At 37.1% G+C, this 72,089-nt stretch overlaps 3 protein-coding genes and 1 non-coding gene across 5 annotated transcripts; 3 read left to right on the plus strand and 1 right to left on the minus strand.

The window, feature by feature from the left end:
- The first annotated feature begins 24,872 nt into the window (after positions 1–24,872).
- LOC113286895 lies at positions 24,873–25,866 on the plus strand. The gene is made up of 2 exons (XM_026535535.1): positions 24,873–25,303; positions 25,454–25,866. The coding sequence occupies exons 1-2, from the start codon at positions 25,014–25,016 to the stop codon at positions 25,623–25,625; spliced, it is 462 nt and encodes a 153-aa protein (XP_026391320.1). The 5' UTR covers positions 24,873–25,013; the 3' UTR covers positions 25,626–25,866.
- A 14,499-nt stretch (positions 25,867–40,365) lies between these two features.
- TRNAK-UUU lies at positions 40,366–40,437 on the plus strand. The gene has a single exon. It is a non-coding gene; the product is annotated as a tRNA-Lys (tRNA).
- Positions 40,438–41,693: 1,256 nt separating this feature from the next.
- Positions 41,694–42,954, minus strand: LOC113286896 (chlorophyll a-b binding protein CP24, chloroplastic-like). The gene is made up of 2 exons (XM_026535537.1): positions 42,621–42,954; positions 41,694–42,528 (listed from the first exon to the last, which is right to left on the minus strand). Exons 1-2 carry the CDS (start codon positions 42,836–42,838, stop codon positions 41,979–41,981), a joined length of 768 nt encoding a protein of 255 aa, XP_026391322.1. The 5' UTR covers positions 42,839–42,954; the 3' UTR covers positions 41,694–41,978.
- Positions 42,955–43,728: 774 nt separating this feature from the next.
- Positions 43,729–50,394, plus strand: LOC113286897. 2 transcript variants are annotated; one of them, XM_026535539.1, is made up of 9 exons: positions 43,729–44,058; positions 44,381–46,185; positions 46,683–46,819; positions 47,367–47,439; positions 47,982–48,069; positions 48,319–48,488; positions 48,705–48,848; positions 49,463–49,588; positions 49,785–50,394. In XM_026535539.1, exons 1-9 carry the CDS (start codon positions 43,830–43,832, stop codon positions 49,959–49,961), a joined length of 2,949 nt encoding a protein of 982 aa, XP_026391324.1. In that variant the 5' UTR covers positions 43,729–43,829; the 3' UTR covers positions 49,962–50,394. The 2 variants fall into 2 exon arrangements, with proteins under 2 accessions (XP_026391324.1, XP_026391323.1); XM_026535538.1 differs by having other exon boundaries at positions 43,730–44,058; positions 49,460–49,588; positions 49,785–50,369.
- The last annotated feature ends 21,695 nt before the right edge of the window (positions 50,395–72,089 follow it).

Genomic DNA, 72,089 nt, shown 5'->3' on the forward strand with positions numbered 1-72,089 from the left:
CACCTCCAACCTAGAAATTTCGGCTCCATCCATGTAATAGACTAGTTACAAAATATCCTGACGAGATTGGGGTATACCTAATGAGACAAAAGCTAGGTCGTTTTGAAGCAACAGAAGCCACCACTTCACCTTGTATTTTCTAAATGGAAAAATTGCCCCTACAATGATTAACACTAATTTAATTGAAATGATTAGATTAGTTAATTAGTTAGTTGATTTATATGAGTGGATTTGAAAATAATTGAGAGTAAGAAAGAGAATGATGTAATGGGGGTTAGGGTTTTTGAGAAATTTTTGATATGAGTGATTCAAATCCTGATTTTGAAGTGGGGGAGTCTTTTAGGTTTCCTCATACAGATGAGTACTTGTATGATGATCTACCAAATCATGATCAAATGGATTATATGCATGATCCTCACTTTTATTTTCCTCAAACTCAAGATGGGTATGGAAGTGATGAATGTCTTGAGCCAAACGTAGAATCTAATGGCCAAGAAGAAGAGAATTGAGCTACATGTAATCAGGTAGACAACTTACGTGGTGAAGATTGTGATTTTTCCATGCAAATGATCGATTTTGCTTCTTCTTTTTTTCACTTTTGCTGCTCAGTGTCGGCAAGGTCGACGTTTGACGATCATGCCGACTAAAGCCGTTGGCGTGGTATATATTACCAAATGCTTCGACTTTTCATGAGCAGTGCTTAGTCGGCAAGTTCGAAAATATGGACCATGCCGACTACAATAATTTTTTCAGCACAGGAGACGGATTTGAAACATGCTTAAGCCGGCATTGTAGTGGATACGCAGACCCTGCCGACTATAGTTTGGTCGGCAATGTTTTATTTTTCGACCATGCCGGCTGTGTTTTAGCCGGTATTGTTTTATATATCGACCTTGCCGACTGTTGTAGTACATTTCAACTAACTTGTGATGTTTTGTAGATTGCAATGGTACCGATGACGGATAAGCCTCAAGCTCACAATGTTAGGGATCTTGATACTTCTGAACATTACGCTAATGATTTGGAATGGAAGGAAAAAGACGACACGGTCAATTGGATTGTTGAGAAATAAAAAGAGAAGATGTGCGTTCTAGTGAAAAACTCCCAACAAAGAGATACACAGTTTGAAATGGTATGCGAGTGTAGTGGGTCGCCAGACGCAAGTCACAAGAGAAAGGGTTATGTGTATATTAAGAAGACGACTAGGGTGTACAAGACGAACTCAAAGAAGTGTGGATGCCCATTCAAGATTATTTTTTGGAGGAACAAAGACACCGATAACTTGTGGAGAATGAATAGAGTTGATGTTGGTTGGCATAACCATAAAGATCTGGAAAGTCTTGTTGGGCACGCCAAGTTGCCAAGTTGAAACCGCACGAGTTCGAACAAGTAAGAACAAGTTAAGGAATTAAACCAAGCAAGCTCCTTAGTAAGTTCAAGAGGGATGACAAGAATAACCTCTCTTTATTTTTTACAATTTATGCGGCAAAGGCAACTATCAAAAGAATTGAATGTGATGGAAGAAAAGTAATGTAAGAATCACAATGGTAGGCACACAAATACAACTACACGGTGAGACACCATGAGTCATCGGAGGGGAAGGTGGATCGTATTTTTCTTGCGCATCCCGATATGATTCAATTGGCGTGTTGCTTTTTCCAAGTTTTGTTCATATATTGTACTTATAAGACGAATAGGTACAACATGCCTTTGTTGAACATTGTTGGACAAACCTCAGATAAGCAATCGTTCATGGTGGCATGGTGTTTTATGGATCATGAGAAGGATGATAGCTATATTTGGGCATTGGAAACTTTGAAGCTTCTCTACCACGAAGACGAGACTCTCGGGGTTATAGTGACCGACAATGAGCAAGCAATAATGAACGACGTGAGGATAGTTTTCCCCAATGCACAAAATTTGCTTTGCACTTGGCTTTACAATGCAATCTTAGAAAGAATTGTAGGAATCACATCCAAAAGCCAAAGGCAAAGAAAGGCACTAAACGTGAAAAAGAGGAAGATGAACGTCTTAGTAAACTAACTAAATGGGAGAGAGAGGAAGAGAAGAAGAAAGAAGAGGAAGAATGGAAAAAAGGTGAGATCAAGTTTGGGTTATTCATGAAAGCATGGGATAAGTTGGTTTTTTGGATGAGTGTGGCAAGATATGAGATCAACTTGAAGAAGTTCGAGAATGATTGGGGGACTAATTACCTCAAAGTAGTGGAATATTGCAAGAGACAATGGTTGAGGCCACACAAAGAGAGGTTTGTGTATGCTTTTACTTACAACTATAAACATTTCAAACTTGAATCCACAAGTATGGTAGAGACAGCTCATGGTAGACTAAAAGGTCTACTTTTCACGAGTCAAAATGGGATTGTGACGGTGCAACATGATATCCATGAGTACACTAATAATGATATCAACAAGATAAGAAAACAATTCGAAGAAAGTAGGTACCGGAAGTTGAAGGAGTTTAATGAGTATAATTGGTTGCTTGTTGGTATACATTGCTACGTCTCGCATTGGGCAATACGTTTTATGATGAAACATCTCAAGTTGTATCAAAAGTATGACAAGTCGAGCACTCCTTGTAAGTGTAGGATAATGAAGGCTATCAGACTTCCATGTCGTCATGTGCTTGGTAGGTATAAAACTCTCATTCCGATTAAAGATATTGATCCTTATTGGAAGCAACTGTCTTTCGAACCGGCTCCAAGAAAAGATCCCGGTGAAGAGTTTGGCGACATGGAACTTGGGAGAATATCCTCGACAAGTACCCCAAGTTGAATAGGTTGGACAAACAAACTATGAAGCACAAGTTGATGCCGATTGTTTACCCTTTTATGGAAGAACTTGAAGAACCGGCGAAACAAGATCCAATGGGTAGACCACCTACCACAAAGACAAGGGAGGAAGAAAGGGAACAAATTAAAGAGTATTTGAGTATAAAATGCGATTCATCCGGACATGACTATACCGAGGAGCAATACAAAAAGGAGCCGGCTAAAAAGAAAAGAGGTCGTCCGAGGAAAGAAACAACTATACCAAAGGTTTCAAACTTGAATCCAAATAGCACTCCACCTCTTGAGATTCAAGCAAGTGTGGAAGTTGTTGTAAAGAAAAGGGGTCGTCCGAGGAAAGAAACAACTACACCAACCGTTTTAAACTTGAATCCAAATGACACTCCACCTCTTGAGAGTCAAGCAAGTCAAAGAGATATTGTGAATAAAAGAGGTCGTCCGAGGAAGGTAGTAAAACCGGTATTAGAAGAGTATCGTGTACAACTCCCTCAAATTATTCAAGAGTTCGTTATTGGTACCGACGACGTCCCAAAGGATGGTAATTGTGGGTTTCACATTTCCTCCCAACAATTGGGACACCTAAGTGGCGCGATTAAGGAGAATATCATCCAATGTCAATACATAAGAAAGAAGATGGCCGCTCGACTAGAAAAAAACAAGGAGTTTTATATCTCAATAATGCTAGAAGGTTCCATGAAGGACAAATAAGCGACTTTTAAAGAGTTGCTTACTAGTGTTAAAGTCCCGGAGGGAAATGCACCGATCAAATGGGAGCATTGGTTGAGAATGCCAGAGTGTGGCCATCTATTCGCGGATACGTGGTCATGCATGGTACATTTTTTTAGTAAAGGACTAAGTGTAGAATTTGAACCAAAACTTGCGGTCTGTGTGGAGCATCTCAGGCATAGAAGAATTGTAATCGCATTGGTGGATGGTAATCATTTTATTGGTCTACAACTAAATAAGGAATGTCCATTACCTCCTCTTTGTAGGTTTAGTTTTTGGGAAAAGTTCATATTCAACAAGAGCTGGGAATAGATGAAACTTTACGAGGACAACATGCACCTTTGGAATGCTTTAGATGAGTCTAGGCAATGTCCCATAGATTTGACTAACTGAGGTTCAATAGATTTGAATGAACTCCATCCAATAGATTTGAGTGATGAGTGATTATGATTAGGGAATAAGGAATATTTTTGGAGTACTTTTGTAATCGGATTCGTGTTTTGTGTAATGTACTTTGGAGTACTACAAATGAATGAAATGGATGTGGTTTTTTTGGTGTATACTCCTTTGCTCGGCATTGTATTTATCAGACGACCAATCCGGCTGTCCCAGGGTCGACAGGTTTTGATTTCGTCAGATTTCCGGCTGTACATGCAGGACAACAAAGGAAAAAAAGGCCTTAAATAATCGGCAAGGTTGTTACCCTCAAACAGTGCCGATTGTCCCATGGTCGGCAGGTTTTGATTTCGTCATATTTCCGGATGTACATGCAGGACAACAAAGGAAAAAAATGCCTGAAATAGTCAGCAAGGTTGTTACCCTCAAACAATGCCGATTGTCCCAGGGTCGGCAAGGTATTGATTTCGTCAGGTTTCCAGATTTTTGTGGTCGGTAGGGTTTATGTTCACAACCATGCCGACCAAAACAGAAAAAAAAATGTTGTTCCTGGATGTTCTTCACAAATTATAGTCGGCAGGGTTATGAGAGAAAAACCCTGTCGACTGTATATCCGTTGGAAAGGTTAATAAACTACAACCCTGTCGACTGTTAAGCAGCCGACACACTTTGAATTTTGTATAAAGCCGTCAAAAATCGAATACATTGATTGTTAAAAAATTAAAAACTTTTGAAACTTAATTAGATCATACAAACCTTAAAAACTTAATTAGAACATAAAAATCTTAATTAAAGCATACAAACGTTAAAAACTTAACCCTAACATATTTGGGACGTAGATAGTATCTTTTTCCGGTACACAATTTTTTAGGAGAGGTAATTAGATTCATCGTACCGTCGCAACATGGATCTGTGCATGGTAAAAGGTTGATTTTAGCAACTTCATCTTCATACGGAGCTAGGCGCTCATCTATCCAATAGAAAAACCCACAGCAAGTGCATTTTGTGGTTTTTGGTTTAGGGTTAAAATCGTAAAATATTAGTCAAACAATGACGTCACACTTGAGTAATAATGTCTCCACTAGCACATTTATTAAACCATTCAACATGTCTGCGTAAAATTACCGGGGTACCTTTTTTTATGTAAATGCCATGCTCCACGGCAGAGTCCTCGGTACTGACTAGCATCATCTCTGCACATGCCAGCCGCGCATGCTAGCCAAACGTTCCAATCACGCGTGCCACATATTTTAAACTAGGGTTTCGACACGTTAAATCCTAATAGCCATATCTCCGCGCCAAAGACATGCCAACCATGCCAGCCGCACCATCGTGCCAATGGCATGCCATGCCATCCACATCTCTGTGCCAAAGGCATTCAAACCATGCCAGCCGCACCACCGTGCCAATGACATGCCATGCCATGCCAGCCACATCTCTGTGCCAAAGGCATACCAACCATGCTAGCCGCACCATACTGCCAATGGCATGCCATGCCAGCCACACCTCCGTACCAAATTTATGCCGGCCATGCCTCCATGCCGTTGGCTTCCAAACAAAGGGTTGCAACATCAACGACCACCCTTTCTTCTAAGATGCAAATCTCAGCCGTCCAAGTTCGCCACCAAACGCATGGAAACTTTTGGCCCAATGCCAAGCCCTAATTTTGGCCGCGCCTAAACTATGTCAAAACCCTAATTTTGGTTGCGCCTAAAACTATGCAAAAATGCTAGCTTGGCCGCGGCTAAACCATGCCAAAGCCACGCCGGCCATGCATCCATGCTGGTGGCTGGCAAACGAAGGGTTGCAACAATCAACGGCCACCCTTCCTTCGGAGATGCAAATCTCAGCCGTCCAAGTTCGCCACCAAACGCGTGGCACCTTTTGGCCCAATGTCAAGCCCTAATTTTGGCCACGCCTAACTATGCCAAAACCCTAATTTTGGTCGCGCCTAAAACTATGCCACAATCCTAGCTTGGCCACGCCTAAACCACGCCAAATCCATGCCTCCATGCCGCTGGCTGCCAAACGAAGGGTTACAACAATCAATGACCACCCTTCCTTCTGAGATGCAAACATCAGCCGTCCAAGTTCGCCACCAAACGCGTGGAAACTTTTGGCCGCGCCTAAAACTATGCCAAAATCCTAGCTTGGCCGCGCCTAAACCATGCCAAAGCCACGCCGTCCATGCCTCCATGAAGTTGGCTGCCAAACAGAGGGTTGCAACAATCAACGGCTATTCTTCCCTCTGAGATGCAAATCTCAGCCGTACAAACTTGCCACCAAACAAGTTGTGGCAATATCTTGGCTATGGTGCCAACTCTTGGCCACGGTGCCAAAACCCTAATTTGGCCACGGTGCCAAAGCCCTAATTTGGCCATGCCGGCCATGCCTCCATGCCGTTGGCTGCCAAATCTCTTGGCTACTGTGCAACAATCAACGACTATCCTTCCTTTTGAGATGCAAATCTTAGCCGTACAAGATCACCACTAAACCAAACGACTTGTGGAAACCTTTGGCTACGCTGCCAACTCTTTGGCCACGGCGCACACTTAGCTATGCAAATTCAATGGTCACGGCACCAAACCCTAATTATCCACGCCAAGGGAATGCGCAAGCCATGCCAGCACCGTGGTCACGCCAGTGGCTACCAACGGAAGGTAACCAAAATCAACGACTAACCTTTCTCTCAAGATGCAAAATCTCGACCGTCGAAGGTCACCACCGAGCCGGCAAGCCTCCTAAGCTCAACTTTCCAAACAATATCAACATGCTACACAAAACACTCGAGACATCAAAACATGTCACAAACTGGGGGATGCTAATCAGGGTATTGGTCTGGCGGTTTACAGCGTGCGGCGTACACTACGCCCGTTACAAGAAAGTGTCATAATAGTGAGGCGGTTAGTAAATACAAGAAGTAATGGTGAAACGATTCCTTCATTATGGAAACATAAATTCCAGGCGTTACCCATTACCGCTTTCTTCCATTTACTCAACCGTTTCCACTTCTTACGAGACCAAGGTACGTTTCATTGCGACTTGTATAAATAGTTCTCACCTATTTCCACCAAAGGACAAGTTTTGTTTAGGAGAAATACAACACTCAGAAATCACTTGTTAGCTTTCCATCTGTTAGCTTTCCACTTTCTGATACAAGTCGTCAAACAACTACTCTTCCCGAATCAACTATTCCGGTCTCAACACTCTCTTCGCTTCCCTCCCTATACCAACCCTTCTCCTTCACTTTGTCACCGAAGCAAGTCTGGAATGGCCCTTTCTTGGTTTAGGCCGGATTTGTACAGATTGATCTCTCGAATCAAAGTACTCCCTTGCAGTACATTGTTTAGGGTTTAGACTCGTTTCTCACCCACACACTCGAAATTACCAAAATGAGCAGAACTATTTTCACCCTCAAACAATTGGCGACCACAGTGGGAGATTAATTTATCGGTCACAATATCAATTCCCAATTTCCGATTCCATCTTTTCAACCTAGATATCGAGATGATGGAAAAAGACTCGCTGCCACCTCGGTTATCAGACGACTCTGGAATGACTGGGGACTTAGGAATTATTGGGGACTTTTCACAGTCACGGCGCAGCCGCCCACAATAACTTAGATTTACATCAGGGAGATCCATTTTGTTGGGAAACTCTAAAAAGAAAGTAAGTCTCGTCAGACGAGTTGCATGTCTACTACCTAGAATTTTCACATAGATAGTAGAAACCGACAACCATGATATCCCCATGTTTCATCCTATACTTTCTACTGACAACACAACATTCTCAACTCCATGAATATCCTGGGGTATTTATGCCACATATAGTCATAACCAAAAACAACATTATTCTAAAAAAATAAAAAACAATTCATTCCAAAAGAATAATCCAAAACCCCCATAGGAGACGATTATCTATCAATTCAAATCGAACCATGAACCAGGCGCTCTGTTCGCCTTTGGAAAAAAAAAGAATCCTAAATTAAGAAGTTCAGAAGACATGAGTATATTCATGGAAAACCATCTAGTAATGGCTTGCTCTTCTTGGAGAAAGCCTACTTCGTTCTTTCGAGAGCCGCCCGTTTCAGCTTCAGCTCTGTGGAAAACCTTTTGATCTCCGCCTCCTGCTGTGCGACCTCATCCGCGGAAGGGTCTTCATCCGCCGTGGTCTGCAACTTTTCGATCTCAGAGAAACCTTCAACAAACCAGGGAACGTTGAACGCGTGGTCTACGCACACATCACGATGAAACTTCCATCTTGAGACCACGTCCTCATAAACGGTATGGCCAGTCACTTTGCACATGTCGTCAATCGAAGATAAAGCTTCCTCCACACGCTTGACCAGCACAAACCGACTAGTAACCTTTTTGGTTGTGGAGATGTGTCCATATATTTCCCATATCTTGGTATATAACGTCTCGTATTTGGCTGGCACGCTGAAGCCGTCGATCAACACATGATCTGGATAAGGAACTAATTATGGAGGAGTGAAAACGGCGCCCGCAACCGAACCGACAACTGGAAAGGGATTCCTAACTACAATGGCGCCAGCGGTTGCTGGAGCACTCTCCGCTACTTGAGCCACAACAACATCTTCATCTTGATCGACCTCCATTTCCGGGTCGCCAGGCGCAGCTACCACGGTTGGAGACAAAGTTGTATCTCCACGGTTTCCGCCTCGAGGCCATCTTCAGGAGCGGGTTATCCCTGCGATATCGTGGTTTAGACATTTTTCAAAAAAAAAAAGAGATAAAGGAAGAAGAAGAATGCGTGGAAGACTCACTGATTCACTTTCAGACTGACTAGAAGAAGACTCAGCGCTGCTGTTGAAAGAGTTATTTTGATCATCACTAGATTCCGAGATTTCCTCCTTTTCGAACTCTTCTTCACCGCAAGAAGACTCAGCATTGTCACCCTCTTCCGCGAGAGCCGCCGTTCTCTGAGCCTCAGCATTTCCACCCTCTGATGCGAGATCCGCCGTTTTCTAACCACGTGCAAGCTGAGCAAAGGCATTCACGTCGAGGTTAAGGAATAAGGAAAGATTTTCAATAACGAAAGAACTGTGCAATCCGACTGAGTGGGCAAGAAAAAGAATACATAACCGAACATTGGAAGAACTGAAAGTCACAAGGGCCGTTGAATATGATCGAAGACCACGCGCAATCTTTCGACCTTTGCTCATTCTTTTGGGGACTGTCCGTGTTAGGATATTTCCGTTTGGTCGAGGAAGGATCCCTTAATAGTGGATGTCTTGCTAAAGTTGCAGCAGAAGGCTTACCACAAGTATTCTTCAGTACTTCATTCACGAATCCATGAATGGCAAGGAACTCGTCCTGCCAGAATATGTTATGCTTAGAAGTTGTTGTCGGATTTCGTGCCGAAAGCAAGAAGGGAAGAATTATACCCGGCGCAAGAGCACTAGCATCAATAGCAGCTGGGAACAAGTTTTCTGGAACAACAGACTGACAAGAGAGCGGGACCCCTTGGTCAAATCCCATATGTAAAGCCGCCCTGTCAATGTTGTAAGAGACTGCCTGACAAGATCCTCTAAAGAAAGACGGTACATAACCAGGCATGCAACTTCGCATGAACACAACCTCCCCAATACTCGTATTCTTTTCAGAAAGCAAAGATGTATTCGGAACATAGGAAAAAGTGTCTATTTAAACTATGGAGCCATGCACCGGAGCCCATGGATGAAAGTTAATTGTGTAGAAGTTGTCAAGGAAGTCAACCAGGTTCGAGCCAGATCTTTGGCACCTGTTCACCCAGCGAAGTATCCTATAACCACTCCAAGACTCGGGAAGTAAAGTCAGCGTTTTAGGAGCGCACTTCTCGAAATGCTCCCACAACCACGCTTGAAGAGAAGCAATATGGACATACGAGTCCACTTTCGTGTAGCCGTTTGAAGCACGCATGTCCGCAACCAGATGATCCAAATGTGTACAGAGAACCGAGAAACAAGCCGCCAATGGGGAGAACAAAACCTTTCGCTAATCTGATGGCAAACTTAATGAGACCCTGTCTTATTTCCTTCTTACCAGAGTCGTCGTCAAAAATGTCCCTGGATAACCAAAGAACCAAGAATGCCGCGACATGAAGATTACTATTCTTTTGATCTGTCTCTGACTCATCCGGGAACCATTGAGACACCCACCAGCTGTAGAAACACCTCGTATCGTTTTCCTTCCGGACATAGGCTTTTGATGTCGCAACGAGAGCAGCGCGCATTTGTTCTTCATCTTCAGACAAGGTGATATCAAGATTCCCTATTATGGGAAGGTTCGGCAAGATATCCACACTTTCCAAAGAGACTGTCATTTCACCCCACCTGCATATGGCCGTGTGAGTGTCTGCACACCATCGAGAGATGAAATCAACTAAGCTCAGCATATATTTCCTGATTTGAAGCGCCGCAGAAGCTGTGACAGCGCCAATGATTTGCGCTTTGATCAAATTTTCTTTTACGCAATCCTGACTTATCATGAATTGCATCCACTTGTCGAAAGAACGCAACGGACTCTGACAGATTCTGAATTCAATGGAAGAAGCAGGATACTCTTGACTCTGAAGGAAAAATCGTATTACACAACCTGGTCGAACTGACTGGGTGTCTCTTTCACCCTCTGAATCGGTCAGAACGACGGGCAAAAACTTAGGATGATTTCTCCTAACTGTGGCGGACGTTGTGAAAAATTCATCATCCATGTTTGGCTTAGAGATGCCAATATTTTTCAAAGCCGCGACAGAGATTTTTTCAGGTGACATCCTAACGAAACCTTCATAAGCTGCTTACGCTTTCAACTACAACAAAGAAAGGGGTACGAAGAGAAGTTACTACAAAGTGCATGAAAACTATTTTATCAACAACGGAGAATCCATTTTGGACGCAGACCAATTTTAAGTTGCAAGCCATAACTCCAAGGAAAATGAGGAAACCCTAAAAACTAGGTTTTCGTGGGAAAGGAATTGGTGGTAGTCACCTGCCCGTGCATGCCTATTTTACATAATAATTGAGGTGGCTAACATTACTGTGGTGTTCATGCTGAAATATTTCTACAAGTTCATGGAAGATACACCTATGGATAGGGTTTGCACCAGTACAAAAAAAAATATTAAAAGAGAAACGCTGGAATACATACCTGGAATATGCTTGCCCGCTTTATTGCTACCACTCTACCGTTAGCGCAAGGACGTGAGAACAAAGATACGAGATAAAAAGGAGAGCAAACCCTTTTATAGGCGTGATACTTTTGGAATTTGAATAAGGAAAGTATTTTCTATTTGAGCTATGTATGGAAAAAGGCAATTGGGCTCACAAGAACAAACTTCACGGTGCCAACAATCCGCGCCATGCCAGCGCCCACACCGTTCCGTGCCAACACCCACGCCACACCAAGCCAGCGCCCAAGCCCATGCCAACGCTCACGCCATGCCAAGCCCAAGCCAGCGCCCACGACAAGTTTACTCTAACAACCCCGTTCCAAGCCAATACTACGCTGGCGGCTCCATTCCGAGCCAATACAATGCCTGCGGATCCATTCCAATCCGCAAAATACCTGCGACTCCCATTCCAAGGCGACCAACGCCAGCGGCTCCGTTTTAAGTCATACCATGCCAACGGCTTGCCAAGCCAAGCCAGCAACGCCAACCACTCCACGTCCTAGCTAGCAGCACCACGAGCAAAATCTACGCAAAGCCACCAACACAGGAATCACGAATTCTCCTTACCTCTCGAAAAGGTTAGACGGATCTTCCTGACCATCTTTTCATGACTTGCCATTTCGTTTTGTCCTTGGCTGTCACCATCTTATGCTTATGTTGCAACAATACCCCTGTTCCGAGCTAAGCAGAGGACTTAATTTTGATGGTGGTTTTTAGTTTAGGGTTAAAATCGTAAAACCTTAGTCAAACAGTGACGTCACACTTGAGTAATAATGTCTCCACTAGCACATTTATTAAACCATTCAACATGTCTGCATAGAATTACCGGGGTACCTTTTATTTATGAAAAATCCATGCTCCACGGCAGAGCCCTCGGTACTGATTAGCATCATCTGCACATGCCAGCCGCGCATGCTAGACAAACGTTCCAATCACGCGTGCCACATATTTTAAACTAGGGTTTCGACACGCTAAACCCTAATAGCCATATCTCCGCGCCAAAGGCATCCCAACCATGCCAGCCACACCACCGTGCCAATGGCATGCCATGCCAGCCACATATCCGCGCCAAAGGCATGCCAACCATGCTAGCCGCACCACCGTGCCAATGGCATGCCATGCCAGCCACATCTCCGCGCCAAAGGCATGCCAACCATGCCAGCCGCACCATCGTGCTAATGGCATTCCATGGAAACCACATCTCCGCTCCAAAGGCATGCCAACCATGCCAGCTGCACCACCGTGCCAATGGCATGCCATGTCAGCTACATCTCCGCGCCAAAGGAATACCAACCATGCCAGCCGCACCACCGTGCCAATGGCATACCATGCCATCCACATCTCCACGCCAAAGGCATGCCAACCATGCCAGCCGCACCACCGTGCCAATGGAATTCCATGCCATCCACATCTTCGCGCCAAAGGCATGCCAACCATGCGAGCTGCACCACCGTGCCAATGGCATGCCATGCCAGCCACATCTCCGCGCCAAAGGCATGTCAACCATGCCAGCCGCACCATAGTGCCAATGTCATGCCATGCCAACCACACCTCTATACCAAAGCTATGTCGGCCATGCTGCTGGCTTCCAAACGAAGGGTTGCAACAATCAACAGCCACCCTTCCTTCTGAGATACAAATCTCAGCCTTCCAATTTCTCCACCAAACGCATGGCAACTTTTGGCCCAATACCAAGCCCTAATTTTGGCCGCGCCAAATTTATGTCAAAACCCTAATTTTGGCCGCGCCTAAAACTATACCAAAATCCTATCTTGGCCGCGCCTAAACCATGCCAAAGCCACACCGTCCATGCCTCCATGTCGCTGGCTGCCAAACGAAGGGTTGCAGCAATCAACGACGACCCTTCCTTCTGAGATGCAAATCTTAGCCGTCCAAGTTCGCCACCAAACGTGTGGAAAATTTTGGCCCAATTCCAAGCCCTAATTTTGGTCGCGCCTAAACTACGCCAAAATCCTAATTTTGGCCGCGCCTAAAACTATGCCAAAATCCTAGCTTGGCCACGCCTAAACCACGCCAAAGCCATGTTGGCCATGCCTCCATGCCGCTAGCTGCCAAACGAAGGGTTGCAACAATCAACGGCCACCCTTCTTTCTGATATGCAAATCTCAGCCGTCTAAGTTCGCCACCAAACGCGTGGCAACTTTTGGCCCAATGCCAAGTCCTAATTTTGGTCACGCCTAAACTATGCCAAAACCCGAATTTTGGCCTCGCCTAAAACTATGCCAAAATCCTAGCTTGGCCGCGCCTAAAATATGCCAAAGCCACGCCGTCCATGCCTCCATGCCGATGGCTGCCAAACAGAGGGTTGCAACAATCAACGGCTACCCTTCCCTCTGAGATGCAAATCTCACTTGTACAAACTTGCCACCAAACGACTTGTGTCAATCTCTTGGCTACGGTGCCAAATCCCTAATTTGGTCATGCCAAAGCCATGCCTCCATGTCGTTGGCTTCCAAATCTCTTGGCTACGGTGCAACAATCAACGGCTATCCTTCCTTTTGAGATGCAAATCTCAGCCGTACAAGCTCACCACTAAACCAAACGACTTGTGGCAACCTTTGGTTACGCTGCCAACTCTTTGGCCACGGCGCACACTTAGCTATGCCAATTCTATTGTCACGGCACCAAACCATAATTAACCACGCCAAGGGCATGCGCAAGCCATGCCAGCACCGTGGTCACGCCACTGGATACCAACAGAAGGTAACCACAATCAACGGCTAACCTTCCTCTCAAGATGCAAAATCTCGACCGTTGAAGGTCACCACCGAGCCGGCAAGCCTCCCAATCTCAACTTTCCAAACAATATCAACATGCTACACAAAACACTCGAGACATCAAAACATGTCACAAAATGGGGGATGCTCATCAGGGTATTGGTCTGGCGGTTTACACCGTGCGGCGTACACTACGCCCGTTACAAGAAAGTGTCATAAGAGTGAGGCGGTTAGTAAATACAAGAAGTAATGGTGAAACGTTTCCTTCATTATGGAAACATCAATTCCAGGCGTTACCCGTTACCTCTTTCTTCCATTTACTCAACTGTTTCCACTTCTTACGAGACTAGGATACGTTTCGTTGCGACTTGTATAAATAGGTCTCACCTATTTCCACCAAAGGACAAGTTTTGGTCAGGAGAATACAAGACTCAGAAATCACTTGTTAACTTTCTCATCTGCTAGCTTTCCACTTTCTGATACAAGTCGTCAAACTACTACTCTTCCCGAATCAACTATTTTGGTCTCAACACTCTCTTCGCTTCCCTCTCTAGAATAACCCTTCTCCTTCACTTTGTGACCGAAGCAAGTCTGGAACGGCCAATTCTTGGTTTAGGCCGGATTTGTAAAGATTGATCTCTCGAATCAAAGTACTCCCTTGTAGTACATTGTTTAGAGTTTAGACTCGTTTCTCACCCACACACTCGAAATTACCAAAATCAGCAGAAACGGTTTTCACCCTCAAACAGCCTGATATACATCTCCTATTGCAACTTTCATGAGAAATAAGAATCCCTTACAACCATCAATAATGCATTTGCTTCCTTCAAATGGACAATCATTTACAAAATGACCAATTAGTGTACAAAGACTACAAATATTTGGTTGTGTTGCACTTGAAACTTCCATTATTTATGCAAGGTTGAAAATGAAGTTGAGAATGCTTTTATAATAACAACACACTTAATGTCTTGATTTTGAAATTTCTAGTCGTTGAGCATTCAATGGGTTGTACTTTGCACCTAAAAAGTAATATTTTTATACTACTAACATTTAAGTAGGCAAGGTCAAGCATTTCAAACCATCCCGACTACCTATCCCTGACAGCACTGTAACATATATCCTGGGAGGGTCGGCAAGGTCGAGCTTACAAACCAGGCCGACTTAGTAAAACGCTAATATTGTCTGAAACTGCACAAAAAAGAATAAGTTCTAAAGTAACTGAAACTGAAAATTAACATAAGTTTAACAAGTCTAAAACCACAATCTAAGAGTTCAAAACATAATGAAAGAGTTCAAACCACAATCAGAGTTTCTAAACCAAGTGAAACATAATAAAGTTTAAGAATTTCATGGATCATTCTCATTATTGTCATCTTCCTCCACATCACTAGCTTTTTCACCAGCATCAGCTTTTGTTTTTCCCTTATCTGGACCTATGTTGTTAGCGGCCTCATTGTAATAGGGGTTCACTCCAGAAAAGTCAGATGCCTTGAAAAAAGTTTTTGGATCAACCTCCTCTTCTTCCTCCTCTGATGATGTGCATTCTTCATAGTTGAGGGGATTGCTAGGACTCTCCATAAACCTTAGAAATTCTTCAGTATTTTCCTTACCCATCAGAAGTAACTTTATTACAGGGAAATTCTTTTCAGTTTCATCTTTAGGATCTTCTAAACCAGGATAAATCATGTCAATAAATTCTAATAGCTCTGTTGCATTGCCAATAATACAAGGGATATCTTCTATTTTTGCCTCTGGGAACCTAAACAATACACAAATATGAGATATGAAAATTCTACACATTGAAACATGATTTTGGTAAGACAGTCGGCAGGGTCGTTAATCTGAACACTGCCGACTACTACATAGTCGGAGGGGTTGTAATCATTTACCACGCCGACTAACACACAGTCGGTATGGTCCTATTCAAGAAAGATGCCGACTATTAACTAAGGAAAATCATGTTTCTGGGACCTAAAGTCGGAATGCTACAAGTCTAAGAAAATTCTGACTAGAGATAAGTCGGCAAGGTTGGTTATTATACCTTGTCGACCCGATATTGTTTAACAGTCGCCATGGATGTTATGAAAAGTCGGCAGGATATTCATCCTGAGACCACGCCGGCTCTTACAAAATATCAACAGTCGGCGTTGTTTTAAATTATCGACCTTTCCGACTAAAACACATAAATCATAATTTTTGATAATCTAACCTAATATAACAATCATACAACACATTGGAATAATGGGTTTGAGTTTAAAAATCACTTACAGTCTTCTTTTCGCCGGTGGATGGTTCTTCTCAACATTCTCATGGATTGCATTCTCGAGTTTACTCATTCCAACTTTTTCCTTACCTTTTCCCTCTGATTTGGATCTTTTGATGTTACCTGTTAAATCTCTGTTGTTATTGGATCGTTTAGAATCAACCATTTTTTGTAGAAAATCAAAATTGAAATTTTTGGTTGATGGAATAAGATGAAGGAAGGAGAAGAGGAGAGGCATTAGAGAAGATAAAAGAAGATTAAACGGTTTTTAGTTTTTAGGTTTAGGGTTTAGTTTTAGGTTAATTAGTCCAGGGCTACTAAAGTAACTTCACCAAGTTTTGGCCTCCCCTTAGTAAGGGAACTATGTCCATTTAAATCTGGGTATACCCCAATTAATCTGGGTATATCCCAGTCTCGCTCTTGGGCTTGATTTTGTTTTTCCCCAATGTCATGCGATGCCAGTTACTCGCATGTTGATATTTGGGCCGGTTTCTATGGGGTGGCTAACCGATACATAATATGTCATGTCAGGTGGCTTAATAAACTGGCCACGCTACTGTGATAATATTTTTAAGCAATGGAGTCTCTATCGTATATATATAACACCATTCTCTTCAATTTTCATTCATATGTATTTCTTCTTTCCTTCTCCAAAGAGAAAATGAGAATAATGTTTTTGAGCAATTACCTTGAAAATGAGTATCAAAACAGCTAGACAAAGAAAAAAAACAAAAAAGCAAAGGAAAATCCATCTCCGCAATATGTGATGGCGCGTGGATTCGGGATAAAGAAAAAGAGTTCGCAAATGTTAAACAACTAGTTGGTCCTGGTGTATTACCTACACATATATCTAGTCATCTCGAGCGAGTTGGCCTAAACTAATAAGTGGGTGGTCTGAGATCAATATTATGTTTTAGCTCCTTCCTTATCTTTTTAATACGACGTGCGAAGATATCCTTGGCAGCCTTTATATTATATGAAAAGAAAAAACCACAAAACTCAAGTTGTGCGAGTTATATTAGAACATTTGTGGAATAATGTGAATACATTCTTTTTCAAGGCTTTCGAATGTGGTAAGTTATACTTTTCCAATCCAATTATTAATTGTAGTTAGATTCAATGTTTAGTTTTAGAGACGAACTTATATTATAGTTGTGTTGTTTTCATGGTTTACATAATTAGATTTGTACATGTTGATGGGAATAACATGTGAGGGAAATTTACTTCCATTTAACCAATTAAAGTAGGAATTGGAAGGAAGGTGGAAACAACTACTTCCTTTGTACACAAATTGTACTTAAGGAAAGCCAGAATCTAGAAAATTAAACGCAAATGAAATAAGAGTGTTTGGGTTGAATAGTTTTTTGAAGCGTTATGCCAAGAGAATGACAGTTAACCTAAGTGAATTTTTAGTTGCCGATGATCCTGAGCTTGAACGTATTTTTTTTAATATACGTATTAGGACGAATTATGTTCCCCAATGCTAGCTCAGTGGCATTAGTTGGTTTTATCGAATCTTTAGAAGATTTAGCTAAAGCACCAACATATAAATTGGGGTCCGCAATATTAGGTGAAGTGGCGAATGCTAGTGTGCTATTTCAGATAGCTTGAATGGATTTTCGGTCGTATTGGAGATGAGAAATACAATCCATATCTATTATTTGATTCATTATTTATTTAATTGTGAAGATGGTAAATGTACCAAAATAAAAATGTTTATCAATGTTATTTTCAATATTGGTGGTATACTTACTTCGTTGTTTGGAACCTGATCTTCACGATAACTGTATGATTTTTCCATCCGTGTAAAAATACAAAGTCGATAATTGGAGTGGTCAGATGAATGATGGTCAAAATGTCGCTGCAATTTAGAGGATGCAACAATGGTAAACATGAACGAGACGTCATATAATTCTCTTAACGAGCACCATCAAGAAACAACACATAAAATGCAACAATTAAGTCTTAAGCGAGTTGTGTTTTACGGTCCTGTCAATGGTCAAGGTATTTGGTACCAGTGAGAAATACTATTTTTCATCTACAAGGGAGAAAGGTAAAAGCAATTTACCCCTTTCCAACCTCGATAATTTCATAGGATGATTAGATAAAGTTGTTAAGTAATGAAGAACATCGGGAAGAAGCTGAAGATTTGATCCAAATCCCAGAGAATGAATTTGATTACTATAGTTGCTCCTAGAAGATTTGAAAGCCAAATATTATTGTTTAACCACAAAACTGGGTAGTGTACTTTCCAGCAATTGGTAATATGCCACTTACTGATCTTCCATCCCAACCTCTACCACCGACGGGAGAAGCATATACGTATTCTAGTAGTCAAACGGGTTCGTCAAATATGCCTCGGGATGTCAAGACTTTATCTCCTTCAGAAGATATTATTCATGTTCGAATTAGTTATGAAGGTCTGCATCAGCGGTGTCCATATTACTGGATGTTGTCATCACCAGAAGAGTATCAGAACCAGTTGAATTTTCACTTGAACCAGATTCGGATCCAAGAGAAAATTTGACGTTTGCAATGCCTGACACTCTAAAAGGTTCAAGTTATGATGGTATGAGTGTAATTCGTGTTTCATAGGTTCACGCCGTTCCGTTATAGGAACAATTTCTCAAATGGGTTTAGGTCGTGATGGCATGAATATATACAAGTCCTGGTGGTAGCAGTCAAACAGGTCGTGGAAGTCGAAGTCGTCATTCTTCTCCAAATTTAGTGGAAGATAATAAGATAGAAGCATGTGATAGAGGATACGTAAACATAATGGATATCCAGATCCATGATCTTAGCAGTTTCTTGCAAATGCCCCGAGGTTAGGTACAAACTCCTAGTGGTATATTGAACATTGATGTAGTTAGGAAATCTAAATTTATACCCCAAGCACATCATCATTTCATCTATTTTAACCAACCAACTCTTGTACCATTTCAAGGTTTTGCAAAATCTCCTGATGCTACTCAACCACCATCTCAGACTCAGACTGGTGAGCTTACGATTATATTGGATTAAACAAGTAATGAACATATCTTCGGAGGTTAGAAAAATCATTAGTTTGATTGATGTAATTTTGTTTGATTGATGTAATTCTTTTTAGATTATTTAATGTAATTGTACTTTTGTTTGATAATGAAAATATACTTTTACACTTATATTTAAGTTAACAATTAAGAAAAATTATAAAATTAAAACATATAAACTGGACTATATTTAGGCACTACTCTTAATATCTTATAAAAACTTCAATATTAGAAGTCTTTTCCGTTGATGTAGAGCCACTCGGTCCGACAACTTTATTCAAGGCCAATCAAGGTTTCACCACTCCTCATGTTTCGTCCCGCTTTCCCTACCAAAGAAACATACAAATTAACATTCTTAGATATTAAGTTGAACCGACCACTCAACACCGTCGCATAATTGACGATGTTGAGGTTCATTGTTTCTTCTTCAAAGTTCAGAAATACGTTTTCCCAAAACGGCATTGCTTGGAGTGGTCCACCAATGATGGGACGATCAGTAAACAAAACATATTTCCTGCAAATACAGTCATCTTATGCAATACTAAAATTTCGACTTCTTCCTCTTATTTGATTTTGCACATTGGCTCTTGCTCTTCTTATTTCAGTTTGCACATTGGCTCAGTTTACAACTCTTTGATTTTCGATATCATGTTGGTTTTCTATGTGTTCATATTTCAAAAAATTGGAAGTGCTAAAAAAATATGGAGAAGTTGTAAGTTGAAATGAAATTGGAATTGGGTATTTATAGGGTGATGGATTTATGGCAGTTAGATCAGATATACTAGATGATGGGCGGTCGTGTCTCTACCACTTGCGGTTTAGGCTACACAGTCCGATGTAGTTTCAATCGAGCGGTCGAGACTCCACTTCTTAGTAGAGACTATACCTTTCCTGGCTAAGTGATAAAGTTTTCACTTAGACAGATCAGTCTTCTAGTTTTCCTTTCCCATGGTGGGTAGAAAACTGGCAAATCTGATGATTTTCCAGTCCTATAGGAACCGATCTTACATATAACTCATGTCCGAGAGCTCTAAATCTTCGGAATAATTAGCCCCTCAAGATAGATATCATTATACAAAATCCTAATATTCTGTATTGGTGATAAGTGTCCGATATTTTTTTAAGAGGGTATAAGCAATACCCATTTAATTCACACCTTCACACTTCAGTTTTTTTTTTCTTCAACAAGTAAAGAGGAAGCCTTAGTGATAACGTACAAAAAATTCTACCCGAGAGACCAATAAAACATCGTATGGATTCATAAACATAGTAACATTACATTATTAAGTAATGAAAGAGCGGGCTTACATTTGATCCATAACATTCGAAGACTTCTTGAAGCCGGTTCCTATGGACCATGGGGAAAAAGGAATTATGTGGTATGAAAAACCAGCCACGCTAGGGAAAAGTTTATAACAACATACATTCTATCGAGTGATAATCTGAAAAGCGCCAGAGATATAATTATTATCTTTGGCATTGTAAACTTTCTGTGGAAATTTGCTCGTTAACGACTATTCTGTAACAACTATTTCCCCCTATTTCATTCTTATGTATACACGCGCCCCCTTACTGAATCAAATTACTCACATCTATTTTTACTTATATTAAACCTATTTCTTTACCTATATTCTCAATTATAAATTTCATAATCAATAGTGAATTCCGATGACGAGAGGCAAATTCATATGAATTAGTTTAAATCACAGCAAGAAATGCATCTTTAGATGTTGCAACAACTTGATGATGAGGAATCCGAAGATATAGAACTAAACAATACTCTGATTCCCGTACGTTCGAGCCAAATACCTAGAGTTCATGAGTCAAAATAAGTATTCACAAGAAGATTTACGTATCGAGTGAGGGAATGGTTCCACCATAAGCTGATATACAATTATTTTCTTACCAATTTATGTGTTTTGTAATCAATATTTCCAATGTCGATTCTTCAAGTCTGACACTTGGTGATAAAGATTATTAATGAGCTTTTCCGCGTAGAACTTCAATTTAATTATATCAGTTAGATGCACTAAATATTAGAGGTCATAGTCCTTAACAAAAATTTACTTCGGGCCTAAGTTAACTAGGTTATGACAAACATGCGGATGCAAACGATGAGTACCTTCTCATGGGAAAAAAACTTCGTATCTTTCATTATTTTGTTAAGTAATAATTAATCATTTTGGTCGTATGTATTTATGAAAACCAACCAAGGAAGACAATTGAGAAATATTGAAGCAGAACGAGGATAGGTGATTCCCAGGAATACTAGATAGTCTTGATTGTATGCACATGGTGTGGTTGGGATGCCTTACTTATTCGGTCAGTCAATATGATGTGATTACTCAAAAAAAACTGTTATCCTTGAAGTTGCTGCTTCTTATGATTGTTAGATATGACACACTTTTATTTTGTCTTCCGGGTTCACAAAATGATATTAATGTTTTGCACAAATCGCCTCTGCTTGAAAATCTAAAGTATGGAATTAGTCTCCAAGTCCATTTCATAATCAATACGCTCATGGGTATTATTTCGGATGGGATATATCTAAAATTGTCAACTTTGGTTCAACGTTACCGTCAACTCCCAACTGAAGAATTAGGTCGTTCGTACCGGCATTTAAACAGTAAGCAAATGGGGTTGATAAAGGGTGGGGAACGAGCTTACAGGAATTCTGAAGCTGAAATTTGCTACATTTGTGGGACGTGTCGTTATTTAAGTGCTCTTTAAATGCACATGACTATGATCACTTGCATAATTCTGCATAACATGGTAATTCAAAAACCCGTAAAAATAAGGATTGGATTAAGCATGATGATGAACATTTGATATTTGAGATTCAACCAGAAAAAGGTCTGCCTGCAAGAATTTGTGCAAATGGATAATTACTTTTTTTGTTCATCTCCCTATTTTGAAATTTTCGGTCAATCGCTCTTTCCTTCTCGACGATCTTCTGATGTCCCATAAACTCCACCATGTTAAAACTGTTGGAGCTTCCTCCTTCTTGAGCTAATTTTCTAGCCATTCTTACATTAAATGTTTCTCCATAGTAATTTTCTCTTAGTACGAGAATTAAGTTGGAATTTGGGTTTGTTATGGTACCTGGTGAAGAAGTTGGATTTGATGGAGTAGTGAAATGATGAAGAATTTGGTGTTGAGAATTGTATGGTGATCCGTCATGTGCTCGTTGCATAGTTTCAAAGAAGTCTGGATTATATTTGTTCAACACTTTTTAAAATTTGTTAACTAACTTTCAAATTGGAATTTTTTCCATTTTGGCGTTGCCAATCTGCACAACATTTTCTTTCCACATCAACATGAATAACACCACTCTCCCAGCTCTCTTGGGTTGTAATATCGCAGAAACATATAAGGCGATTTTCTTATTATTGTAATAAAGTGTTGAGACAACCCATTTGCATCATCATGGTTTTTTTTTTTGATATTTCAAAAAATTGTAATTATCCCACATGATATTACCATGTTGTTATGCACCATTGATACAATTTTGGGTAAAATAAACATAATTGCGAAAAATGCATTCATCTTCAGTGACAGTGAATTTTGAACACCGAACTTTGGTACTTTAATTTGGTTCTTTTGGCCTGAGATTGAAGTTTAGATTGAAAACCATATTACAAAAAAAAAAGAGGAAATTATGAAGTGTAAAGAAGGTGTAATTAGTTTATCTTGTTTTATATTAGAAGAATATTGGAAGATTCAGAAATTCTAGAGAGATTTTTAAATTCTAGTGTTAGTTGAAATGAATTTGAAGTTGAATATTTATATGGAGTGGATTCCTGACCATTAGATGATGAATTATTGAACGATGATCATAGCGTCGAATGATATAAAGATTATCATTGGTGCTATAATAACCGTCGAGCGACTTAGAAACCATCGAGTGATGAAGTCTCTATCACATATACCTAAGTGGTATATTTAACACTTAGACAGTTACATTGGTCATTTTGCAATATCCCAATAATGGATGCAAAAGTGGCAAACGGGCGCATAAGAACATACCTGATTAGTAGAGAAACCGGGACAAAAGAAAATAAAAATTCATCATTCTTTTCACGAGTCAGCTGACTGATGCTTCTGTGAAAGTTAGAGTCAAAATCTTCCCCGTACTTTTCTTTCATAACACTCTCTGATGTAGTTTAAGACTTGGGTATCTCAGTTTCAAAAATAATATCGACTCTCTCATTTACTGCGAGGTCCTTAAGATGAGCCCCTTTTTAAGGATCTTTACCATAGAAGAAAAAGTCCCATTGAATCTTATTTAGCTTCTCGCAGCAATGCTTTTGCAGATTGACGACAATTTAACAACCTCCATGCCCCATAACACCACTGTCCATGGTAGGCTCGAAGGCAATGCATATTATGACATTAGCGACAATTTTACTAGTTCTTGGTTTTTACCGGGGATCGTTCTTTCATTCCATTCCATAGATGATTCGTGTATGGACAACTGACACGAACGCAAGGATAACGACAAAAACCGAACAAACAAACTGTGGGACCTAGTTTTCGTGCCACCTCGCATCTGGAGCTCAAGTGGACCCTACTCTGACGTTTACGTTTTTGAATATTTCGAAGTGAAAATAATAATTCATCAAAATAAATAATTATATTTATCAAAATTGGAGGAAAAAAGAGACACATGTGGGCCCATTTGAATCGACCGAAATAATTGACATGTACAGTGAGAGTCCATAATTAATTGCTGAAAATGATTCTACACAATGAGTGCGAAGTGTGGTCGTATTTCACCGGACTATCCAGCCTTGCTCAAAATAATCCATTCCAGTCTCTGCAACCAATCATTCTCCGGACATTTTGGTAATGAAAGTAACATCTGATAACTTACCCCTGATGTAAATTTTAGAAAAAAGCTATTTATACGGGGATAAAATTGTCAGATGTTAATATTCATGGTGAAATCACATACATATTAAGTTGGACCATGGTTTCATCATCCTGCTAATGGTATCCCTTTATAATGGTTTCTATATGAACCTTTCTGTCCATCCAAAAGATGAAGTCAAAAAGTTAATTTCCAGCTCAAATGAAAACGTCCTCCATCAACAACGACACTACCAGTTGTTTATGTCACGTAGTAGTTGCGTATTGTTGTAACCTCCATATTCACACAACCAGCCAATCTAGGGGTGGTGGACAAAACTGAGACTTAATTTGGCTGAAGCCTTGCACGTCCAGTGATAAAAGTCACCGGGCGGCGACGGCACCAAACACATGTATCAGTTTGTAACAGTAACCTAGTACAGTTGAGGCTCTGAACATTTTTTTAACTAAAGTTGCCGGTTAAGATTACGGCTCCCAAAGAATTGGGAACTGGAAGTAAATAAATAAAATCATTTGACTGCAAATAGCCCAGTTCCCGTACACACTACACACACCATAAAATCACAGAAACAAAAAAGATTCATCATTTTATTATTATCATCCTCCCTTCAGTAACACCATCAACCGCATCTCCTGACCGTTAGATGTAGCGGATGACTAAAGATATAAATACACTTTAATGGAGTAAAATAACCAAAAAAAGAAAACAAAATTATTAACAAAAGGGAATGACAAAATAATAACAAAAATACAAAATTGATATTAAAATAAAGAAAATCACTGACGTGGACGTTTTTGTTCATATAAAAACATCAACGGTGTAGATTTCATCTCCTACATTCCTCATTTCGTTTTTAACTCCCCCCTCCTCTTCACAATTCTCTTCTCCCCTCTCTTCTTCACTCCTCCTCTTCCTCTCTCTCAAATTCTCTGAAGAATTTCTCTTTTTCTCTAAACCAGAGCATAAAAAAAAAAAAACAGAGCTTGTTTTTGTTCTTTATTTCTAGATTATAAAGATGATGTTAGGAAAGAGACCAAGAGTACCACCAGTGTTCAGAAGAACAACAAGTATTACAGAATTTACTATAGATCTTCTTGACGTAGAACCCATTAATGGTGATGATACTAATAACAACAACAACTATTTAACAGTTGATCAGAGGGTATTATCGACTATATCACCAAGAAATTATACTAATTTAAGAAGTCCATTATCTAATTCATCAGCTCAAACTTCTCATTTCTTAAGAGCTTGTGGTCTCTGTAATCGTCGTTTAGCTCCTGGTCGTGATATCTACATGTATAGGTATACCCTTTCTTCCAATATTTCCATTTAAACAGTGAATTTGAATGTTTTTGTTTTTCTGGAATTATTTCCTTTCTAAGTTTGTAATTTGATTTAAGATCTGACTATGATGAACGGTTCTGACTGAATTTTGTGATTTTCTTGTTACAGGGGAGATACCGCTTTTTGCAGTTCAGAATGCAGACATCAACAAATAATTGAAGATGAAGCGAAAGAGAAATCATCATCATCGCCTTTTAGACCAACAACAAACAGAGAATCTTCAACAATAACCGTTGGATCTACAGGGTGTAATCAAAGTGGACCTGTTGCTGCAGCATAGCATCAGCTTCAAAACTGAAATTAATGGGAGTCTTTGTCTTGTAATGGAGGGAGGAGGGGTGTGATTAATTTTCTGTCTTGTATGCAATTTGGCGGTATTATTTTGAGAAGAAGAATCAAAGAAAAAAATTGCAAAAAATTAGGGTTTATCATGTGGATAACTAAAAGTATATTTTGTATTTCTTCCTCTGTTTTGGTTTTCTTGGGGTTTTAATATGAATGGAAGATAATTTCTAGACCTATTTCTCTCATTTTTTTTGAGTTTGTGCATTTAAATTTTGGTGATCTTTTAAGGTCTTAAGAAATTCTGTAATTTACAGTTGTCCGGAAGTGACCTGAATTATCACCGGAAAAGAGATATGAAAATGTAAACCCATGCCCATGTTTGTAAGCCACAGTACATATTTCGGATTCTCCAAGGTACTTTACTATGTTTGGTGACATAATCACAAAGGAATAAATTCCAATGAATCAGTTCTGTTGCTAAACCAAGTAAATGTTCCAATTAAAAAGCACTCTATACTCTACGGAATGAATGACAAAACTGGTAATTCAATTTCCACTCATTTTCAATAGAAGTACACACCAAATCTATGATGGTATGGTACGGGCGCCATACTATTTCCGGTAAGTTGAATTGTTAAGCCTTGGAGACAACAAATACCGATGGATGTAAAGTGCAAGCAACACAAAGTGTTCTTAGGAACACAGAGATCTAGCAAAATTTTGGGGTGGCAGATTGAATACAATTTGGTTAAGTTTCCTCTTGCAAGTGTACCTCATGGTCTAAAGTACAATTCTAAAATAGAAATCTTAGACTGCACTTCATATTTCAAGGAGTAGCATCTAAGTATTCTGCATCATATGTGCAACAAGTTGGGATATTTATCCTCAGCGTTTTTAGGGGCCACTCAAAAAGATTTAGGGGCCAATAATAAAACGAAAAAGGCCACCCAAAGGAAAAATATAGCCAGCCCTTATCTCGCGTAATTCGTAATGGTAAAATTACCCTTATATATTCGGAGGATATGATAACATTTTTATCCTCCGATTTAAATCGGAAGCCAAAATATTACCCAGACTTCCGATTGTAGTCGGTGCAGTATTAGAATGATTTCTGTTTCATTTTTTCCATTTCTTTTTCATTTTTGAGTTGTTAGAGTTATAGAGAAGAAGGTGAAGGAAAAAAGGGAAAACCCATTTTATCACTACAAAAATGGATGGATATGAAGAAGAAGGTGAGAATCATGGCAAATACGATTTGGGGTATATGTTGAATGATCCAAACTTTTGTGGAGAGGAAAACCTAGACGACCCTTTCATGGAAGAAAATGGAAAATCGCTTGATATTGAAGCTAACGATGCATGTAAAACACAGGTATTGTGTTAAGAAACTCAAATACTCGATTCGCATGTGTTTGTGTGCTTTTGTAAACAAGAAAAACCGATTATTGCATGAATTGAATGCCATGAACTAACCAGATTCGGTAGATAATTTCTCGAATAAACTTACGAATATAACACACAGAGTACCAAATATGTATATTCGGTAGTTACAATATAGTAGTTTACTGCCGAATATGAGAAAAAACCCCAAACTGGTTTTCCAAAAAAATATACATTCGGTAGTTATGTAGAGTTATTTACCTCCGAATGGCCCCAAAAACGAATTCCTCAAAAAATTTCAAAACTCAGTATTCTTATCCTTTACAATCGGTGATAGTTTAACATTATTTGACTGCCGAATATAACAATGGCCTCAAAATAAAATTTCCGACAAAATCGGTAATAGTTTAACATCCCTTGAAGAAATATGGGATGGTTCATAATTGTGGCGTGGCTTCTTGTACTTACCAACAAAAGGACCCAATGAAACATTAATCCAAAATATACGATCGTCCTGTTGTTCTTTGGGTAGATCTTTCACAATGTAATAATTTTTTATCCATTCGGTCTCTTCCTCAACTTGTTTTAATCTTTCTCTATGATGGAATTGTTCTTGACCTAGCTTATTAGCCTTGATTTCCTCTTCCTCCTCCTTTGTTGCCACTAACGATGGTTTAATTTTTTTTGGGTTGTTTGTTCCTTTTTTGTATTTCTTCTTCGTTGCCAAATATTTCTCCCGAATACTGTCGATGTTCTTGAGAAATGAAGAACACGACTACATTCGGAAGTAAATAAGCATGAATATCGCCCGAATCTGGATAAATAGCCGAAAACCCTAGAATTATTTTTTCTCGATTCGTCAAATTAAAGCGAAATAAACCCCAAAAATGATAGATTCTTACCTAATTGGGGCCATTTGAAGTTGACGAAGTGTTTGACTATCGGAATCGCCACCACCGACTACATCGACGGGTACTTCTTCTTCGCGTTCTTCACGTTCTTCTTCATTTGCAGCAACAATTTCTTTATTTCTTGCTAAAATCCCAATCTTTGGATCGATATCCCGAGCAACATTTTTGGTTCTAGGTCTGTGGGTTTCATTTCCCTTATCCATTGTTTTATAAACGAATCAACGATGTTTTGATTTTACGATTCGCGGCGATGTTTCGGTTGAACACAAGAACGAGGGAAAGTTTTTTTTTTCTTCCACAATCGGAAGATAATATGAATCTGGAAGAACAAGAGTTGAAATGAGTAGATTTTTTTTTGATTTGGTTTTTATACAGTTTTACCAGAAGGGCATTTATGTAACTTCAATATCATATAGGGTACCCCTTAACTAGAATCTTTGGCTGGGTATAAATTGATGGCCCCTAAATCCTTTCGGGTGGCCCCTAATAACGCGAGGATATTTATACTGAAAATGAGATTTAGAATTGCAACTGACATAGTGTTGTTTGTTGTTGCCTTGGTGTTAACTCCATTGTGTGCAAGTTGGGGAGAAGTGAACAATGCTCCATAACTTAAGATTGTAGAATATTAGGGGTTTCAGTCAGGAGTTTACTCTGCTTCAAATTCTCTGTGTCTTGTGCTTACCTCAAGCTAGCTACTTGAGTGAATTAATTGTCTAACTACATCCAACATTATGTATTGAATTCCATAAAAATTGTAGGAACGCAACAAGTTGGGAACCAGTAGCTATCGGCTCAGTCTACTGTATTTAACTAGGACGTCAAATAACAAGGAATTGAAGGAATCAAGGAGAAGAAGAAGTCACTGATGACGAATGAAGTGGTTTTATAATCAGATCCAAGAAATGACGACATGCCTAAGCAGCAAATACCTAATCAGGAAACAGGGTTAAGTTCACACTACTATGTATAATGTGCAAGATACCTTTCTAGAACTTTGTTCCTAGTTCAAACTGCAGACAGCTTTCCGCTTTGTGAACCTAGGCAACAATTGAATTCCTCTTTCGGGCACCCAAATGGGGGTATTGAAAGAAGCACCACGTGTAGCTCTAGGCTTGACTGCAATCGTTTTGAGGCAGGAGTGGTTGATAACCCGAATGGTTAATACCTATATATGGCGGTCAACGATCAACTATCACCCAAGGTCCCAAACATCGTAGCGTAGCATAGTAAACCATTTATTTTTGGAAGAAGCTTAAGATGGACCAAATTTGTGTGGACCAATGAAATCCAACCATTCAAATCAGTTTTCAAGATCCCACTCAAATAATAAAAGAAAAATTTCTTGTTTGATCCTAAACCCATAAGGTTATTTATAGCAGGGTCTAACTAGATTTTACTCTTATTCTAAGGTGCAAAGTTATTTGAAAACATGGAAATGACTAATATACCCCACTGTTTAAGTACGTGTGAAATAACATATTTCTACCAAATCGAGATTTTATTTATCTGGAGGTCCAAATTTAATTAAAACATATAGAGGACCATAGATTTGTTTACAAATTTGAGTACATATCTGCCACACTGTACATATCTGCTACACTACTTAGGAATCTAAGTACTCCTCAATTCACTTTACTTTATTGCAGCATCAGCACCTCTGCAGTCAACCATTCACCACTGCCTTCAGCTTCATCTTCTCAGTACTCTTATATCTTTCTGCATCACAATCTTATTAGCTTAAACCACAACTGCAACAACTACATCAACACCATTGTCATTTCAATTCAGCTGCAACACAGACTTGTTCTTCTTCCCTGTTTAAACAACACTACCATCTTCATAAACCCATTGAGACGAACATCTCATCCACTGATTTTGTTCACAGTAATCACCACCTACAATTCCTCCTCTATCTCATCTGTATCTTCAGTTTACATCAGCAACCCAACCTTCTATGTTCCTCCAAATCCATTTGCATCACACCTTCTTTCAAACACACATCACAACCAATTTGTAACTTCATCAAGACCACCGCCAATTTCACAAGCTTGCAAATCTGAACCAACAACAACTCATGTTCCTAACATTCAAAATCTGTCGTTTCTTGCAATAAGTTCTGAACTGCAGCTCCAGATCATCTCCATATCCAATTCCAGTACTGAACAAACATAACAAAGAGCATCTATTTCAGTATTTCATATACGTACTGAATCAAACATAACAAGGAGCACTTCCTATCAGTATGCGATATATGTACTGAAGATTCATGAACTACAAATCAACAGTATGACAACAACAGGTGACAAATCTATGAAAAATAAGAGAATCGAAAGACATATTACAGTATTTCACATAAGTACTGAAGGGTAAGACTAAAAAAGGAGCAAAAACACAGAAATAGCACTTCCTATCAGTATTATACATACATACTCATGTATCGAACCAAAAAAATTGGAAAAACTTCAAATAAAACAAAATTAGAAGAGTTTTGTATCAGTACGCCATATATGTACTGTCAATTCATACACGAAAAACAACTGTAACAGACCTAAAAACCATAAAAGCGTTAATCAAATCGATTTGATTATCAGAATACAATAAAAAAAACAAATCAAAAGAAGAAAAACCGAACAAAATAATCAAACAAGATGATTAGAAAGCATACCTGGAAACAGAAAACAAATATTCTCCTTGTAAATCATAACGATGCACCATCTTGTTCTTCTTCTTAAAAGTAGACTAGGTTTCTGTCAGTACGGGATATACGTACCGTTGGTTCATACACAACAATCAGCTGCATGTCAAAAATAATTAACGAATCCGTGAAAAAACAGTATTGAAACACTTCTATTTCAATATTCCATATATGTACTTCTGAATCAAATAAAAAAAGGTCTTCAAAACTAGGTTTCTGTCAGTACTGCAGATACGTACTGTTGGTTCATACACAAAAATAAACCGAAACACATCTAAAACCAACAAAATGAAACTGATATGATCAGATCTAGTGAAGAAATTCACAGAAAACATGATTACCCATCTAGATCTGAACTATTTTTTAATAAAATAAAATAAACAATCAAACAAGGAGATCAAAACATAATCAAACATCCATTAAACTCTGAATATGACCGAATCAAAGAAGATATTTCAGTATTACATATACGTACTCATGGATCGAACCCAAAAATCAATTAAAAAACGCGGTGCAACACAAACACACTCAGAGATCATACCAAATCGACGAAAGTAAACTCTTCCAGTTTACTATCAACATTAGATCTAATGCCTAAACATTAGATTTTGCTATAAACATGCAAATTTCTCTAATCCGAGAAGAAAAAAACCTAAATTAAAATAAGCTTTTGAAGAAGAAAGGAAAAATGAAAACCTAAACTATACCAACAGTAAGAAAGTGAACCTACCGATTAATCTTAGTTTGAGTTCACGAATTGATCAACACCTCAGAAGATCTTCATAGCCGGAGCTCTTCACCGAACCACAGATGAGAAAATGAAGAAGAAGAAGAAGAAGAAGAAGAATAGATCGACAAAATGAAGAAGAAATGGATTTGGTTATGCTTTTATATAATTGAGGGTGTTTTCGGTATTTAAAAATACGTCCCCATATGTTCCACATGTGTGCAGGACCATGGCTTAAAAAATTGGGTCCATTTTTCTGTTTTCTTTTTATTATGGACCTCCGATTACTGGGCTTTTGTGGGTGGACCTGCCACTAAGTAGGAACACTATAATAGGATCTATAGGTAATTCCTACATAATAAAACCCCACCGTCTATGGATCTCTGAAAGGTCCATATTTGACCATATTTTTAGTCCATCTCTAGATGCGTCGTTTTTTTTAGCTGAGTCATAATATTCTATTAATAGTTTTGAGGAGTTGAGAGTCTCGTTCAAAATGAAAGACTCTAACCAAAAAAAGGACCTAATTTGATGTTACTATGGGTAGAGGGAAGCACCCTTTCCCTCCAAACTCGATCGTGCACTTATTCAATTGAACGAGTACCTGATAGTCTCCACTATACGGTTAATCAACCACCATTTGGAAAAAAAAAAAGAGGAAAAGAACGGCAAACCAAGAGCCGTTTGAAATTAAAATTCCTAAAAGACAATATAAAAATATTAATCAAATATATTTTAGGTATTATTAGGAAAAGAATATTCCTAATTATAATCACCACCGCCACCATCTCGATGTTCTCTTTCATGCATCATTAACTACAATCACCACCACCACCACCATCACTAATTATAATCACAGCCACCACCCCAACAACAATAACTAAAACCATTCCCACCATCACCCACAGTAACTAAAACCATCACCATCATCATCTACAACAACTACAACCAACACCACCATCTTCCTCCACCATCAGAATTGAATGCCTTAATTTCGTTAAATTTTCCCAATTTCATCATCATCTCATAAGTTCGGAAAGCTAAATTAGGTTATAAATCTGCCAATTTACAAAATGGGAAATTGAAATATGGATTAATTCTTGATAATCATTGAACACGTAAGTTTCCTAATCCTAATTTTGTTTTCAATTCTATTTTATGAACGACTTTCATTGACTTGTGTAAATTTAGCTTAAAACATGATTAAAATTGGTTTGGATTAAACTGGTTTCATATAGCTAGGTTTAACTTTCGCAAAATCTAGTTTAAAATCCATTGAATTTTGTTTGAATGTAACTAGTTTCATCTAGGTTAAGCTTATGTAAAATATAGATTGAAATTGATTGAATTTTGTTTGTATGAAATTGGTTTCATCTTGTTTTGGATTCAGTTAAAATTTTTTTCATCAAAGTTTTAACATGGATGAAACTGTTTTTTTTTTGGGTTGTATTTGGTGGGAAGGATGAAATCAGTTTCATCTAGTTTACACATGGATATACCTTATTTTTTGTCAAAATACTTAGGATGAAACCAGTTTCATCTAGTTGTAGACTGTAATATAATTGTATTTTCGTCAAAATATGCAAGATGAAACTAGTTTCATATAGTTTATACACTGATATACCTTAATTTTCGTCAGAATACTCACATAGAAACCAAATTCATCTATTTGTAGACTTTGATATAACTGTATTTTCTTCAAAATATGCATGATGAAACCAGTTTCGTATAGCTTACATATTGATATACCTTAATTTCGTCAGGATACTCAGGATAAAACCAATTTTATCTAGTTGCAGACTGTAATATAATCGTATCTTCGTCAAAATATGCAGAAGGAAACCAATTTCATCTAGTTGTATACTATGATATAGCTGTATTTTCATCAGAATATGCAGGATGAAATCAATTTCATCTAGTTTTAAATTGCGATATACCTTGATTTTCGTCACAATTTAACGATGAAACTAGGTACTTCCTGCAAATGAAACAAGTGCTCTAATACAACTGCTTAAGGGAATTACTGGAGAGGATTAATAATATTGTATTAGTTGTAAGTAACGCGTATAAATGAATGATTAAAATTTCTTCTCTACCAACTCTTCGAGATAATTATGATGATGTAAATTGTTTAGATTGCAACTGCTTGTGGTATGGATTATTGAGATGGATGACAGTACTTTAGAGTAATAAATTGTTGGTATATCTTGTGTAAAAGTTTCTGTTGTTGTTGGACGTGAAGTAATGGTGGACGTGGAAGTAGGTGGACTGTCGTTGGACATGAAAATGTCTCATTTGTTGTGATAGTACTTAGTAGCCCTTTCTTTGGTTCAATAAATCAGTGTTTGTTTGAAGGGTGTGAAACGACCTTTCTCACCAAGCATCTCTTTGGTGTTTCATGATATTTTCTGCTGGGTTGTTATCTTCATGCTTTCAGCTAATTTAGATTTTATAATTGATTGTGATTTTTTATCTCCGTATTTTGAATTTTGTTTTATGTTTGACTCTACTTTCCATGTGGGCTACTACTGTCTTGCTTAGTGTGAAATGTAAAATTTTGAGTTATTAGTTATTAGGCTTCGTGCTTCTATTAATTAAGAAGGGTTTTGGTGCGGGATGATTGTGTTGACATATTAGGTTTTGCTGAAGCGCAGCTTGCACAGTTGCATCATGAATTTTTCTCAGCTTGCACATGGCATTTGTGGGGTCCAAAAAAATGGTTCTTCTGCAGCGTCTCACTCGTTTGCATCTGCTTTAGGAGCCTCGTTATCAAGAAGCACCACTCCTACTCCTAACCCTCAACATAGTGTTAGAGATCCCAGTCCCGACTTTCCTACTGTAAGAGGAGGGAAACATAGTACTAAAGATAATATGATTTTCAATACTTCAAACTCATTTACTAGTATCTTCATCCGATATGAACAACTCCGCTGATCAAGCTGCCTTGTCGGGAATAATACTTTCAAACAATAGTGCAGTAAATAACGAAAACCATATGCGGTCTCATATTCAACAAGAAATTGAAGATCACCAAAATCTCATTTTCAATATGCAACACCATTAAAGCCAGGCCAAGCAACAGTTGTATTTGAAAATTGATTTTGTTTAATGCATTTGTATTTTAGTAATTTCATATCGTTTAATTTGGTTTTAACTGTACGTACGAGTAACAGTGTATTTATAATATTAATAGTTGAAGCAGAAACAAAAAAAATGAATATATATGTCTGCTTTTCAAAATTTCGGTTAAAAAAACTAGGTGAAATATCCATTTAGGATGTTAAAAGAACAGTATCTTTAATTTTTCTAGGCATTTAAACAATATCTTTTTTTTAAGTCTTTTTCACCCACAAAAAAGGTTAATCAACCAATTTTGCATTTATAGTAGTAAATCTGTACAGCCAAATCGGACAAGTTCTCACTATCTATTAACGGAAAATTTGCTTCTTTGGAACCGCAGAGAATTTAAACTTGCAAGTTGCAACCCTCTGTGTTCATAGCCGGCAGTCTAAATGGGATGTTACTGTTTTAGCTAGTGCACCCGTAGTCTAAATGGGTCCCACTTTAGTTGGGATCCAGTTCTGGACACTATTCCCCTTGACGTATCGTACAGTGGTCCGGCCCCCTACTCATGTTAAAGGCCAATAACTTTCTGTTCAGTAGGCCCCGCTCGTTTGTGGGCAAGTTATTTACCAACTAATTGGAATTTGACCGAGTGGGTAGATTTAGACTACGGGTGTGCGACCAGATTATAAAACGATGCAATGCAAATTTAGTTTATAAAAAAAAAAACCAACAACAACAACAAAATTTTTACCAACAGGAAGCAAAACACGAAAGTGATACCGAGACCCGGTTCTTTACACCATATTTTTACACCACTATGTGGTACTTAGAATTACCGTTGATTTCCTCTCCACCACTCCCCACCAGGAAAACAGGGGACCTGTTTAAATGAATGAACCAATGGGTAACTAACACATTGGCGGGATACATTTTTGGTGTAAAAATCAAGGGGTAAAGTATCATTTTCGAGCAAAACAGTACAAAGAAGTGCACACACGTGCAGTCTGAGGTTTCTGCAGAGAAATCTAATAAAGAAAGCGGAGAAAGAAGATCAGCTCGTGAATTAAAATCAGGTATGAGTGGGTTTTATTAGCCACTTGGGACTTAGTTTAGTAGATATATAGCTGGTAATGCATGTTCAGGTGACTCTGTTTGAGGTTTCAACCCACCATTCTTGATCATCAAAGGACACATTATACTTTAACTAATTAAGCAATCCTAGATAAGATAATTATACGTGATACGACAGAAAATACACTGTACATGAAGCTTTGGACGTGGTGCTGACACATTTGATTCTCTTCCTGACTCAATTGGGTCCTCAACTTGGGGAAAATGTCGGAGTCTAATCTAACGTACCTGATTTGCATGATCAAGCCAGTAAAAAACACTGAATTTCTACGCATGCATGATTTTGCGTTTACTAGAGTTCGTTTGGGCCTGGTTTTTACAGATGCGGACACGGATCAGGACGCGGCAATTTCTCAATAGGGAAACACACAACCTGTAATGTTCGTTGCTATAGCCTATACGGGTCCGTCGTTTATTTTAGAGATAATGAGCTAGCACAGTGTTCCCTGAGACAGTTTTTGGACAGAGAAGAATTTACTGACTGACACGTTCAGTTATAGATTTACAAGTGGAGAACTGAACAACAAGAAGAAAAATTATACTACAAACAAGTTGACACACGTGCAATCTCAAATTTCAGAAGAGAAATCTAAAATCCACTTCAAGTTCCAACAAATAAAAGAAGATCAGCTCGTGAATAAAAATCATAATTCACTGGTTTCACTTGGAGTTTAGATTAGTAGATTTATAGCTGGTAATGCATGTTCAGGTTAATTTTTTTTTTTTTGAGGTTTAAACTCACCACTCTTGATCATACGAGGTTTAATTACATAAAATTGGTTAAAAAGATCAAAATCAATAATTTCTGGGTGAAAAGGACATTTAGATTTTGATACTGTTTAAATGGACAAAAATGTAAAAATAGCCAGGATGTAAACAGTTTCATCCTACCCATTCTTAAATACTTTTTTTTATTTTTAATTTACATCAGGATGCATCCAATTTCATCCTTGCTATTTTTTAAGTTTAAGTCAGGATAAATCCAGTTTCATCTTTGCTATTTTCTAAGTTTAAGTCAGGATGAATCCAGTTTCGTCCTTACTATTTTTTTGGTGTCCATTTCACTCGTACTAATTTTTACTCGTCCATTTGAACCATGTTTTAAAAATATTTGGACACATAACCCATTTTCCGGTTTAATTAAGTCTTGATCATAGTAGGTTTAATTAATTCAGAAAAACATTAAGATAAGATAATACGATTACGATAGAATATGCATTGTGTATGAAGCTACGAACGTGGTGCTGACACATTTGATTCTCTTACTGACTCATTTTGGGTCCTCATCATGGGTGAAAAAAAGTCGGTGTCTAATCTAACGTACTGTCGCCGGAATTGTACAATCAAGCCAGTAAATCACTGAATTAGCACGCACGCTTTGCGCGTCCAAGATATCCGATTTTTCTTGCTCTAGTCCTCCTAGTTCTAGAGGATCATGCATGATCGTTTATGCATGTCTTTGGCTTCAACGAGCCAAGAAATGTTCCATTAAATATGTGGTTTGAACTCCGAGGCCAGAAGTCCTTGCTTGCTTTGAGTCAAAGAAAATATTACCTTATTGTATGACACAAGTTACACAGTTTTATCCAATTCATTGCTGTATAAACCACTTGCGTTTTTTTGTTGGAAAAAACTGCTATCATTTCTTCAACTTAACCTATTTTTTATACTAAAATGAAAAATTGAAAATATCTTTTTTACAAAAACGGAGAGAATATATGCTACGGCGTGAAGCAGGGAAGCATCTACAAAATAATGTCCATGTCTCTTTCAATGAACTAGTATTGAGAAAAATGTAACCAAATGCGATCAACCACAAAGGCCTAGTATAACCTAGGCATTGAATTTCTATCCAAGTAGTAAAGACTATCTTGAGCTTTAATTCTTATCCTCAGTAGGTAATAACTGAAAATGATGGCTAATAAAAACTAAACAGTATTATGACCGCAAAGTACTATCGCATCGCATGATTTTGTTTCTGTGATTTCCGTACTAGTTAATTAAAAGTAATCGGCACTAACTCAATTAAACCTCAGCATCAATGATACTTACAGTACATGGGATATTATCATCTGTTCATCACCCACCAAGTGGTGATGCGATCATTATTCCTAAGATATTTTTTGCAGAATCACTTCATGTGTACATCTTGATCCCAGATCAGTAGTAATCACCCAAAGTAATACAATAAGCTCTTAAAAATATCATTTCAACTGTCATGCAAGTATGACATAAGTATGATACATATATACTATATACTGCCATTTGCATATATACCTCTTACGTACATATATATATATACACACATATATCGTGGAAAGAGTATTCTTCAAGTGACTATTTTAATGGGCTCGGACAATCAAAAAGAGTTGATGATAAATCATTTTCAAACAAAATTCAACATCATCAACTGAGAATTACACAGCAAGGTCCTACCAAGTGGAAGACGATGATGGTGGATTAATCTGTCATCAAAACTAACAAGTCACAACAGCTTCTTTCTTTTTACATGGATGATCCAATTACAGTACCTACTACTTGCCAAATTAATAGTATCAATCAATGATATTTAATATTCAATTCTTAATTAACCTTCATTTTCAGTGATCCCTTTCCTACTTGCTTGGCTGGTCATGGTCCCAATTTTTGGACACTGTTTTTTTTTTCTTTAACTTGTATCTGATTTTTCTGTTTCTTAATGACTATTAAGGCTATGTATGACACATCATATACCACTAAAGTCTTAACATCCAAAGTTGTTGGGTGACCAAAATGGGGACGCCAGATATTATTATATTACGGTTTCAGATTAACATATGAAGGTCTAAACTCTAGGGTTAGTAAGTTCATATTCAAATATCATGATATCGTACAAGGTTGAGACTGGCCAAATAGATGGGAGTTTACAGAGGAGGAATAAAACGTTTTCACTGGTACGTTAACATGCTGTTGACGACATTGTGTTGACAAATTGTACTGGGTTATGTACGCGGTACATGGTTGAAAATTATGCCCCCTCGGTCCTCTGTACATAAAGATAGATGGAAATTGCCGATTCTCTTATAATAAAAAGAAGTATGGACATATCCGTCATTTCCCCTATTTTTCCACTTATCTCTCACTCTCAAGATAAAAAATGTTAACTTATTTTCTTATAATACTCATCAATTGTAAACAAGCTTATTATAGAGGCGGCATATTTTATCATAGGGACGGGAGTGTGATAGTAATGTCTTTTTAGTTGGTTAGGGTATGTTCTAAAGGGGATGTAAATTGACTAGGTTATCCTCCCCATTTTTTAACCTAAATCAAAACTAAATTGAAAATTTGTTTTCGTTCTTCTTCTCTTCTCCTCCTCCCATCAACCATAACTTCCATTAAAACTCAAAATTTCATCGTCTTCGATTAATCGACGATTCGAAAATTAATTAAGTGTAGTGTAATGACTTATATGAAGTATGTTTTGAAAAATCCAATTAGGGTTTAGTTTATCTTGTTCGATTTAAATTTAATTTCTATCCAAAATTAGGGTTTTAGATGAAAATTGAAATTAAAGTTTCTGGGTTTATGTGAGTTACGGTTGATTTTAACTCTACTACGAACCGTAACTGGAGATTTTGATGTTGTTACGATTGGTAATAGTTCAACTACCAACCGTATGTTCTTGTATCTGAGAATTTTATTCAGTTACGGTTGGTATATATCATTTGGTTACCAACCGTAACTGTATATACCAACCGTAACTGGTTTTACAATTGGGTTTTCCCCAAATTTAACCAGTTACGGTTGGTATTTCATCTTTTACGAACTGTAACTATGAATTACGGTTGGTTACGAGCATAATGCCAACCGTAATTAGCTCTGAAAATGTAAGGAATTGAATTTTTTTACGTATTTGAGCAACAAAAAGCTAGTTGGGACTAATTTAGAAGTATACCTGGCCATTTTTAGGCATTGAGTTTTCACTTTGTTGGTTAATTTCTTTAATTGATTGAGATTGACCTTCACTTTGGGTTAAAACTTCTTTACCATCTCCAAACTTTTTTTTTTTAAATTCTAAAATCTGATTTTGAGTTAATATAAGTGAAATTAATCATTAACATTAAACTTGATTATCATCACTAAACTAGGTTATCAATTATGAGGGTTAATTTGTCATTCCAGTTTTTTGATAAGGGACACCTTGAATGAGCATGTAATGATCCTTTTTGTCCTATTGGAATGCCGCCACTATAGAGGATGGAAGGAGTATTTTGACATTGGTGACAATATCTTTCTTCATTTTGTGGATCATCTGCTGCACGATAGAATGAGCATTTTTGTTAGAAAACTGTGAATCCCTGGCACCCAGAAATCCAATGTTTTTTGCTCTCCGTCTACAAGATGATTGAAGATCTAGCACGCGCAACATGTATTATTATGTAACTGTTGCTGATTTTAGCCGCAAGTCTACTGTGGGTAGGAAGATAAGAAAATTCTTGAGCGAAGAGGTTTTAGAGATTAATGTGAGTTGAGACTAGATACTCGAGATCGTTTCATTTCATGTGATTAATGGGGATGCAAATGATTGTAACCACTTACCACTGCCCCCTCAATCACAGAATGGACAACAAATGAAACATGATAAGTCAATTTATCGATCAATATCAATTAATAATTGGAAGATCAAAGACAAAACATCAAACCTAACTACATACCTAGAGGCTAGAGTAGGGAGTGCATTTTTCATTATAGAGGGGAATAATGAAACCGTGCGCTGTTTAAAAATTTTCAAAACGAACTATTGAGAAATATAGTTTATCTTTTAGGCTCCTTAACATCAGCCGACTTAGCTCAGTGGTAGAGCGCGTGACTTTTAATCCCGTGGTCAAGGGTTCGATCCCCTTAGTCGGCGTTTTAAACATTTTTTTTTTTAAATTTATTTATTTATTTTTATCTCAACCAAAAATGAAATTTCACGCAAAATGTCAACCAAATCTGAAATACGACTAGTTTGGTGTTCCAAAACAAGGCAGGAATTCAGTCCTAGCCGGTTGCATCCAACATCCCATCAATCCAATCTGTTTAACACAGCTCACCCTTTGAACTCTTAAGCCAATTTATCTGCTGAATTCTTTTTGATATTCCTGTAACCGTGCTTGAAGAAATTCCTCTTAGCATCCTGTAGATGTTCGTCTAGCACAATAAAATTAAAAACTCTTTAAGCTCAAACCCTAGTTGTTAGCAAAGTAAGCCCAAGGTTGTAATGAATTCTTATAACCTTGTACTCATTAGTTGCATAAAGATAACCAAATCCACTCACTGAGTAATCATCCGTTGCATCTTCACGAGGAAGAAGGACGGTTTCTCTGGTAAAAGGATTATAAATATTGATAGGATCATCGACATGGTTATGAGTTTCAAGAAAACAAACCAAACCCCTGCTGGAGCCAACTATGGGACTATAAGTCCTATTTTCCGCCTGGTAGTTGAGATAACGACGACCGAGCCATGAAAGTGCATTGTAAGAGAGTTGTTTATGGATTCTCTTGTTATTGTTTTCATCATATTCTCCATAGTAAAATGGCACATTATCATAATCATGTTTACATGCAAAAAGAAGATTTATCTTTTTGTCGCGCTTAATATGACGCAAGAGATTTCGCCAGGTTTTGCATACTTGCTTGCACGGTATCGCATATTCGAAACATAAGCGAGAAAATATATCGCGAAGGATTTCATGAGGAAGGTTATCCATCATCACTGTTCTTGCCGTACAAAAATTCTAAACCCTAGCTTTGCGATCAGTCTATGAATACAAAATATACAATGCCCTTTTGTTTTTGTCTCTCAAAGGTTTTAAGTGCAGAGATTGATTTTTATAGTACCCGGAGACTATGAAACCACAAGGAAAACCTTATATCATGAGCTCAAACCATAGCAACCTATGTCTTTACCATTGTAGTCTTTCACAAGGACGGGGTAATAGCACGAGAGTGCACGACCATGTGCTGCTATAATGAATTTGCATAGAAAAGAATATCCATCTGCGCCAGTTGCCACAACACAGTCGTTTCTTCTTGCAGCAAAGTTCCTTTTACTGCAACATGAGACCCATTTTGCATGTTTAATTTCAAGAAACATACAAGATCATTTTAAGGTTTGATGTAACTAAAGTAATTAACAGACTCTTAAATAGAATACATATCTTACAAATCTGTCATTCATTCTTCCTTCCCTGCCACAACCTTTACAAGGACACAAAGAAATGAACAAGAAGCTACAAGGAGAAAGAATTTTGAATTTTGGAGACGGAATTAGTCTATGATAACTCGAAACCCACAGTTTCTAAGGCATATCGTTCGTACCGTAATCTCCATGGATTAATACCTCTACGATACTTCACTTACATACAACAATTTTAAAGATTCAAGTTCAGATTTAGACATGTTTTAATTACAATCCCAAAAATCCAAGGGGTGTTTTGCCTTGTCCAGCTTCAAAGTAAAATATGAGCATAGCAACCATGGCAAGCCTTGAATGTTTGATCTCAGCCAACTTTAGTCTCTCCAATTTCTCAGTATCTGGGACGTACACACCGTTCTGAATGGTACCGGCAAATGACAATGGGTCGAAGAATTTTCCACCAGGGTAACCTTGTTCACCGGTAGCGTTAGCAAAGTTCTCTGCAGTTTGTGACCATGGGGTAGCCCATTCTACGGATTGTGATTCAGGGTTGAAGAAATCTACCCATCTCTTGCTTTCTACCCATCCCATCAACAGAAGCTGGGTTCCCAACAAAGATCCGAAGGAGAATGGTGCAATGGCACCTGGATCAGCACCAGCCTCGAACCATGGAATGCCACTGTAAGCTTGACCAACGAAGATTCCAAGAACTGCTGCCATTGCCCATCGGCCGTGGATCAATTCTGCTTCTCTGTACCATTTGAGGAATGCTGGGTCTTTGCCTAGACCCAATGGGTCAAAACCAAAATCTCCGGGCAATCTGCCATTATCATCCAGAAAGAGCAAAAATGTTAATGAAATGAGTCTGATTTTGTGCACACTCTTTGAAAGAGATTAGTTTACAATACTTACGAGCCGTCTAGCCATTCTGGGTCGACGAGGTTACCACCACCTCTAACTGCAGGAATCCATGATTTCTTTGCGCCAGCTGCAGCAACGATGACGAGTTTACGTGAACTGACAACAGTTTTAGCAGTGGTTGCTGTTGTGGAGAACAAGCTTTGGCTTCTTTTGCCTCCAGATAAGAATGGAGCATTCAACACTACAGCAGAATTTGTAGCTACTGCCATTTCTCTCTTCTCTTGAAACTGTTAGGTAATGTTTTTAGTAGTGTATTGGTAGTAAGTTAAGAGAGAGATGTAAAGAATGTGTGTGTTGGGAATACTCTGGTGATGATAATCACTTAATAGACATCATTTTATGAAGATGATGGAAATCTTTTTGAATCCAAACTGGATAGATTTCGGACCAATGGGATTACGAGCTACATCCGAATCTATGTACACGTGGATTGCAGATGCACCTCTAGTTTTGTTGTAAGAGATTTTTCAGGTATACTTCGCTTGAGCCAATAGTTTTAGTTTGGTGGGTCCTCTTCTTTGTGTGGAATGCAAAGACAACTCACTCCCACCCTTTGTTTTGCCAAGCCAGTAGTACCTGCGGCATTGAGTTGAGCTGGTGATTTTGGGTTAGGATCTTCCGTTTGATTGAGAAGAAAATGCCCCACCAATCTTGCCAATCAGGTTTAAGATTTTTTTTTATCCGGTCACTGATAACATCACCCAATAACTCTACCGCTATACCACATTGATATCTGTTGGTTTTAAGAGCTATTTAAGCCATTCTTATGACTTATACAGCCACCCAATTGCTCTTAAGCGTAAAAATTAAATACAAATTGTACTTATATGTGCAACACGAGTGTAATGTGCACCCAGTGACATTGCATTTGAAATTTTGAATCATCGGAACCGGAAAATCTAAAGCCAATTCTTTTTTTTTCAACCTGATGGAAAACAAATATCAGTTGCCATTTTTCCAGAGCAGTCTCATTTTTGCAGTATTGTAGGTTAATCATGTTTGGGTGGAAACATAATTCATAAGCTTATCCTCCTCCGTCAGTTGTGTGTCACAGGAGGAGACAAAAACAGATGAAAAAGGTATAACTAAAATTAAATACGTGTCTAATTTCCCTGATTGTCATCAGCCACCAATGGAAACATGATTCTTCCTCCTCGTTCTTTCCTCCTTAAACCCTGAATTATAAATAACACCTCACCAATGGCTGATCATTTTCTTCTTGATTTTCCTTCTAATTCCTTTCACACTTCTTCTATTCTCTGCATTTCCTCAAAACCTTATTATAATTTCAATCGAGTCACTCAATTTCATCAATTATCATCCAGAAAACGAAGATCAGCTCATCAGATTTTGGCAAAACCATCAACAACAACAACGATTACACCATCAGAGACGGTTTCCGGTGATTCCAGTCATCACTCTATTACTGGTAAACTCTAACTTTTCATTTTTCAGTGGCACAATTGTAATTTAGCTGTGGAAGGAGAAATTTGTCTAAATTTAGTAAAGATTTGATTTAGTTGAGTGAAAATTTGAAATTCAGATTCTTGATTGCGGAAGAGAGTGATTTTATGAATGTTTTTGACCGATTATTTTTGTTTATGTGCGGATCTTGCTTGTTTAAATTTGATATATTGGCTCAAATTTTTTGAACATGAAAATTTGTAGAAATGATCGAGTCTGTGATTTGAGATCGATCTGGTTGTACATAGTGATTTGCTTATTCACACAGCATTTGATCGTTTCGACAGAGTGTTCAGACGGAAGCATAATTTTCAGGTTTGGTGCACCACCAAAGGATATGGAATCTGAAAAGTCCACTTCCTTAGAGGGAGATTTTGAGGTTGAAGGTGTGGTGAAAGGCGATGAAGTTGTGTCAGCTGAAGGTGTGGTGAAAGGCGATGAAGTTGTGTCAGTTGAAGGTGTGGTGAAAGATGAGCAAGCTTTGGTTCCGGTTATGAGTGAGAAAGTAGAATTGCTTGAAGAAGAAGAGGTAGGTATGCCTGAAGTAGGTTCCGCCGAAATTGGTGGCACTGGTGATGAGAAAATTGAGGTTGTTTCCACGGAATGTGTAAAAGAAATGGATACTCCGGTAGTATCTGATATAAAACAGGATAATGGTTGCGTTGTAGATACTGCAATTGATGATAATTTGGCTCAAGAAGAAGTTAGTATTCCTGTAAAGAGTGAGGAAGCTGTAGCTGAATCAATTTGTGAAGATAGTGTAGTATTGAAGGTGGAAAAAGATACTAGTGGAAATGTAGAAATTAGTCCAAGTGTACAGTCTGACATGGTTCATGGTTCTGAAAGAAGTTTGGGTGTTGAGGAAGGTGTTGTGGATAGTGGTAGTGTGATTGATGGTGTTGATTCAGGTTCTGCTTCAGAACCTGACTCAGTCCTTGATGTAGATGCGGTTATTGACTCTGACGAAGATTCTGAAGAGAAGGATATGGACATGCTTATGCCTCAAATTATTGCTTTAGATGAAGGAAAAGGTTCTGTGTGTGTGGAGGATCCCAAGGAGGATAAGGATGACAAAGTTACTACGTATGCTACTGTGTCCGAGACTTTGGAGGCAGATTCTGGTGAGAAGCTTGTTGATGAAAGTGTGCCTCAGACTATTGTTTTAGATGAAGGAAAAGGTTCTTTGTGTGTGGAGGATCCCGAGGAGGATATGGATCGCAAAGTTATTACATATGCTACTGCATCCGTGACTTTGAAGGCAGATTCTGATAAGAAGCTTGTTGATGAATGTGTGCCTCAGACTATTGTTGTAGATGAAGTAAAAGATTCTCTGTGTGTGGAGGATCCCGAGGAGGATACGGATGAAAATGTTGTTACGTATGCTACTGCATCCGAGACTTCAGGGGCAGATTCTGATAAGAAGCTTGTTGATGAATGTGTGCCTCAGACTATTGCTCTGGATGAAGCAGAAAGTTATGTTTGTGTAGAAGCTCCTGAAGGGGATACTGGTAACGCAGTTGTTACAGATCCTACTGCTTCCGAGACTTCGGAGGCAGATTCTGGTAAGAAGTCTGTTGATGAACTTGTGCCTCAGTGTAGTGCTTTGGATGGAGGAAAGATTTCCGTCTGTCTGGAAGATCCTGAAGAGAATCCGGATGATAAACTTGTTACACATTATACTGCTTCCGAGACATCGGAGGGAGATTCTGAAAACAAGCATGTCGATGAACTTATTTCTCAGCCTACTGCTACAGAAGCTGATCCTGTTACTGAAGTAAAACAAACCAGCAAAGGTAGTGAGGTTAATATCAGTGCTGATGTTCCGGATGTATCATCAGACACAGAGTTTGTCCCCAATCAGGACCAAGAAATTGTCGGTTCTAAAGAAACTAATGAGAAGGTTAATGTGGTTAAAATACCTCTGCCTACGTATGCCGAGCCTGATCCTGCTACAGATGTAAATAACAATGTTAAAGAGCATGGTCCTGCCGCGGATGTGAATAAAAATCTCAAAGAGCTTGATCCTGCCGCAGATGTAAATAATACTCTTGAGGAGCTTGGTGAGACAAATACAGTTCAAGATGCAGTAGAGGTTAGTGTTCTTTAATTACTTTCTTTCAGAAGGTATGTTAGTCTCTGCTGATAATTTTTATCGAAACTATTTTATAGTCAAAGAGGTCAAGGTTACTTGATAGCTAAATTAGCAATAGTAGAAGCATGCAAAGCACATATTTATGCATGTAGACAGAATAGTTGTTTGATTACATGAGCTCTTGGTCATTTTAACTATCTTTTGTCTTTAATTTTCAAGTAATTTGTAGTCTAGGTAAAGAAATTGGATGACATTTTTCAGATACCCGCATGCCTCCTAGTTACAGGTTTCATAAGCTCAGCGCGTTCGTACATATGGTGTAGTTTTAGTTGTCTCTGGCCGTAACTTTTGAGGATTGTCTAGGAGTGGTTTCATTCTTGTGCATTGGCTAATGGCCGTTATATTACAATTTTGCGGCAAAACTGCTTGCTAGTAATTCTAAGAAATGAGTTTCATTGAAATAATTGACCAACACTTACTGGTTATGTGGACTACAGATTGAAGACATCAAGCCCGTGGTAATTTTACACACATATAGCAATGAAGGAGATTCGGAGAACAATGCCACTTCTGAAGCAACGAGCTTAGGATCCGTAAAGTCCCAAGATGCTGAAATTCCTCTAACTTCAAGCACGTAAGTTATATTTCTTCCTGAATATATAGTAACATACTCATTTTGTCCATTTTGAAATTTCAATCACCATAATCTGGAATGAACACCGACGTGAACAACTGGATGTACATGTGATGTTATATATCTGGTGGATAAGCCGCTCCTTTCGAGAGAAAATAAAAGGAAACCAACATTTATGTACATATGTTTTAGTTGTACCTGCCAAAGTTGTTGCTTTGTCACAGAAACTAAACCTTTTCAAGCCTTCTTCCATATGCTAGTTTCCTTTCCATGTAGGAAAGCGAGGCCCCCTTCATTTCTAGCCTTGTTTCATTAATAGGTGACATGGTGAAAGGGTTGAATTTGATTGCTAAATACTTATCTTCCTTGGGGAAATTAAAATATATGTAGTACCAAATACATATTTTCCTTCTTGCGATTATAATTTTACCCTTCTAAACATTAACTATCAGAACTCCTGTTCATTTCTATATGATCTATCTTGTTTCTTTGCCACTTTATTGCTACTACAAAGGACTGATATTTCGTCATCTTACTTATGATATAGAGAGATCCCAGTTGTTTCAACCCCAGGTCTCGTCCTATCTTCAAGTGCTGCTATGCTACCTCATCCTTCAAAGGTATCTTCTTTTGTAAATCAGTGCTCTTCTCTTGTAGTAACTCGATATAATAATTTATACTTTGGGTTCTTCAGAGTGAGATTCTTTATTAGTTTCTTAAGCTAATTAATGTTTTGTCATGCTGCTGCCTGCCGTATGCTAGTCTGTTAATGGTGGAAATTCTATTGCTGAATCCAATATCATTAACTTAGTTGAATTTTGAGTTCATAATCCTGAAAGTGTAAAGAAGTATACACTCCCAATTTTGACACTTCCAAGTATTCTTTCCCCACTCCCGTTTCTGGCTGTACCAACATTTTCTGTGAGGAGGAAGAACAATGGTCGTCTTTAGGTATAGGTGAATTACATGGTTCCTTGAACTTAATGTATGCATTCCTAATCTCAGTCAGCGTCAAAAAACCAATTACACCTCCTGATGTTAATGCGTGGTTTTCAGTTTTTCTTCTTCTTTCTCATGGTTGTTATGTAATGAATATTGACATCACATTCTTTTGGGTTGAAAAAGATATCAAGATTAGTAATCCAGAGTATAACAATGCCAGGCATTATCAGGTGGAGAGGATGCATTTTTCATCAAATGTCAGAGGTGGTTAGGTGTAGCTGATGGAGTTGGTCAGTGGTCACTTGAAGGTACTCATTTTAACTTTGGTGTCATCTATTTTACCCACTTCTACTTGTCCTGTATGTGATTTTGTTTTCCTTTGGAAGGATAGGGTAATACATTGATATCTTTGTTAGGCTCTGTGTTTCTTCTGAAGGACTTCATAGAGAGCTAGTAGTTTGGTAGATGCCTGCTGATCCAAGTTTCTTTTTGTTCAGTGCCTTTGGAATCAGATATCATTTGATTGAAACTGATATTATGAACATAGTTATTTTCAGGAATTAATGCAGGATTGTATGCTCAAGAACTAATGGAAAACTGCGGAAGGATCATATCAGTGAGTGAAAGCATTAAAGTGACTGAGCCAGACAAAGTTATTATTGGCAGTGCTGCAAAGGCACGTTCTCTTGGGTCCTCGACTATTTTGGTTGCTTACTTTGATGGCCAGGTATGTTCATATTGTAAGTAAACCTTGTGTTTATTGTTCCATTGTTGGGGTAAATGTCACATTAACCTGGTTATCCTCTTGCCTTCTTAGATATTGTCATGGCAAAAGAAAGATTAGTCAGCTTCATCAGAAAAAGAAACATGCACTGATTTGAAAAAACCTTGCTAGGTGCGATTAGTATAGCATTCTTACTGATAATAATTAGCATACTTGCAGGTTTTTCATGCAGCAAATATTGGAGACTCTGGTTTTATCATTATAAGAAATGGTACTGTTTTCAGAAGATCCTCGCCAATGCTGCATGGGTTTAACTTTCCATTACAGATTGAGAGAGGAGATGATCCCACATCGATGATAGAGGTAGCTTTGTTGTCATTGTCTTTTTTATATTGTTAAGGTGTTATCCGAGATATATCCTATACAAATAACTCAGAATATATTTTTAGGCCTTTTAGTGGATTTGTTTACCACATCTGGAGCACCTGCTAGTTATTTCTTTTCAGTTCCGGCTTTGATATTCCTGTTCCTTGAAACATAAGATACAGAAGTATGAGTTGAGATGTACTTACATTGTTTTCACAATTCTATACAGAGTGCATGCGGGCACACATGGAAATAGTGCTATGGTCGACTTTTTGCAATAATGTATTCTTATCGTTGCAAATATTATTGTCACTGTGATTATACCATGCTATAGTCGTGTCTCTACCGCATGTGGTAGAAACAGTGTTCATTTGGCCATCCACTAATTGCAACTGTATTTTCAATGACAAGATGATGGTTTAAGTATGGGAATATAGTGAATTTTGCGAGAATGATCTCCACTGAAGAATTTTTCTTTTGCCAAAACCAAACCTTGTACTGTCTTCATGTGGGCTCAATTCACCATTGTATATTATTGTAAAAAAGAACCATTTTAATTTTAATCGTGATCTAAGAACTAATCTAATCATCTAATTTTTCTGTTTCAGAAGTATGATATTGATTTGGATGAGGGTGATGTAATCATTGCTGCAACCGACGGTCTTTTTGATAATTTATATGAGCAAGAGATAGCATTGATCGTCTCCAAGTCATTGGAAGCCAATCTGAAACCAAAGGTCCTACATTTTCTTTTTTCTCTGTGGATTTTTCTGAATTTTCCATCACTGCCATAGCCGGCCCTGGCCAGCCACATTCACTTATGTCTTTAACTTTCATGTGCACAGTTATGTGTATACGGAATTTCAAACTGTTACCCTGGTTTCCCACTAAGTTTTGTCCCTTTGAGACACTCTTTTTTTCTTTTTTTTACAGGAAATAGCAGATTTCTTAGCTAATAGAGCACAAGAAGTAGGAAGATCGAAGTTAGGAAGGAGTCCCTTTGCAGATGCAGCGAAGGCTGCAGGCTATACATCATACAGTGGGGGAAAGCTTGACGATGTGACTGTTATAGTTTCTGTAGTACAAAACAGCTCTGACTTGAATCTGTAGTTCCTCTTCATTCAGTTTAATTGTATTTATATGAGAAGATACTGCTTCCCCATTTTAGGTACCCCTTTCCACTTTCCACGTTTAGATTCATCCAATCTTCTTGACCTCTTAAAATGGCAGGTGAAGCTAGACGCAAGAGGCGGTTGTGAACAAATTGCATGTTCCGATGGTAAATCTAACCATATCTCAAAATGACACAGGATGCCTTATTTTAGACGTAGCTGATTCATTTCACAAAATGGGCATAAGTCTGCAGGTGTCCGCTAAAGAACGAAGTGCAGCTTTCATTACTTAAAATTTATTGTCCCACACGGCTCATGTATAAGAAATGTGTCTGTTTAAATACCGTTCCGAATCATTTACGGATCGATCAATGATATAACAACCACAATGTGGATAGGGTTCCCATAAACTTTCGGATTACCTGAAGAAATTATGTGCAACTATGAGCTCATCTTTTTTAAAAAGCGCATGCGCAATTATAGGTCAGGTGCACGTCTCATGGTTTTGGTTTAGGGACACTGGTTTTAAAAAGCGCATGCGCAATTATATGGCTAGCCACGTTGCTAGTGTTCGGATCGGAGAATTTTTTTTCATAGGTCAGGTGCACGTCTCATAGTTTTGGTTTAGGGACACTGGTTTTAAAAAGCGCATGCGCAATTATATGGCTAGCCACGTTGCTAGTGTTCGGATCGGAGAATTTTTTTTCATAGGTCAGGTGTAGTTATTCAAAAAGGTGTTGAAGCTCGGTTTGTTATTAGGCTTCCAATCAATTTCTTAACTACTTGTATTGTATTTGTTTCATTTTTGACTAATCTTTGAAAACTGTCCTTCCAAGTTTTACATTTTGCAAGGGGTGTTGCTTACACCATAATCACGTTATTTTGACTAATCTTGAAAACTGTCCTTCCAAGTCTTACATTTTGCAAGGGGACTTGCTCACACCATAATCACATTATTTCAAAGTGTCATTTTAAACTTATTTTTAAGTTAATTTTTTCTATGTTTTCTCATTGTGATATTCGCTATTAATCATGCATTAGGAGTTTTTTTTTCCTTCATATACATATAAGATGTTGATTTGTTTTAATTGCTAATGTTTGTTAAAGTTTTTATTGCTAACGAACATTTTTCTTTTTGATCGATAGCGTGGTCGTCTGAGTTTTTATTTTCTCACTCTAACATTATGCAATTGAATTCTAAGATGCCCGAGAGAATTGAAATCAATCGACTAAATGATCATTACTATAATGATATTTACAAATGTGGATACACAAGTGTGATGATGACATGAAATTTTCCTTAACATTTGTGGATGATAGTAATGCAAAAACCAATGAACCATGTAATTTCTCATGTCCACCTTTAGTAGATATTGAAATTGTTTAGTAGTCAATAAGAATTCATTTAGTTTTTTGATATTGGGTCTTGTGATACTAAAATGTTTTGGAGAAAGATTCGTATTAAAAGATTTGCAATATTCAATTTAATGTGTACAGTCCCAATCTCTCTCTGCCTAAGAAAATCCAATTGCACCTTTTGATGTTAGTGTGTCTTGAGGTAATTTTTCTCATGTCTGCTAAGTAATAAATCTTGATGTTATAGTCTTTTAGCAGATGCTCATCACTCGAGCAATGATATGACAAGCACAATATGGACAGGGTTCTTTCAACTTTCAGATTTACCGAAGAAATTGTGCAATTATAAGCTCAAACCGGCAACTTCTTTTGTAATCATTTTGCGATTATGAGCTCATACCAACAACTTTTTCTATTTTGATTCTTGAAGTAACCATGCGTATTTCATTTTTGGGCCAGATGATTTCTGTGTTTTCTTGCAGTGTCACGCTATTTCAAAAGTGCATTTTCTCTATGTTTTTTCATTGGATATTATTTGCTAACCATGGATGAAGAGTTCTTTTTTTGTTCATATATAGGAAAACGTTGGCTTGTTTTAATTGCTAATGTTTTCTAAAGCTAACGACGACCGTTTTTCTATGCATGATAGCGTGGTTGTCTAAAGTTTATGTTTCTTACCCTGGCATTGCGGAATTCTAAGATGCTGGTGAAAATACAAGTATTAGGAGGCCATGTAATCTTCTTACAAGATTATGCGGTTCCCAAAGAAACACAGATTTTTCTCCCGTATTCAAGTGGGGAACCCAAGGTTTGAAAAACACCCGTTTTGCCGTTATAACGGTCACATCCATATACCGTGGCCGTGAGGGTCCCCGAACACCGTGTCAATATAAAGACGATAAATAGGAAATAATGGTAGTTTTTTAGGACTGTTGTTCCGTTTTCACACAAGTTATAACTGTTTTCCTAAAATTGAATTTTACGTTTTTTGTTTCTAAATAACATTTTAAAACAAGTTTTTTAGACAATTTTTTCCGTTCTCACGTCAGTTATAACCGTTTTTATAGAAAAAAGAATTTAAAAATATTTTTCTACAATCTTTTATCTTTTAAATTAAAAATTAAAAAATTACAATAAATTTTTTGAAAATAAAAGAATAAAATAACAATATATAAAAAATGTCGTAACAACGTCATTAGACCCGTTATAACTGTTTTCACGCACGTTATAACCGTTAGATAGGAATTTCATATCATAAATTTTTTTTATTTTCTATTTAACTGTTATAATGCCCGTTATTTCAAAATAACATATAAAAAACGCGTTTTTTTTTCCTAAATAACATGTTTTTGTCCAAAACGTGTTCACACCCGACAAAACACGATATAACAGTCACACCCAGTCGTCGTGACCTGAAGTGTGACCGTTTTTCAAACCTTGGGGGGAACGAGGGGTGGGCTAGACCTGGCTCTAGCCCCCTAAAATCCCTAATAAACCCTTAAATTTTTTAATACTTTATGTATGATCCTCCATATTTTAAAATGTTTTCCTTGATATTTTAAAGTTGTAGGGTTTAGTCCACCGACATCGCAAAAGAAATTTAGCCCCCCAACTTTGTGTCCAGTAGATTTGCAACTTCAGTAAATATTGTATAAGCGTATGTACGAAGAAGATAAATATTTGGCATGCAAGTGGAATTTTCAAATAGATCATGCGGGTAAGGGGACCTATTGTCCCCCAATCTATTCCTTCTTTATATGGAAGGTCCGTCTCAAGCGGGCTGAAGTGGACTAGAAAATGAGAGGCATAAAACTCCTATTGTCCCCCAATCTATCACTATCACTCATATGTTGTTTAAGCAGATCATTGCTTAATCTTTATAGAAGGCATTTTGTTTGACGCTAGAAATGTGACAGATACTTTAAACTGTTTCAGCACTGCGGAGGCAAATCATAAATTTTCAGAAATTCAGGATTTTTTCCAATAAATTCTCGCCAAATAAATTTGGAAAAATGATCATGCAGATACTTAAGGTTCAGAAAATCTCAATCACTGAAAAATACCTTGGTTCACTGGTAGATCCAACGTGTACTGCTTTGATTCTATAATAATTAGATTTAAAAGTCGACTTCAAAATTGGATGAGAAGACTACTCCTACAGGTAGCTAGGATTGTGGTAGTCAAGTCGATTTTGGAATCATTACCTATTTACCAAATGGGTTTTATATGATTCCGAAATCTATAATTAACCAACTTACTTCCAACTAGCTGGATTTCTGGTGGGGAAAGAAGAAAGATTGTAAGGCGAGAATCTAGAAAATTAACTTTGCTGGCACATTAACAAACATAGAAAAATTAGAAGCATTGCCTTAACACTGAAAAATTTTATTGGTTGGTATAGGGAAGTGAAGAAGATGGAATGCAGGGCGCAAAGTCAAGATGAGATGTAGGTGCATACGGCTTTGGAATCAACTTTATGGTCTTATCAGTTGGATACTATAGTCGCTCTAATTGAAGGGAGTTGCATCAATACTATCAAAGCAATTAAAGGAGAGGACTGTCATTTAGATTGGAAAGTTAGATATTGAATTAGAGATATTCATGAAAAACTTGTCACAACCAATAATGTGGAATGAAAAAACTTAATGTTTTCGTATTGCGGGAAAAAGGCAAATCAGACTGTTGTTACATTAGCTTCCAGGGTCAATTGAAATGCAACTTGTAACATTGATTTCCGCCCATCTAGTATGCTGTTTGATGCTTTAAGTCTGAATATATAATCTGAGATGCCAGGCTTCTCAAGGCACTCATCCTTCACAACTCTTGTTAACGACTTGATTTCTATAAATCTAAGGTTTTATAATGATAATAATACTAATAAAAAGATCATGATATATGAATATGTTTATGAGTTACTCTGTTTTGAAATGGATAAATCATCAATATAACACCAAAAAGAGAAACACACAAGTTGCAGTTTGATTCAAAATAACGAAGATTCATTTTATAGCCGTAAAGTGGACAACAAGATATTTATTGGTGTAAACTTAGTTCTTAATTGTGCACACTCTTTGGCATGATAGTTCAGGAGTCGGCTTTGTTCAATTTACCTGGCTTGTCTAAACGAGCTAATTCTTATTTCTTGTAAGCACATAATAAGATTGAAATCCAGTTTTGCGATATATAATTTGAGGGTATACATCAACAAATGGATTTGCTTGTTTGTTCATTTTGAAGCATAACACTTCTTTACCTACCATGGAAACTCCCCAAAAAGATTCAATGAATTCTTCTTTTGGACATGTAATGTTAATCTCATACGAAAACCATGAGATCATGAACTTTAATTATTTGTTTTTTTTACCTTTAAAGCCTTATATCTACCTAAATGATTTCTACTGGAATTTTCCACAATGAAAGTTTCATTATTATAGAACATTATCTCTTTTAATCTTACTAATACGAATGAAGAAATAAAATTCATTTATAACTCATCCTCACGTGTTTCTCAAAGTGTCCTTTTAAACAATTTTTTTTGGTTCATTTTTTATGTTTTCAATTTGGGATATATTTACACAAATTTAGAATATTGTTGATGCACTTTAATTGCTAATATTTTTCGAAGTAGTATTCTTGGCCTAGTAAATCATTTTTCTAATTTCCAATTTTAAACTAAAGATACCGGAAAAAACTGAAATTTAACAATTGAATAATGGCATGATATGATCCATTTATAAGCATGGAAATATAAATTTCAAGATGGTATGTAATATTCTTAATTTTTTTTGAGGATATCACCATGTCAACGGTGCAGAAAACAAATTTGTTACATATTAAAATGGTAACATACCCAGTTATTTTCATATGTTTTTGATTTACTCCATCAATTCCTAGATATATTTATTGCTCAGTGTATGGATAGCATGTAATTTAGCTCATTCTTAATGTCAGAGCAAATATGAAAAGCGGGACATGTATTTTAGCTTTAGGTAATAAGACATCAGAACTAATACTCTTTGTTACATTATACACTAACGCGAGATAACTAGAGCATATGGCTAACAATTTTTAACCAAAGTGATAATGAAAGATTTTAACACTAAAATTGAGTGCGTCTTTATATTTTTTATGTTTGGCCGACCTGATTTAAAGAGAGTGATCACATGTCAGCTTTAGCCAAATTATAAGCCGCGCAGAAACCACTAAAGGTCATACTACAAAACCAATCGGCAGGACCAATTTCGGTCGTACCTATGTTTGACCACGTTCCGAACACGTTTTAATAGTGTAACTCAAACACCAAGGTCCATCTTCTGCATTGTCTACTACGTTCAAAATTGAGACTCCCAGATCAAACATATTCATTCTGGATTTCAATATTATTGCTAGTTTTAGGGACTTTGTGGTTAAAATCAGAATCCTATCAACCTTGCTGGACTAGAGTATTTGCTACTTACGACTCCCAATAGTGGTCAGTGTACGGGACATAAATCTTTGGAATGAATAACCACTATGGCATATTCTTATGCACATGGAAAACATCATATTTTTCATATAAACACCCACTATGGAATGAATAACCACTACGGCCTATTCCTATGCACATGGAAAATATCATATTTTTCATATAAGCACCCATTATGGGCATGCCAAAGTGCCAAACGTATATGCCCATATGTCAATTATAACACATAGGCATACATGACAGAATTTCCAGCGAGTGATAGAGTTTCCATCGTTAGATGGTCTAAATATCGCTCGTTGGTCATTCAAGCGCTAGCGATAGTCAAGATGTCGCTCACTGGACATATCATCGCTCATCAGATCCTCATCCAACGACTACCATTTTCCCCTCTATAAATACTTAATTTCAAAATCATTTCCACTCACACCAGAATTTCTAAGTCTCTATAGAATTTCTCAATCTCCAATTCTTTTCATCACTCTTCCAATTCCTCAGAGAGCATTATTGAGAATATGAACACGGTTGAGTTTGTAGCAAACGAACATGCTGCCGAAAATCAAAGCGTTATTAATCGTTCCAATGTGCTAAGTCAAATTAGAAGAAGTCAATTTAGGAGGCGATTACCAAAATTTATTACTGCAGAAGATGAATGTATTTTTAGGAATTATATTTCTTTTACTGAGACTTTATTCGGAGATGCATTATATCCCCAAACATTTTGGCAAAGTATTTTTGGGAAATATTTCAAGAATAAACAATGAACCTCAACAATCGTGATATTTCTAAGTTGAGTCATCGCTTCATTATAATCAATTAGGAAGTTACTAGGTATGTTGTTATACTTCAGCAAGAAGGTCCAAACATGAGGGATGGTGAAATCATGATGGAACTTCAACAAAGGTGTCGTGCATAATATCGTCGTAACTATGAAAAAGACTTCCAGTTTGGAATTTGCTTCGAGACTTTAAGATATTTTCCCAAATATTGTCTGATATTTATGTTTTAATTTCTTAATTGTCCATTTAAGTTCTTATGTTTTAATTTCTTAATTGTCTAAGTGTTAAGTTTTAATATTTGTTTAAACTATTAAATGCATCTCTAATTAAAATGTAAGATTCGATTAAGAATAGAATTAAGCTTAATTTTCGACAATACTCGTCAAATTTTCAAATTCATTAAACATCGATATAATCATTACAAGACGTAAAACTATACAACAATAATTTGAAATATAGACTTTAAAAATAAAAACTTGGGACGATGTTCTTCATCTTGTTAATCTTCTTCATTTCACAAAACTTCCAATCAATGCGCTCATGAACGGAGTTTCCTTTGTTTATCATCTTCTTTGGCTTAAAATTTGTTTTTCCTTGATTTTCCTTGCCTTGAAGTTTTCTTTGCCTTTTCTTAGTTGCGGTTTTGACTTGGTTAATATCCAAAACTTAAATACTTCTTTGATTCTTACCTATTTTTTTTTATAACTATCACATCTTCTTAACGGCACCTTCAAGCACTACTCCAGAAAAATTAAGTTGTGTTGCCGAATCAAGTTGGGTTTGAAATTATGCCATTTGGGAAAATTTGAAACAATAAATTAGATTGAGAAAGAGATAAATAAAGAAATTAGATAGAGAAAAAGAGAAAAAAATTTACACAAAATTTTTGGGTTAAGTTCTGAATTTGAAAATTAGCTATTTATACCGATAAAGAACTAGCCGTTGGCGCTAAAGTCAATATCGAGCGATATTCCTGGCAGCGCTGGCGATAAAGTCTTTATTGATGGTGATATTATCAATATCACTGGCGATATTATCAATATCGTTTGCTAAAATCCCCATCGCTTAGTGGTTTTTCATAGTAGCGCAACTCGTTTACCATGCCACCTGGTAATCCAAACAACATTTTTTTGGCATGTGCGTAGAAATAGGCTTAAGGAGTAGATTTCTTAGCATTTCAGAATCCTTGCATCCCCTATATAAAGGAAAATAAATTAAATTAAAGACATTTAACAAATTGGAATTAAGAGAAAACAATGTTGATAATAAAATCATGAACTATATATTGAAAAACTATATAATCAAAATTTCTCTGTTATAAATATTTATTGTTATTTTCATTTGCCTCCTTCTACCTTCAATCCTTACTCCGGATCGAGTCTTACAAAATCCGAAAAAGTAAGGATAATTTAGTTTAAAGATCGGATCGTTCTTGTTTAATCTTTGATTTAACACCAAATTTTGATGACTTTATCTTTCACTTTCGCAAAGGGTCCAATTTCGTTTACACTAGAATGGCTTTATCTTTCACTTTCGCAAGGACGAATTTATCAAAGGGCTAATATGTGTTTTAGCCCGGCTTGCCTACTGGTATATCAGAACAAAAATTTTATGAATCCTTCACTTTTGGAATTATCTATTTTCCTTAGTCCAAGCCAAAAAAAAAAGAAGGAAAGAAAATAAGCCCACCTGGACCTGTCATTGTTTCGAAGTACATTTAAGTGCTTTATTTGAGATGATACCAATGTAACCACGGATGCTAACGCCATAAGTTAGTCTTTTTAATGTAATACCTAATTCACATAGAAAAAGATCTCATTAATTTTTCTAACTTCATTTCTTTCTATTTTTTTCTTTGGGATATTCATTACTAGTCATGCGTTTTTTTTTTCATATATAAAGGGATGTTGATTTATTGCTACAACAAATAATTTTATTGTTTGATTAATCTGTATCACAAGTTTTTATTTTCAAACTTTGACGATTGTAGATGAACTATGAGATGCCAGAGAAAATTGAAATCAAGCGATCAAAATCCTGACAAGAAAAGACTGTTAGCCTAGTGGTTCGGTTGTTAGCTCGTAGTTTATAGGTCGTGGTTTTATCCCACTTGTGTAGTGGTTACTCTCTATCGAAAACACTCCTCTTCCATTATAGAGAGAACCAATTGTCAAAATCAACAGAAAGGTTATCGTCGACCAAAGATACAAAGGGATCAATCTTGTAACTCTTGTTGGTTGGAGAGCCTTTTGATTCTTACCCCAAATCGTCTTAATTTTACCCAATGGTGCTTCAGGAGACTGAATATATATCTTAAAAAATAAGAAAATAAAATTAAAAATTTAATTTGACATTACTTAGTCAATATAGTGATTTCAGTTAGCGCCTACAATTTAATCGTATTTGTTTGTTCTCTCTAATTCGACGCCAATGGGGAAATCTTTTATGCTGAAATGAAACTAGTGAAGGGCAAAATCCTCTTACAAATTGACCATGGTGGTTGTTTGCACCTTGCTATGGACGAAACCACCACAACATATGATTTCATAACCTTATCAACCTTGCAACCCAAAATAACAAGCTACATACTCCCAAATTTAGTACTAGTGTATTTCATCTTGGGTGCTCGGTTGGAAAAACTTTCATGTTAACGGTAAACAATATATATTCAGTTTGATACATACAATCCCAATCTCTAGATTAAAACCAAAACAAAGAATTTCTTCCCAGATAAGTTGGGTAGGCTAGAAAGGATTCCAAAGACATAAACCAAGTTTATATACCATGCTTTTAAGACGTGGGTCGCAGATTTCCACGCACATCTTCAACGCCAGCCTACAGTCTCAGTCTTCAATAACCAATAACTAAATACCTTTAGCCCCGAGCAAGTCAGGGTAGGGCTATAAACATTATCTTGTGAACATTCTCTCTTTTTTTTTTTGATCGACAAAGAAGAATATATTGATAAAAAAAAATCAGGGTACAAAAGGTTTGGACCACCCGGAAGAAAGAAAACAAAGGAATAACATACTATCCCTCTGTCAAGAAAAGAGAAAGGAAAACAAGAATCCACTCCCAGAACCATATAGTATAAACGACTCAAGGAGGGTTGAAATATTCTATTGGCCAGTTATCATTACATCAGGAAAAGAGAGACTCTTGTTAGAGCACTGCTCGGTCGAACTCGCAAGCGTTACTATCTCAAGCTTGTTTGTCAAGGTTAGATGATCAAAACTATAAGTCTTGATTTCCAGTCTACTTAAGCTATGTCTCGGATTAGGATAAGATGTGTAGTTGAGCCTTAGACTTCACAACGTTCATCGATTGAAGATGAAGATCTACTGAGGAGAGCTTGGAGGAACTTCATCAACAAAAGGTATGTGGAGACTAAAACTTATTTATCACTCAGAAGTCTATTCTATTCTATCTCCTAATGAGACTAAGTCGTATAACTATATAGACTTTTATATTATACACATTTCATATTTCGAGCCGAGCTTAACTCTCTTATATATTTCTCGAAATATGTGTTAGAAGCTTTTTTTTTTTATCTACGTTCATCATTATTCTTGACGGGTTTAGTTGGAAAAAATTTATTTGTTGGAAACTAAATAATAAGTCAAAAGATGATCATGTGAAAATTGCCTTGAAACATATTACATGATTTGTATGACAAAATCATTTGATGTTGACTCGGAAAGTTTCTTATTGATAACTCGATCACTTGAAAATTACTTATAATATAAATGTTTGTGTGAGACAGCTATTGTCGTCTTCTAAGGATGTTTCAATGATTGAAATGGGAGTTTAGAACAATTAACCTTTGTCTGGATACAACACAGTATGCATACCAATATGCAAACTATTGTGGTATGATTAAGGTCCGGAAACCTTGTCTGCATACCAGTATACGAACAGTTTTAATTGTTAAATCCGGGAATCAAGTTGGCATACCAGTATGCGAATGTATCTACCTGATTTAAGGTCCGGGACAACAGTATGCATACCGGTTTGCAAACTGCTGGACAAGACCAACGTCCGGAACTATAGTTTGCGTACCCATTGGCAAACTTAGTGGTTAAAGTTCTAAAATCAGTTAAATATGTTTTAATACTCATGAACAAATACATTTATGAATTAAGGAATGTAATCTTTGCAAACTGTGGCTTAATGTTTATGAATTTATTCTCATGAATCAATTCGATTTTGCTTCAGTTGTTTTTTATATGCTTCTATGAGATATATACAATTGAAAAACTCTATGAGTAACACAATTAGATTCATTTGATTATATTTCATAATTGATTGATCATCATATTTGATCTAGAAGTGTTAGATGAACATGGTTAATACAAAAGTGTTCATATGGCTAACTTCAGTTAATTATTGTTAAGCCAAATCAATATACATGTTTAGGTACGGTTACCCATATCTAAATGAAGGTATATTTCATTTGTGTGTAACAATCTCAGACCATCTAACGATGGAGAGATATTTCTTTGGTTTTAAGCAAACTTAGATTGAATCTTAAATCAGGTTTTCATCAAATGATGAATATTGAATGCTTTGTTACTAAGCTATCTTAGCTTTGATTGTAAGGAAACCCTGATTTGAAAGACTAAATAAGGGAGAACTCTGGCAACTGGAAAACCTAACCTCGACACTTTCCTGTGTACTATTTGCGACTAAAGTCGATTATCCTTTAATCTAGATTTTTCCGAAACCATTATAGGTTAACGACTTGAAGACTTCATTTGGGATTCGTGAAGCCAGACCCAACTATTTTCTTTATAGTTGCGTGATCTGATATTAATTGTTTTATCGTATTGAGTACTATCTTCTAAAAGATTTGTTCGAGATTTATCTCCGATAGGTAAGATATAAAAAGTAATCATAAAGCTCTTCGTCTCATTCTTTGTGATTCCATAATGACTTCTTCTACTACCATGTAGTTAAGTTATCGTGAGGTGATTGATATTTCTAGGCAGTTCTTCGGGAATATAAGACCGGATTATCAATTGGTTCTGTTCACCTTGATTTATCAAAAGACGGAACAAAAACTTCGTAGATATTTCTGTGGGAGACAGATTTATATATCATAATACACTTTTCTGTGGGAGACACATTTGTTTATAAGTCTTCGAATTTGGGTCGTAGCAACTCTTAGTTGTGGGTGAGATCAGATAAGAGAATCAAGTGTATAGAGTCCTTCTGGGATTCAGAGACGTAAGGAATAAAATTGTACTTTAATCGGTGTGAGACTTGGTTAGGGCTCAACTACATTCCAGTCCGAAGTTAACTTGTAGTAGGCTAGTGTCAGTAGCGGCTTAATACAGTTTGGTTTTCAAATCTAGACTAGGTCCCGGGGTTTTTCTGCATTTGCAGTTTCCTCGTTAACAAAATTTATGGTGACTGTGTTATTTCTTTTCCACATTATATTTGTTTATATAATTGAAATATCACATGTTCTGCGTAGTTCAATGAATTGGTAAATCCAACCTTTGGTTATTGATATAAATTTATTGACACTTGAACATTGGTCTTTGGAAGCGTTCAAGTTATTTTCATACCAATCAGTTCACGGATTTCATCCTATTGATTTGCTGATTGATTTGAGAAAGAGATATAACTATTCGATATCTTTCCTTGATTGAGTATGACTGTCTAGTTGATTCTCTTGGAATTATACTGGAGTTAGTCCATACAGATTACGAACAAAATATTGGGTGAGGTTGTTATATCCCCGCTTTTTCAACTCTGACAAAAAATATTTACTGGCATAATGGGACGACAATCACAACGTTGGCATAAACTACCTTGTATTTTGGAAATTTGAGATATGTGTATGATTCTTATTATTTTTTACTATGATTTTATAATTATTTGGAATTCTATATTAAATGATATATCGCCTATAAAAACAGATATTATCTTTTGTATAGGTGTATAGGATCCGACCGATACGATACCGATACACGATATTAATTACCTTGCTAATATCTGACTTATCTGAATTTTACTTCCTATCGAAGACTCTGTGTTGCGCTCCTAAAAATATGGCAAAGTTTCTACGCCGACTTTCCTGCCTGGGCAACTTGTACAGAGACAGCAGTAAATCCTTGGAACATTCCGTGTCGCGTTCATTATGGTACATAGGATGTAGTAGTCACCAAATCAATGGGATTATGCAATCGCGACCATTGAGGTGGGTATACTCACATCCCTACCCGGGCTGCAGGGATACATGGGGGATTCCTCCTTTCACGATCCTGCTGCCTACATAGTTTCGGGAATATAAGACCGGGTTATCAATTGGTTCCTGTTCACCTTGATCAATTAAAAGAAGGATCAAAACTTCATAGGTACTTCTGTGGGAGACAAATTTATCTATCAGAATAGACTTATCTGTGGGAGAAACATTTGTTTATTAAGTCTTCGACTTTGGTTCGCAACAACTCTTAGTTGTAGGTGAGATCAGCTAAGGGAATCAAGTGCGTAGAGTCTTGTTGGGATTCAGAGGCGTAAGGAATGCGACTATACCTTTATCGGTGTGAGACTTGGTTAGGGATCAACTACATTCCAGTCCGAAGTTAACTTGTAGTAGGCTAGTGTCAGTAGCGGCTTGATACAGTATGGTGTTCAAATCTGGACTAGGTCCCGGGGTTTTTCTGCATTTGCAGTTTCCTCGGTTAACAAAATTTCTGGTGTCTGTGTTATTTCTTTTTCGCATTATATTTGTTTATATAATTGAAATGTAACAGGTTGTGCATAGTTCAATCAATTGTTAAATCCAACCTTAAGTTGTTGATATAAATTGATTGACACTTGAACATTGGTCTTTGGTAACGTTCAAGTTATTCTCATATCAATCAGTTCGCGGATTTCATCCTATTGATTTGCTGATTGATTTGAGAAAGAGATGTACCTATTGGATATCTTTCCTTGATTGAGTCTGACTGTCTAGTTGATTCTCTTAGAATTATATTGGAGTTAGTCCATACAGATTACCGAACGAAATATTGGGTGAGGTTGTTATACCCCCGCTTTTTCAACTCTGACAAAAAAGATTTACTGGCATAATGGGACGACAATCAAAACGTTGGCATAAACCACATTGTCTTTTGGAAATTTGAGATATGTGTATAATTCTTGTTATTTTTTACTATGGTTTTATAATTATTTGGAATTCTATATTAAATGATATATCGCCTGTAAAAGTATATATTATCATTTGTATAAGTGTATAGGACCCGACCGATATGATACCGATACACGATATTAATTAGCTTGCTAATAACTGACTTATCTGAATTTTATCTGAATTTTACTTCCCATTGAAGACTCTGTGTCGCGCTCCTAAAAATATGGCAAAGTTTCTACGCCGACTTGCCTGCCTGAGCAACTTGTACAGAGACAGTAGTAAATCCTTGGCACATTTCGTGCCGCGTTCAATTTGGTACAGAGGATGGAGTAATCACCAAATCAATGGGATTATGCAATCGCGACCATTGAGGTGGGTATACTCACATCCCTACCCAGGCTGCATGGATACATGGGGGAGTCCCCCTTTCACGATCCTGCTGCCAGCATAATTTCAGGAATATAAGACCGGGTTATCAATTGGTTCCTGTTCACCTTGATCAATCAAAAGACGGATCAAAACTTCATAGGTACTTCTGTGGGAGACAAATTTATCTATCAGAATAGACTTATCTGTGGGGGACAGATTTGTTTATAAGTCTTCGACTTTGGGTTGCAACAACTCTTAGTTGTAGGTGAGATCAGCTAAGGGAATCAAGTGCGCAGAGTCCTGATGGGATTCAGAGGCGTAAGGAATGCGACTATACCTTAATCGGTGTGAGACTTGGTTAGGGCTCAACTACATTCCAGTCCGAAGTTAACTTGTAGTAGGCTAGTGTCAGTAGCGGCATGATACAGTGTGGTGTTTAAATCTGGACTAGGTCCCGGAGTTTTTCTACATTTGCAGTTTCCTCGGTTAACAAAATTTCTGGTGTCTGTGTTATTTCTTTTCCGCATTATATTTGTTTATATAATTGAAATATCACAGGTTGTGCATAGTTCAATCAATTGTTAAATGCAACCTTAAGTTGTTGATATAAATTGATTGACACTTGAACATTGGTCTTTGGTAGCGTTTAAGTTATTCTCATACCAATCAATTCACGGATTTCATCCTGTTGATTTGCTGATTGATTTGAGAAAGAGATATACCTCTTGGATATCTTTCCTTGATTGAGTCTGACTGTTTAGTTGATTCTCTCAAAATTATATTGGAGTTAGTCCATACAGATTTTCGAACGAAATATTGAGTGTGGTTGGTATATTCCCGTCTTTTCAACTCTGACATTCCTTCAAAACCAAGCACCAATAGAATATTTCGAATTGAGCTTTTCTAATAACTGCCTGATCTGAATTTTGCTTCTCATTGCTGATGGTGTTGGTCAATGGTCAGTTGAAGGTGCTCAACTTTTCTAATATATTCGTACTTGGGAATTGGGATTTGGTAGTTAGTACCTCCTCAGATGCATGCCTAACTCGATTATCATTCGCAACTCGTTATTCAAAACTTCATTTGATTTTTAAGCGCTTGAAAGTGGAGGCCAGGTGAGATCGATGAGTAGTTTCCAATCTCCAAATATGTACCTATCGAGCAATGACATGACAGGAGGATTCCCATAACTTTCACACTCCCGAAGAAGATGTGCAATTATGAGCTCACCAGTAGTCCCATTTTTTCTTAGCAACACAAGCTTATTTCGTGCTGATAACTTTGTCCTCCCCTTTCTTTCATTTCGCAAGGAGGCCAATTTTGTTTACTTATACATTGCAATGACTGGATTAAGTTTTCGTACTTTTAAATTTTAACAAATGGGTTTGCTTCTTGTCGTTGCTTTATTATTAAGCAGATCATTTCAATGTTTTCTTGCTAAAAACAACTGAAGAAATAAACTCATTCATTTGTAACTCCTCGTCACGCTATTTCAAAGTGGCCTTTTAAATTTTAAGTTCGTTTTCTCTATGCTTTTTTTCATTGAGTGCACGCTGCTAACCATGCATGAGGAGTTTTTACTGTTGGTTTGTTTTAATTGCTAATGTTTTCTAAAGCTCCTAGCAGTAGTAGTGTAGTCTTCTAAGTTTTTATTTTCTGATTGGTATGTATTTTTATTTTCTCACTGTCTAAGCTTATATTGCAATTGTTTTTCTCGAGTCTTGTTCTAATAGCTAGAATTAATACAGAAGTCTAGAGTAGATCCATATTTGGTATATGCAAGTTCAATTTTCAGCTAGATCATGATTTATGATTATGTTTTTGAGATACTCCATTATAAATGGGATAAATATATACATCAAAACTGAAAGAACAAAAAACTGAACTTTGCAGTTTGATTCGAAATGTGCTAAATTTAAGGCGTAAAATGGCCGATAATAAATTATACTATCCCCGTTTCTGGAAAAAAGATATTTTCAGTTTTTCATTTTAACCTAAAAAGAAGTCAAATTGAAAAAGTGAAAGTATCTATTCTCCAAAAATGGAGGGAGTATAATTAAGTCTTAATTTGTATGTGGGATGGGCCTTGCAAAAGGCTAACCCAGGTTATATATCCCATCCTATTTTTGGCCTAATAATTTATTATGTTTGAAATTTTTTAAAGTTTGTAAATTAGCTCACTGTATATATATAGTTTTGGACCAAATAATTTTTAATTTTTAACTCGTGATCTTGTTTAAAAACTAGTAAAAACTTTGTCTATGTATTCATGCTCACATTATTTCGTGCTCACCAGATAATTCATGCTCACATTATTTCAAAGTGCCCTTTTAAACGATTTTTAAGTTTCTCTTCTCTATATGTATTCAATTTAGGATATATGTAATGTGGCTGATTTGTTTTAGTTGCTAATATTTTTGAAGTAATTTTCTTTGTCTGATAAAACATGTTTTCAGTTTTCTATTTTCATAGTTTAACGATTATGCAAATCAGTTTTAGGATGCCGGAGAAAACTGATACTACACTATTAGATAATTAGGAAGAATTACAATCACACAAGCTTGAATATAGATGTGTTAAGATAGCACGGAATATAAAAATTTGTTGAAGGTTACCAATGCGACAACAAGTATAATAACGACACAGGTATAGATTATGCCCATTATTATAAGGTTAAGTCATGATAGCTATCTTGAAAACATAATGATGGTGCTGTTTAGCTTCATCGCCGGTTTAGTAATAAATTTAGTAGACGCCAAGAAGACAAGTATACGCTTGTGTGACTGCAACCTCGAATCTCATCGAGGTTTCGACTCTAAGTCAATGGATAGATTTGTATTTTCTGTTTTTTATCGACCTGATTTAACGAGTGAGAAAATGCCACACTGTAAAACAACAAATAGGGCGGATCATCAAACCTATAGTTGATCAGCGTTTTTAACACGTTTTACTCTAGTGTGGACTCAACCCCAGAGTCCATCTTTTGCATTGTCAACTACGTTTAGATTGCCGGAACTTTCTGGGTTCTTTGTTTTTATGCTTATCAACATAGATGGAATGAGATGTTATTTTCTTTATTTTGTTATGCATGGATTGAGATCTCACATTTGCAATGCTGCTGGCAATATCCAAATAATTTTGCATTGTCAAAATCATCCAAATTATTTTGGTAATATCTGAATTACCCTTGATTAATTACTTGTAATTAAAATTAATTATTTAATAGGTATATTATAATTTTGTTAGGATTAAACTTGAGATGGTGACTAATTAGTGAGGATAACGATTCTCAACAGCAAATAGATGAAGATAATCAAAATTTAGTCTTTGAAAAAACCATAAATCAAGAAGGTAATGATGTAAGTGAAGAGAACACAAACCCAAACACAATTAAGAAATAATGAGATTATATTTTATTTGACTTTTTTTTTTAATGTTTGATTCTTAGGGAAAATGAAGATACATAACCGGAGTCGGCATATCTAAATGAGTAAATGCAATGTCGAATCCAAAAGATCGGTATCGTGTTCATAATTTAGCATTACCGACAATAGGTATTCCCCCAATTTATCAGGAGAAAGTAGGCAAAGTCAAAGTAATAAACAATACCTACTGTGAAATGATGCACCAAACCCCAAAAATTATACGCAGTCGGCGTTGACGGAATTAGGGTCGAGTACGCCGACTATGCTAGTTCACAGTCGATATTGAAAAAAAATTTAGCCTACCAAGTTGACTCAGTGTATTTTTACATAAAAGTATTGGTGCCTTTATCAACATTGTATTCGTCATGAAATGACATCCATCCGCCAACAAAAGAACCCACAATTAGATGTCCACAACTACGAACATCATCTTCTACCTCCTTATCAGAAAATACCGCCAACTACTCACCATCAACCATTTAGGAGGTTCAAACAACATAGGTTCACGAAGAACCTCATCCGACTTCCTAACCAACAAATCGGACCATGTGAGCTTATCAGAAGAACTATTACTCGATCTAGAAGAGACCCTACCACCTACCCCATTGAGGACCAAAATCCAATTGCGAAGATGAAACCATGATCAAATGAGAGATACACAAAGAATAAAGACAAAGAAAGACTAACAACCAACACCAATCATTGATATATAGAAGTAAAATTGGATCAGATACATGTAGAGCTTGAAGATTTTTTTTGCTCGGCCATAATCAACTTTACCATAAAATTGCCCTTTCGAACCCTTTTTTCCCTATTGAGTTTTAATATAGTTGATCTTCCTAAATACCGAATCATCATAATAAAGTTGTGAAACGACAAGGTAGAGAAGATGAAGGTTTTGTATTATATATCAAAGGCTTGAGATTACAATCGGTTTCTCTAAGTATAAATAGGGAGAAACCCAAAAATAGAATTTACACCAAAAATAATATCTTTCCTAACTAAAATATTTCCTAACCATATATACATTATATATACAAATATGCGTATCTCCTAATACTCACCATCAAGTTGGAGCATGGAGATCATGAATGTCTAACATGCGAATAAGAAGCTCAAACTGCGGACGTCCAAGAGCTTTGGTGAAAATGTCTGCAAGCTGAGCGGTTGTGCGAACATGAGAATTAATAATAGCGCTGGACTGAATGGCGGATTTGAGATTTTCACTCACGTCCAATCCATCACCCGTCGGATGTGACATCCCCGGGTGAGCGTATGAGCGGACTGGATGCGGATGCAATTGCGGATCTAAAAAAATTCTAAACGAGAATGAATAAATATTTAACATGAATACTATTACTTAGCTTGTTCTATAAAAGACTACCATAATTGATCAGAAGAGATGATACATTACCGTAATATTGTTTATTCTATAAAAGATTTCGACTCAATATTATGTTTGTCATCTGATACTGTTAGAGCATAACTCGGTTAAACTCACCAAGCGTTGGTATGTCAAGTTTGGTTGTCATATTTTAGTATCAAAACTCATCTATAGTCGCTTGATTAAATACCAGAGTCAACTTCGTTTAGGTTATACTAGAAAGTCTAGGAATGTTGGTCTGAAGACCTGAAGAATGAGAAGAAGTAATGACTACAACGACGATACCATCCTTCCACTTGAGGTTAATAATAATGACTTGAACTTATTTCATTCCTAACTTATCTTTCAAGTCGTGTTATATTGAAAACATAACATGGGAAGCTTGTATATAAATAATACTCTAGTAGATAAACATGATCATAATAGTATGGTCATAGTATTAAAGAATTATATTACGAAGTATAATGCTTATCTTTTGAACTTCTAGATATGACATCAACATAATCTTGTATATAGTTTTTATGATTATGTGTATGGGTTTATGGTCAAGATTTCATCCCAGGAAACGATGCTTTACATTTGTTTAAAGGAAGTAAGTTCGTGAACTTGTTTCATGAATTGAAAGGGAAATAAATAGGTATATTGGTCTGTCTATTCATTGCATAGTCTTTGGATGACCAATATGTGTGAGTTGATAGAACCGATCTTAACTCAGGTTAGGTATCTTGGTATAACCGATCACAATACCTAGACTTATGATTTGGTAGGACCGGTTCTGGTAATTGGTATAATCGATCCTAAGTAATCACCATGATATGGTATGATCGATCCTTGTAATTGGTGTGACCGATTATGGTAATTGGTATGACCGATCATAAGAGGTTGTGTGAATGATCCTTGTAATTGGTATGACCAATCCTAATGACTAGTATGACCGATCACAAGCAGGTACCATATTTATGTAGAACCGATCTGAACCCATGTGTGTAACTTGATATGACCGGCCACAACTAACTATTGTGACTTGGTATAAACGATCACATAATAGTCTTGGAATTTTTGTAGAACCAATTCTAAACTTGTTTGGAAGTATGGTAGAACCGATTCCAGGATGCAAATCCGTTTTTCCATGAATTACATATTTTCTTCATGAACTTGTGTAGATTCGGAATTAGGATTTGTTGTGTAAAGATGTCAACATACTTTGAACACGAGCATTAACTTTTAGAGCATTGCTCGGTCGAACTCGCATGCGTTGATATCTCAAGCATGTTTGTCAATGTTAGTGATCAAAACTATAAGTCTTGATTTCTAGCCTATTTATACATGTCTCGGACTAGGACATAGATAGTAGTTGAGCTTAGATCTCTCAGCGTTCATCATTTGAAGACGAAGAACTACTAAGGGGAGCTTGTGGAACTTCATCAACAAAAGGTATGTGTAGACCTAAACTCATCTATCACATGGAAAATCTATTTCTTCTCTATCTCCTATATTGAGACATAAGTCGTGTTACGATATAGTTTTCTATTATACACATTTGATATTTCGAGCTGAGTTCATCTCGCTTATATATTTCTCGAAATATGTGTTGGCAAGCTTTCGCTTTATCCATGTTCATCTTTCATTCGTGACGAAAGTCCGAATAAGATCATATGAAAATTTCCGAGTTACATCTAACATGGTTTGCGTGATACAATCATTTGATGTTGCCTTGGAATGTTTCATTATGATAATTTTAATAACTTGAAAATCGCTTTGACGAAAAATATTTTGTGAACAACAACTATATAACGTCCTCTAAGAAAGTTTCAGTGATTGAAATTAAGAGTTGATGAGATAACCATCCTTAGATATAAGCATATATAGTGTGTTCGCACATTAGTGTATAAATCCATAAACCGGTAACCAAATGTATGCATATGTGTGTATACAAAATTGGTGAAGGGGACAAGATAAGTATGTGTACCCGTACGCATACTGGTAGAAGTTTTCAAATCGAAAATAACTGCTGGGTCTAGGAATTACAAACTCCTAAACTAGTTACCTTAAGTATGCATATCCATACGCATACTAGAGGGAGTTTTCGAACCGAAAATATCTGTTGAGTTTGGGAATTACAAACTCCAAAACTGATCACCTTAAGTGTGCGTACCCGTACGCATACTGGCGGAAGTTTTCCAACCGAAAATTTCTGCTGAGTTTGGATCCTTGACAAACTCAAATCCGGTTGCTTAAGTATGCATACCCGTACGCATACTTAACCTGGTTATTTTGTTAAATCGGTGAGTTCATGAACTTAAAATCTTAAGGAATGCAATCTTTGCAAACCGTGGCTATAATGTTCATGATTGATTCAAGTGAATCAAACCGAATTTATTTCGATTGTATCTTCTATGCAATTGAACAACTCTTTAACTAGTTTCATTTGAGTCATTTGAACTAGTTATGGATATGATGAATAAGGTTAATATGAGAGTAACCATGTGGCTAACCTCGATTAACTATTTGAAGAGCCAACATGAGTGTACACGTTTGGGTACGGTTCATAAACCTAAATGAGTGTACATTTCATTTGTGTGTGACAAGCTAAGTTCGATCTAACGGTTGAAAGATATTAGCTTGGTTGAATCAGGTTTTTCATCTAACGGTGATTATTGAATGCTTTGTTACCAAGGTAACTTGGATTGCAAAACCTGATTTGAAAACTATATAAAGGAGAATTCTAACAAATGGGAAACCTAATCCTCACACCTCTTGTATGGAACTAGTTGTATAACTAGAGTCGATTCTCCTTTAATCTTAGTTTTCTTTTCGGGACCCCGTAGGTTAACGACTTGAAGACTTCATTGGGATTGTGAAGCCAGACCGTACTACTTCTCTTGTAGTTGTGTGATCTGATCTTTTTATTTCTATCGTACGAGTATAATTGTAAAATTGGCTTGAGATTTATTTCTCCGATAGGCAAGATAGAAAAGTAGTCAAAAATAAACTTCGTCTCATCGTTTGGAAAATGATGTTTGTAATATTAATCTTTATAGTTTTCTATATTGCAAATTGTTACGCGATATGTGTGTTTGCGTCCGTGAACCATGATTGTCCCATACTCGTTCAAAAGTATCTCTATTATGTTGATATGAAATAGAATGAACTTTTGACTTACAAAAGTTAAAAGCCTTTTTGTCATTGCTTTGATAAAAGAAAGGATAA

Source organism: Papaver somniferum, chromosome 6 (assembly GCF_003573695.1).
Source record: "Papaver somniferum cultivar HN1 chromosome 6, ASM357369v1, whole genome shotgun sequence".
Taxonomy (NCBI): Eukaryota; Viridiplantae; Streptophyta; class Magnoliopsida; order Ranunculales; family Papaveraceae; genus Papaver; species Papaver somniferum.

Bases quoted from the DNA above. Each gene is read 5' to 3' on its own strand.
- LOC113286895 (XM_026535535.1), top strand. From the start codon at position 25,014: ATGATGTTAGGAAAGAGACCAAGAGTACCACCAGTGTTCAGAAGAACA. The intron at 25,304-25,453 runs GTATACCCTTTC...TTCTTGTTACAG, and splicing joins CGTGATATCTACATGTATAG to GGGAGATACCGCTTTTTGCA.
- LOC113286896 (XM_026535537.1), bottom strand. From the start codon at position 42,838: ATGGCAGTAGCTACAAATTCTGCTGTAGTGTTGAATGCTCCATTCTTA. The intron at 42,529-42,620 runs GTAAGTATTGTA...TGATAATGGCAG, and splicing joins CCAGAATGGCTAGACGGCTC to ATTGCCCGGAGATTTTGGTT.
- LOC113286897 (XM_026535538.1), top strand. From the start codon at position 43,830: ATGGCTGATCATTTTCTTCTTGATTTTCCTTCTAATTCCTTTCACACT. The intron at 46,820-47,366 runs GTAAGTTATATT...CTTATGATATAG, and splicing joins ATTCCTCTAACTTCAAGCAC to AGAGATCCCAGTTGTTTCAA. The intron at 48,489-48,704 runs GTATGTTCATAT...GCATACTTGCAG, and splicing joins TTGCTTACTTTGATGGCCAG to GTTTTTCATGCAGCAAATAT.